The 66,627-nt window shown below is 42.4% G+C and overlaps 9 protein-coding genes across 10 annotated transcripts in view; 5 read left to right on the top strand and 4 right to left on the bottom strand.

Annotated features, from left to right (window-relative positions):
- Positions 1-6,864: 6,864 nt before the first annotated feature.
- Positions 6,865-8,255, bottom strand: smim10l3 (small integral membrane protein 10 like 3). The gene is made up of 2 exons (XM_079746318.1): positions 7,920-8,255; positions 6,865-7,571 (listed from the first exon to the last, which is right to left on the bottom strand). The coding sequence occupies exons 1-2, from the start codon at positions 8,097-8,099 to the stop codon at positions 7,551-7,553; spliced, it is 201 nt and encodes a 66-aa protein (XP_079602444.1). The 5' UTR covers positions 8,100-8,255; the 3' UTR covers positions 6,865-7,550.
- Positions 8,256-8,710: 455 nt separating this feature from the next.
- On the top strand, positions 8,711-13,737 carry rac1b (Rac family small GTPase 1b). The gene is made up of 6 exons (XM_079746470.1): positions 8,711-9,027; positions 10,098-10,169; positions 10,598-10,715; positions 11,105-11,167; positions 11,436-11,595; positions 11,989-13,737. Exons 1-6 carry the CDS (start codon positions 8,993-8,995, stop codon positions 12,114-12,116), a joined length of 576 nt encoding a protein of 191 aa, XP_079602596.1. The 5' UTR covers positions 8,711-8,992; the 3' UTR covers positions 12,117-13,737.
- A 14-nt stretch (positions 13,738-13,751) lies between these two features.
- Positions 13,752-16,030, bottom strand: LOC307082776 (inactive serine/threonine-protein kinase 19-like). Its single transcript, XM_079746469.1, has 6 exons — positions 15,654-16,030; positions 15,433-15,578; positions 15,106-15,341; positions 14,488-14,585; positions 14,055-14,202; positions 13,752-13,883 (listed from the first exon to the last, which is right to left on the bottom strand). The coding sequence occupies exons 1-6, from the start codon at positions 15,742-15,744 to the stop codon at positions 13,841-13,843; spliced, it is 762 nt and encodes a 253-aa protein (XP_079602595.1). The 5' UTR covers positions 15,745-16,030; the 3' UTR covers positions 13,752-13,840.
- A 105-nt stretch (positions 16,031-16,135) lies between these two features.
- Positions 16,136-20,789, top strand: dxo (decapping exoribonuclease). Its single transcript, XM_079745555.1, has 6 exons — positions 16,136-16,707; positions 16,996-17,222; positions 17,403-17,622; positions 18,566-18,701; positions 19,059-19,153; positions 19,480-20,789. Exons 1-6 carry the CDS (start codon positions 16,247-16,249, stop codon positions 19,595-19,597), a joined length of 1,257 nt encoding a protein of 418 aa, XP_079601681.1. The 5' UTR covers positions 16,136-16,246; the 3' UTR covers positions 19,598-20,789.
- A 16-nt stretch (positions 20,790-20,805) lies between these two features.
- slc25a17l (solute carrier family 25 member 17-like) lies at positions 20,806-25,568 on the bottom strand. Its single transcript, XM_079745556.1, has 9 exons — positions 25,358-25,568; positions 25,135-25,195; positions 24,892-24,958; positions 22,753-22,907; positions 22,304-22,420; positions 21,910-22,055; positions 21,618-21,713; positions 21,452-21,534; positions 20,806-20,973 (listed from the first exon to the last, which is right to left on the bottom strand). Exons 1-9 carry the CDS (start codon positions 25,424-25,426, stop codon positions 20,826-20,828), a joined length of 942 nt encoding a protein of 313 aa, XP_079601682.1. The 5' UTR covers positions 25,427-25,568; the 3' UTR covers positions 20,806-20,825.
- Positions 25,569-26,172: 604 nt separating this feature from the next.
- On the top strand, positions 26,173-28,533 carry anks4b (ankyrin repeat and sterile alpha motif domain containing 4B; the record flags this gene model as incomplete). The annotated part of the gene is made up of 2 exons (XM_079747200.1): positions 26,173-26,333; positions 27,435-28,533. The coding sequence occupies 2 exons, from the start codon at positions 26,173-26,175 to the stop codon at positions 28,531-28,533; spliced, it is 1,260 nt and encodes a 419-aa protein (XP_079603326.1).
- Positions 28,534-31,973: 3,440 nt separating this feature from the next.
- LOC307083152 (kelch-like protein 24) lies at positions 31,974-39,421 on the top strand. Of its 2 annotated transcripts, XM_079746959.1 has the most exons (12): positions 31,974-32,051; positions 32,445-32,727; positions 32,994-33,128; positions 33,919-34,110; positions 34,429-34,572; positions 35,228-35,414; positions 35,959-36,105; positions 36,577-36,705; positions 37,097-37,273; positions 37,711-37,857; positions 38,065-38,230; positions 38,617-39,421. In XM_079746959.1, exons 2-12 carry the CDS (start codon positions 32,464-32,466, stop codon positions 38,768-38,770), a joined length of 1,842 nt encoding a protein of 613 aa, XP_079603085.1. In that variant the 5' UTR covers positions 31,974-32,051; positions 32,445-32,463; the 3' UTR covers positions 38,771-39,421. The 2 variants fall into 2 exon arrangements, with proteins under 2 accessions (XP_079603085.1, XP_079603086.1); XM_079746960.1 differs by lacking the exon at positions 37,097-37,273.
- Positions 39,422-44,661: 5,240 nt separating this feature from the next.
- On the bottom strand, positions 44,662-54,752 carry LOC307082669 (modulator of smoothened protein). The gene is made up of 3 exons (XM_079746311.1): positions 54,003-54,752; positions 48,125-48,337; positions 44,662-45,350 (listed from the first exon to the last, which is right to left on the bottom strand). Exons 1-3 carry the CDS (start codon positions 54,106-54,108, stop codon positions 45,166-45,168), a joined length of 504 nt encoding a protein of 167 aa, XP_079602437.1. The 5' UTR covers positions 54,109-54,752; the 3' UTR covers positions 44,662-45,165.
- A 5,740-nt stretch (positions 54,753-60,492) lies between these two features.
- The window catches only part of sdr42e2 (short chain dehydrogenase/reductase family 42E, member 2), a gene marked incomplete at both ends in the record, with an annotated part of 7,785 nt that continues 1,650 nt past the window's right edge, over positions 60,493-66,627 (top strand). Inside the window, 10 exons of the mRNA XM_079745631.1 lie at positions 60,493-60,936; positions 62,332-62,427; positions 62,525-62,582; positions 62,949-63,067; positions 63,159-63,234; positions 64,497-64,579; positions 65,126-65,263; positions 65,673-65,738; positions 66,026-66,089; positions 66,249-66,322. Coding sequence (XP_079601757.1) covers positions 60,493-60,936; positions 62,332-62,427; positions 62,525-62,582; positions 62,949-63,067; positions 63,159-63,234; positions 64,497-64,579; positions 65,126-65,263; positions 65,673-65,738; positions 66,026-66,089; positions 66,249-66,322 — 1,218 coding nt within the window. The remainder of the gene's footprint in view (positions 60,937-62,331; positions 62,428-62,524; positions 62,583-62,948; positions 63,068-63,158; positions 63,235-64,496; positions 64,580-65,125; positions 65,264-65,672; positions 65,739-66,025; positions 66,090-66,248; positions 66,323-66,627) is intronic.

Raw genomic sequence — 66,627 nt, 5'->3', positions numbered from 1 at the left:
CGGAAGGGAGGAGGGGGGTGAGGTGTTTCAGAGATGCATGGCTAACTAATTCTAAGATAATGTTAAAATACGATTCACAGAGTCTGCTTGATAGGAGGGGGATTTATGTAGGGTTGACATGCACATTGTTTTGCATATAGTGCGAACAAATAATCTTGCACAATCAGCAGGTGGATCCAAACACACACACACACACACACACACACACACACACAAACACAAGGTTTCAATTATAGCATTGTGGTCCCAAAAGAAACTGTCCAATGCTGCATGCTCATGACTCCATTGGTCAAGAATGAACAGATGTTAAGAAACACTTTTATTCACATGGATCTGGCAGACAAATGTTTCATTTACATTCACTTCTGTATACAGAGGTAAAAGATTCTGTAGACATATCATCAACACCTTGCCTAGTGAGAATCAACAAAATGTAATCTGTTATCAAATCATCAGTCACACCTGTTTTGTTGCTTTTCTGGTAAAGATTATATATATATATATATATATATATATACGGGTCACTACCAAGTCCAAAGGTTGACGAAAGGTTGGTTCAATACACTATTAGCCTTCATTATCCTTTCCTTTCCTTACACCACTTTACTGTACATAATAACATAAATATTGGGTTTCCTCTTACAAATGATCACAAAATACCCTGCTTTTCCTTTGTGTATCTGTGTCTGTCAGTTTGTGTGTGTGCATGTGTGTGCGTGCATGCGCGTGTGTGTGTGTGTGTAAACCATCAGACGACAACAAAAACCAGCTAACAGCAAAGGCCAGCATCTGATTGGTGTCTGCATGAGGACTTCACACCACTGGAGCGCTCTTTACCATCGAGCCCAGAGGCACTGCAACTGCTCTGATTGGTCGGTTCTGTCCAGCTGGTTTGGGTTTGGGGGCTGATGTCTCCTAACAGCTGTTGATGTAGTTGACTAGACCAAATCACAACTTGTATATCGGTTTGCATTAAAGGACTCCCTCTCTAGGTTGAACCCATGCTATTGCAAGCATAACCTCCAATTGGCTGATATGGTTATACCCAATTACACGCGGAAATTAAGAAGCGTTGATGAGACATCCACCAGACGTGGAAGACACAACTTAAGAAAGTAAAAAAGTACATTTATTGAGAACATTTGACACAAAGTTAAGTAGACCAATGGTGAAGCCAAAGAAAAAGGCTTCCCAAAGAGAACAGATCCCAAATCCACCAGCAACAGTTGAATAAAACATGCATGGGTGACTTCCACCTCTAACCCTGATGTTTCCCTACAGGAAGTCTACTACATGTTTGGGATGCACTGAATACCCCAGCTTACCTGGCCCTCCTCCCTGAGAGGAACATGAGAAGACAGCAAAGGAGAGGACTATAGCAGCGCATGAGGTGCAGCATAGTGCAGGCTGTAGCTCTTACAGCAAGTTTAGAGAGAGCCTTCTTGGGCGGCTCATTATTTAGACTGGCTGATTGGGATGGATGTCAGATTATCCAATCAGAACCAGAGAAGGTAGCAAGGGACATGTCCCTGTGGGAAAAACCGAGAGCCAGCAACAAACACAAGTGCCACTGGAAAAGCATGGCATGTAAGACCTTTATAACATTTTGGGAATTCACATAAAATGTATTTAATAAGATATAAGATAACACAACTCGTGTTTTGTCAATGCGTTCCAGGTGGTGAATGTTTCTCAATAACACTAGAAGCAACATAAAACAGGCCTACAGCATTACTTTAGTGCATCACAGAGAGTAAGTAATGAGATGTGTGGGCTGTGTATTTAAAATGTGCTTGTACACACGTACAAATGCATATACAAACACTAGTGCATAGACACTACATTGCAAGCTATTGCAAATTTTGATTGGATGGCATTCACATGTGACAGCAGTATGTTGAGCTCCAGACTAAATAGGACTTTCCTTCTCAAGCAATTCAGTAATCAAAAATGTATGCACCGCATTAAAATATGGACCCCCCCATGCAAACTCTGCTCCATGACACTGAGGAGGAGCCCCTGAGGCCCTCAAACGTCGAGCAGATTACTGTAACCATCTGAGGGGACGTCTAGGGAGATCCGACTACATGTGACCTGATTAAGCACTCACTGAAATGGGGGGGGGGGGAGATGTATGGTCTCTGCAAGTTGTAGTACACATACACACACAGCAATATTAAATTCAGTGAGCAGGAGAAGCCCCCTCCCTGTCCCCCCTTGAATCCAAAACCACGTCAGTACATTGAGGTGAAAGCACATCCCACAATATTAAGCCTCATCATGATGCCCACGCCTCCTACTCTTGTCCGGGGTACCATTCTTGTAGGGGATCCACGGTGAAGCACAGGTCCTCATGATGAAAGCTACAACTCCATAGTGGCACATGTTGGACAGGTTATTGAGCTAGGCACCCACAATAATGACTTCATAGTGAATATTTATTCAAAGGTTATTACCAGAAGCCCGCCTTTTATCCAGTATATGCCACGTTCAGTACAATTAGAAAAATGTTTGAATTGAGATGTATTGAGAACAAACACAGATAATAAATCGTTTTGAAGGATAAGATGTTTGTTATTAATCCCTCAACAGGGCAGTGCCATGGCTAAATCTCTGACAGAGATCATTATTAAGTTCAGTTTAAGTTTTTCTGGAAGGTCCACAGGTGATGGCACCTAGCATCACATCCTCGCTAGATGGATGGATGGATGCAGAATCAAAGTTCAGGGAAAACTGGGTCACAAATCCTTTGTCTTTTCAGATGGAGAAGGTTGGAGGGGGGGGGGGCGGAGAATATGATGGGGTCGGGGGCATGATGGGTTTGGGGTCAAAGATCAGCTTCAGTGTGATGTTGAAACAGCAGGTCCCCCACACTTCTTTCAGCCTCCTCCTGACATCTGATTGGACGAGTGAACATGGTTTGGGGGGGTGGGAGGGGTTGATAAAAAGTCCTACAGCGAGTTGACTTTTTATTTGGACCGGTGTTTGCTGCACACAAAGGATGCAGTATTTGTGTGTGACTTGTGTTTGTGTTTGTGTGTGGTTGTGTTTGTGTGTTTGTGCTGCGGTACGTGTGTGCTGCGGTACGTGTGCATGTGTATATGGGTGTGTTTGTACGTGCATTTGCTTGGGCGCATGTGTATATGAGCCTGTGTGTGTGAGTATACATACGTGTGTGCGTGTGTGCATGTGTGTGTAAAGAAATAATCTAAGTGAAGCCATGTGTGTGGGTGGTGCACTGCATTCTCTTTCTGTCTGTTTCCTGCTCAACATACAGTGATTGAATATCATTGTGTCAACCTGGCTGGACAGAGCTCTCTCAAGCGTTTCTGGCCTCCATGCACTCCATGCACTGCTGCCAATAAACAAAAAATATATATATTGTTTCAGATCTCAATGTTTCCTGGTCTGAAAAACATGAAGCAATCGAGCGATTTTTGGTGACTGCAAAACAAGGCAAGGCAACTTTATTTATATAGAACTAAATAGAACTAAAATTTTAAATTGTTCAGTATTTTCAATTTACGTTCTTGTGTTAATAACCTGATCATGTTTGACTTCATAGGGATTATGGGTGTGCTTTTATTTGAAGTAACCTATCTTTGTTTTAATCTTACTTTGACTAGGCAGTAGCCTAAAGCATTTCTCCCTACACATGTGCATTATTTATAATTGACTGTATATCTAAGTGTAGCATATGCTTATATGGTGCTGCTATGTATACATTAAGTATTTCTTTTTAATTATCAAATATAATTATCAAATCAATACAATAGCCATTTCTTAGACATTCATACGCCTTTACTCTACACATTACATACAAATAGTTGTAGGCATATGAGGGTCATCATAACTAGTAAATAAATTAGGATTTGAATGTGTTGAATGAATCAAATGTGACCTATTTCCAGTAGCATGTGTAGACTGGGGAAGAGAGACAGGCAGGCAGTCTCCTCGCTCTTCATCCATCCCCCAGCTTTCTCCTCCTACTCCTCCTCCCCCTTCCCTTTGATTTTCATTTTTTTCGAGGTCAGCCAAAGCTATCCGTCAACATCACACAATCGAATCTGTGTGTAACACTTTGCATACGGCCCGTAGCTTCTCCTGATGCGATCTGTTTTGAGGAGTTTACCCAAATAGGTGCCTACTGTAATTTACAGAAACCTGACGTGCTGTCAAAACAGTTTTGAATAGTGTTTCAGCTCATACTAAGCCCGTGCTCAGGAGTCTTTCCCCATCCAAGGGGATAATCATTGACATCACCGTTTGGAGACTAATGCCTCCTAGGTTGAAGAACAACAAATATAACATGGATTAACATTTGATTACATTTTGAAACAGTTATCCATTCGGTGGATGAATTTATTTGATTGTGTTTCTATGTGTTGTGTTATTTCTGAAATGCAGTTCAGTTAGCTTTTACTCATTATTTTATAATAATGCATCTGCTGGAAATCGTCTAGGACTTTTGATGAGAATTAACCAATTAATGAGAGTGATTGCTGTCTATCTCATTAATTAATTCATTGATTTAGTTATTTAACCCTCTTGAACTGTCAGCCGGTAGTAGACAAATAATGAACACATATATGTTAAAGAAAGTGCATAAAAGGACAGGAATACTGTTAGAAGGAATAATACTTACCAACAAAATGTTAACAGCTCAGGTGCCTTTGTCTCTGTCTCTACATTCACTTTTGAACAAGATAGAAACTTTGTATAAAATCGACCACATTATTATTATCATCCATAATAAAAAGCTATAATTAAAATGGATTTTGAAGGAGGTGAAGGCAAGCAACATTACGAGCTTTCATTGCCTCATACACGTTCATATACGTGTGCTAAAGATAATATGGGCCTCTAAAGAAATGGGGTGCAGGCAATACAGGGTTGATGCACCCTGGTCATATTTTCTCGCATTAAGATTATCAGTCTTCGACACTTCATCAAGTAAATCCACGCAAACTGCTACCACAAATGCCGAAGGCTAAGCCAATTTTGCGTAGGCCTAATCTTTTCATTCACAGCTCTCTCCCCTCTCTCTGTTGGGAGGCCGACACACATGGCAGTTGGTTTTAAGACAGTGACCTGACTTATCTATCTATCAATCTGTTTCTAGCATGTCTCTCATAACCCTATTAAAACATTTTCCTCTGGCAAAATCCCACACAGATGAAATCCCCTTTTTTGTAGAAGGGGGAGGGAGGGTTGGGGGCTCACATGGAGAATCATCTAATGGTGTTGCCTTGGCAACTCGTTGAGTTTTTTTTACATAGCAGCAGGGAGTTGTAGTGACTGGTTAGTTTAGTGGGGGATTTTGTGCTGAGATACACTACATAATGCTTGTAAGTTAAGATAATCAGCAGTTCTTGTTTTGAAGACAATGCTTCAAACATCTAGGAGGCACATTCAATTTTACATGTAGGTGTTATTACCTCTTTAAAAATACAAATATATTTACGTTTTGTTTTTAAATAAAATACAGTTGGTAGGTAATTTAGAAATTCACATCATAATTATTTAGTTATTTATTTTTCAAAATACATAAAAGGGGAGTTGGAAGTGTAATTCATTTAACAATGTTTTTCTGCTCGGTACATATAGGTTTCTTTTAGGTAGGTTAGATACTTTTTTTTGTGTCATTTTGTATTATTGCTTTGCTGTCTTTTTATGAACTGTATCAAATGATCAAGCACAGACGATCAGAACTCGTGTTAATTGACTATCAAGACAATGGGGCCAACAAAGATAAATAAAAAAACGGCACAAAAGTATCAATTTGGTATTATTTGTCTTTTGGTGACGGTTGCGCATTCCCAGCCAACGGCGTTTCCTACAATCTGATACTGTGCATCCCTCGTGTGGATATGTGAAGAACTGCGGCTGAAAAAGCTAAACCCAGGAAAAGAAAGACTGGCACTTTTTAGAATGGACATCGATGAAAGGTCCTGCACATATTTAAAATCATGTTTTGGCTCTTTCATGTAGGAGACAACAGGCTTAAATTTTAAGGACATTTATTTACACTTATTTAGAAGTTCTAAGGTAATTTATTATAGAGCCTATTGCTCTATAATAGTTTGAGTACAATCCTGATACATTTATATTACCCATTGTGGTTACCTCCTACCTTAGCGCTGCTTGTTCTGCAGTTGCCTCTGTATAGATAAACATCATGATAGTGGGTTGTAAAAAGTGATAGCCCTGTAATTACAAGGGACATTTTGTCATATTTGTCCTTCTGAAAACGACTTTTCAATGGGTCGTCCAATGGAATTTAGCCGTCCCTATATAGCAAATGATTGTTGGACAATAGAATGAGCTAATTGGCAAAATATTTGAAAATGTGTTGCTGTCTGTGACTCCAGCCAGAGGTAGTGCCAGTAGGCAGAACTCCTGCCAAGAATTCCAGGAACCCTCTATTTTTCTAGGGATTCCATCTCTGTTCCCTTACATCAATAACAAAGATAAAAAAAATTTTTTACCTAATGTCATCCAATTTAATGTTATATTAATAAGGATGGAAAAATAGCTTTGTGATCTTATAAAGAAATTGTTTTCATTTATGTCACATTAAATATCCATTAGTTGGAGTCCTAAAGTAAAAGTAGCTTGTCTTGACCAAACTCATTAAATGTGAATTTCCATCACTGACTGTGATCGGTGAGATAATCAACAATCATCAGAACAAACAAAATTACCTTAAATAATCATGAGATGAATGGAACACAGATTACGATGAGAAGATATTTCCCAAAATGTATCACATTTGGTTGGAAATGTTTTTATTTGGAAATATTGAGTTAGATCTAATATCAGTTTTTAACGTACCATATATGGCCATTGAGATTTTGACCAAGCTCATTGAATGCTCTAATTGGCTGTTGATATGCTATATGATAATTCTGTCAGATAACCTGGTTATCAAACAATCATTTTGCCAACCTTCTTATTTCAAGTGTCCAGTAAACAGAAAAAAATAAAAGTGCCAGACGGTGTCATGCAGTGTCAATAATTATGTAATTCTACACATCCGTAACAACTGTTCCAGTTTTTTTTTTGTCGACATATCACAGGTTAACATGGCAATCCAAATTAACAAAGATGTCAACCTTTGACAATAAAGAGTGGATAGAAAGTCCCAGAGAAACATCAGCTTTCTTTCTCGTTAGGAAACTTCATCACAAATGTCAGTAGGTCCTCGCCATTTGAATAAAAACATAGGGCAGTGTGTCACATCCCATTCTCCGTCCGCTGCTTTTTCCATTGACTGAACAGGTAGCCCAGCGTCTACAGCAAAGGCAGGACTATGACGGGTGTGTCTCGGAACACTCACAGATCAACACCCGCCCCAGGTCACTTTTGGGATGTGTCCTTTCCGAACTAAGGCACCGTGCCTCAGTGACATAAGCTGAATTGGACACCATTCTTGACATTTTGTGCACTGACATACTCATTTTTGATTGTAGTGTCATCCTAGTCCACATGATCGTCCTCAAGGTACCAGCCACGCCAAGCAGAGGTCCTCAACTCCGAATGAGGGTGGATCAGTGGATTTCGATGTGGACCTATGGATAGAACATATTCGATGTGAATCTTTAGAAAACCTTTTCTTATATCTAAAAGCAACAAGCAGATGACTAGGCAATTCATCAATGAATAACTAAACACATGTCATTCCCACAACTATTCACCCCAAAGGAGATATTCAATTGTGTTTAGGATAATGCAATTGTTGTACGTTAGGAAAATAACAACTTGTGACTCGACAACTTGAGTCGAGTGGCATAGCACAATAAACTTGACGATCTGGACTCAATGTCTGGACCGGTTGGTTAGTAATGTGGTTAGCATATGGGCATAGGATGCGCCTGGTCAGTATTTCCATTTGATGTCAATTCAAACATCAGGATTACCTGTAATCTCACATTGAACATCATCGACGCGATGAGGTAGATATAGGGGAACCTGATTCTCAGACGCCATGCAAGATCAAAAAATATCAACAAAGTCCTCGTCAACCCTTTGGAAAACACTCCATAGGACCGACCGGCGGATCCCGAAAATCTTAAAACTAAATACGACAGACCCGCCATAAAACGAAGTCAACAACACAATGGCAAATGCTACCGTATTGTTAAGGCGTCCCCACTTAACTAACAGAAATACGGTACGTTCGAGTTCATATTTTTCATTGACATGCTATCAATTGTCGTTATTGCTGGTACATTGAAGTGGCTACTCCACCCAAAATCGACGGCTGCTCCCGTTTTGGTCATTCCGAGGACTTTTACAGGGACACACGGATGTCAGTGCAGTTTGTTTAAGAGACGTCACTTCCTCCACTTGTGTGTGTGTGTGTGTGTGTGTGTGTGTGTGTGTGTGTGTGTGTGTGTGTGTGTGTGTGTGTGTGTGTGTGTGTGTCACAAACAAAGCGGTCCGCAATAAATGTATTATAATAAATTAAAATGTTTTAACGAGTATTTTTAATTGCATCCTTTCCTCTGATGGTCCTAAATTATTCATTTAGGATGACGGCTATAATGTCAACATGCGAAGGCCGTGTGATCGAAATTACTCTAAATTGCCCCTGTGAAAGGTCTGTGTGGGCGTAGCCTAGCCTGGTCGGCTAGCTGGTTGTATAGGTGTACCGGATACAGCATAGTGTGTGTGGCTGCTTCAGGTTTTTTTTTTCCTGTCAGGGGTGGTGGCCGCTGATGTTTTGCTCCACTCTGCATGACAAGCTCTCCAAAGCATGGGAATGTTGGGAGGTGAATTTTCCGCAAAGTAATTCGAAAGTTAATTCATAAGTTATTCTATTATCTCAAAGAAGTACACTGCACCCGATGGTATTATTCTGTGGAGTTACACTGTGATCCGCAAGGCTGTTCTGGGAGTTTTAACAGCAACCAAGTTTGGACAAAAGAGTCGTGCGCTATCGTGAGCCGGGTGCCGAGCAGCTCCAGAAGACATTCCTCCACCCAGCGCGATGCAGGCCATAAAGTGTGTCGTTGTAGGGGACGGGTAAGAACAAGCCAGTTATGTTGTTGTATCCCCCTACATGAATGACTATAATGTATCGAGGACAGCCAGAAAATGTCTTGATAACGTGCAGGTCGTTCATGATGTTTATGATTAATTGAAGACAATTTGAGCCACAATTGTCTTGTTATGCAGGTTACCTGTCTCCACCTGTAACAGTTACCTGCTCTCTTTGTATAACCACATCAGAGAGACCTTTTTAAGAATCGTTTTGACTTGATTGCACACCAGACCAGTACCAATAGCTTTTTATGTACCAGTCGATTATTTATGTATTTTTTTTACACCATAATGCATATTCTGGTTTAGCTAGGAACAAAACTATTTATGAAATCCTTTGTAATGTACTGAAAGAATCCAGTTAATCCAAATCATTTTATTTGTGCGTGTAACTTTTGTTCTCCAGATATTTTGAATGGAAAACAGGTCGGGTATTGTGTTTTATGTATAGATATAGACATATAGAGAGAGGTGAAAAAACATATGGGGAAACTGTTGTTGTTGCCCTGTAGAGTTAAACGGCGTCTCACCAGAGGAGCAAACGGTGGCGAGATTAGAACGAGCTACAGCTGTTTAGCCAGTACTCTGTTGACTGAGTCGTAATATTCAACTTGGTCTTGTGGGTGTGGTAAATACCACAGTTAGAGAGTCACTACTGGCATACTTCAACCACACTAGCAACCTTGCTGGCCAATTGCCATGAAAGAAATCTAGGTGCAAAAATGCTTTAATTACCATGCAATTAAAGCATGGTAACTCTCATTCTAAACACACCAAGATTATGGTTGTCAAACCAGTGATGTAATCTCAACCTTTTCCTGAGGTGGTGGTGGGCAAACGGTACTTTATTTTATTTTTTTCAGAATTAAAAACACAAAAGTCTGTTCACTGGCTAAAGTTACTGGATGACTTGATCCCTCCTGGGAGTGAAAAATGCAGTCCTAAGGGGCCAAACTTTAGACTTTGGACTAATGTAATGCGTTACTGTTTCTGTGTTTTGGGGGAGTAAGTTCTGGAATGCTGAAACTTGTCTTTCTTCCTCCCAACCTCAGAGCTGTGGGGAAAACATGTCTACTCATCAGCTACACCACCAACGCCTTCCCGGGGGAGTACATCCCCACTGTGTGAGTATCTGTTGGGGTTGGAGCTGGAGTGGCGTGGAGTTTTTTTTAGCCTTTCATTACCACACTGTTAAATACCCATATGTAAAGAAAACCTGAACATTTTCTGTCTACTGATGCCACGTGGGCATCAATGTTGCCCGATCATGTATAAAAAAAATTAGCAAGTTTGCATACATATAAGATAATGAATATGCATGTCATTCCATAAAGTCCTCACATTAGCTTAGTGTCAAACAGGTACTTTTTAAACCAAGGTCACTTTTTCCCCCCAAAAAAATAGAAAACATGGAAGTAAGTATAGGTTCATTACACATATCGCATTCATTTGCCAATTTTCTTTTTGGGTTGTATCCTGAAATAAATAAATGGTATTGACGTGCGTGTGCGTGAGAACCCAAAACTAACTCAAACACCATCTCACCCTAAAGGTTTGATAACTACTCGGCCAACGTGATGGTAGATGGGAAGCCGGTCAACCTGGGCCTTTGGGACACAGCGGGACAAGAGGACTACGACCGACTCCGCCCGCTGTCTTACCCACAGACGGTACGACACTGGATAATTACCTACCATTGCACCGATTATTGCACAAGCAGGTGGTGCTTCTTATGAGGGTGACGCCACGCATGAGAGATTTGGAGCCACTTTTATCAGACAAAAAGCACTGCTCAGCAGTGCTTTTCGTCTGATAAAAGTGGCTCCAAATGGAGACAGAGAACTGCAAACATTTATTTATTTATTTATTTTTAAAAATATATATATATATATATATATATATATATATATATATATATATATATATATATATATATAATGAAAAAGTTGCACTAAAGGGACAACAAACTAATATGCAGTTATTTTTGTTGTTTGGTAATGTTCCTGTTTTTTTATTTTTTATTGATCAGCTCTGATTACTTCTTGTCTGTACCCACCAGGATGTGTTCCTCATTTGTTTCTCGCTTGTGAGTCCAGCGTCGTTTGAGAACGTTCGCGTCAAGGTGAGTTGTCGTGGGGATTCTTGGCAAAAGGCAAAAACCGCCAGGGGGGAGTTTGATTAACCATTATATGACACCTCAAAAACAATCCTCAAGTGACATCCAGCATATTTTCTCCAAATGAGCCATTATATTCTTGTTGATATGCATATGTTTTAGAGTCCAACGCATGTGTCGATAATTTGTCACTTCATTTGTACACTTTTGACCGTGGCCACCAGATTATCTCAATAAGGACAGTAGGACTTAGACGTAATCTTTGTCCATGCAGTGGTTCCCTGAAGTGAATCACCATTGTCCCAACACTCCCATCATCCTGGTGGGAACCAAGCTGGACCTGAGGGAAGACAAGGAGACATGCGATAAGCTGAGGGACAAGAAGCTCAGCCCCATCACCTATCCCCATGGCCTGGCCATGGCCAAAGAGATCGGTAAGCACACATCCCTACTGATGAGTTCTCCCTGGAAATTGTATTCCTGTTCAAGGACAGTACCCTGTTTGACTCACAGCCAAAAAGTGCTAGGGTTTCTGAGCGAGACGTCCACTCCCCTACCTGAAGTGTAAACTTAATGTAGTGTATCTAAATTTACTGAGTCGCTCCGGATAGAGGCGGGATTGCTACGTGACTCCATCGTTAACAACACCAGGGCTAAATTAGTCAAGTTGGATCATTAATTTTGAGATTCCAAAAAATCAAGGCCTTGTTTGTATTTATTTAATTGCATCTTGTATGTCCACCAAGAGATGATAATTCTGTCTGTAGCATACTCACATGACACTGGTTAATCCCCAATTTACATCTGCCCTGTGTTTCCCTTCCCAGGTTTGGTGAAGTACCTAGAGTGCTCCGCCCTGACCCAGCGCGGCCTTAAAACGGTGTTTGACGAAGCCATCCGGGCGGTTCTGTGCCCCCCACCGAAAAAGCAGAAGAAGAAGTGTTCACTCCTCTAAGCCTCTGCCCTCACCAACCCCGCACAGTGTCATGGGGGCGTAGTGAGTGGTTTGCAAGTCGTCAGGTTAGGAAATTACACCTGAATACCATACTCCTCTAACAGACTTTACTGCTATGATGTTCTTCTGCCTTTTACAACCCTCTTTCATGACACAGTAGCGGTGCCAACAATTCCAATCTGATTTTGATGTAGTGTAGTTAGTTTCCAGGACATGACCCTGTATTGCTACCACACGCACGCATTTAGTAGTGGCCATAAAATGGGGATGACAATGTGATAAAATTCCTGTGGCCTTTAGTAGGTAATGGACCATGGAATGTTTGAATTTGTTCACCCACTTGGATTCCATTTTGTTTGTTTACAGTCGTAGTGCTTTCTTTTGATTGGAAACAGATGTTGCCAAATACATTCTGCAGACATGAAATGCTGTTTTTAAGTAGACAATGCTTTGATGTCTCAAATGTACACCTCCATGTGAAGTGAATTATTTTTTTGCTGCACAATTTTCTGCCGATGGTGGATCAGCTTTGAGATTGAAGGGAATTTATTGGTCCCATTAAGATTTTATGAGTGCAGTCACCGAAGTAATAAACGGGCTAACTTGTAGTAAATGTATATGAAATGAATGTGCCCATATTATTCTCGATCTACCATTAATGTACAACCATGAGTGCTTCTTATGCCCGATTCCAAGCACAATAATAACATCAATTGCATCTTGTGAGGTGTCTCAGATCTAATGTTATACGATCTAGAACACAATTGTTCCATTAATTTGACCTGGGAACAGGGGGTTCCCAGTATTGTCTGGATATGCCTCTTGGGCCCTGTACGCTACAGCATACTGTATTCTTAGTTCTGAATGTTTAATTAGGTTATTTAACTATATTTGGGTGAAGGGCAACAAAACCAGAGTAGCCTTTTGGTCTAAACATGGGCATTTTTTTTACTTGTTTTCGTAGCACATTTGATTATAGCAGTACCATTGCTGGTGATGTCACCCATTTACAGCATCCAAGCTCCTGTCAATTATGGTGTAATATACATTTTTTTCATTGTTTGGTTTATTTTTCCTTCACTAAGTTCACTCACTGTACCGTGAAATTAACACTATGAATTAATTTTGTTTACCTCCTACAATTAACACTACCTAATCTCCCTAAGAGCTTAGCTTTTTGCAATTCTAAAAGTGTATCTGCGTCATACTGAAAGTTTTGATTAGAATGCCTCTGTTTATGTTGCATATTTACAAATGTATTAACTACTCGATCAGGGTACATGCCCACTGTATGTAATGAGGCCTCACACTCCAGTTTACACCCATGTTGTGACCTTAAGTTTTATGGCTATAGTAACTTAAAGCCCATGTATTGATTTTTAATGCATTTTTAAATCTTGATATTTATGTTGTATTGGTCATGTAAATTCAGAATGAATGTGAAACACTTGAAAGCGTTGAGTGATCAAGATATCTCCAGATCAGGATCATGTTTGTTTGGCAGACTAGAATAACACAATGCAAAGACAAATAAATGCTTAACATGTCAACTTTAATACAAACTATTCTGTCAACCTAATAATAAGGTCCCTTTTTAAAATGTATAAACCCACAAGGTTTCATGAAAATAATAAAAAGAAAATCATACATATTCATATGCCTTCCTGTTGACATGCATTCACTTTGGGCAGAAGGAGACCGTCGACATGTTGGGTCCCAGTTGTTCAGTCCACAAAGCGCAGCAACGTCCCTGAAGTGGTTGGAATCCTTAAAAAATAAAATCACATCCAATTTAAAATATATATTTTACTGTAATTGTGTAAAGTTATATTACTTTATACAATTGTTAAATATTGCTCATCTTCAGTTCTTGTTTACAAGGTGTACTTTATTAATCTCAGGGGAAATAAATAATCATTTGTTTTGAAGCAAACTTACCTTTGAACCAACTCTGCACCTACAATATCATGGATGTGGTATTTCATCTGGAACTTCACTTGAGCATTGGTACGCCTTTCTTCCAGCTGTTCTTTTAATACTTCGCTATACTTTGACTTCTTTATCATGCTGAGCACCGCTTTACGGCCTGATGAAAAAAATAATTTAAGATTAGGGTTAGTGGAACAGAGCACACAATGAAGGAGGAACTCATTCACCTTTTCAACAAAGTATGGCATTTTGCATCCAAGTCTTAATACTATACATCTTGTACTATTGTTTATTACCTGAATAAATAGTACATCCTTCCTTCATCCATTTATCACTACATTCATGGTCATATGGAAGAAAGATTCACTGAAAGCAGTCAGCCAGGCAGGCACTGGAATGACAGGAAAAAACAGATGGTGGTCCCTTAGGTCACAACACCCACCCTGTATCAAGTACTTGGTGAATTTCCCAGAGTTGGGGATGGCGAGCCACCAGCTGCCTGCATCCCTCACAGTAAGGACCCCCGACTTCACAAGTTGCCTGGGGAGAGAAAAGCATACAGACCATTTGTGAGGCCAAAAGAAAAACATTCATAACCCATCATGCAGTTTCAATACTGGTCATAGTTCATAGCTGCATTAGCATTGGGTGGAATCCTTTATTTGGACAAAACCCTTTGGAATATAATGTTAATTGCTTGGACACTAATCCAACAAACACTAACAAACTATAGAATGTTGGCCATTGCTGAATGCACAGGTTCAAAAACAAAGCCATTAATGTGTATGGCACACTGGCCCAGTGTTTGGGCGCTGTGGAAGCATCTCTAAATCATGCTTATCTTTTACGATATCCCTATATCTGTTTCCAAAGCGATTTACAGCAAACCGCTTTAATTAATGGATACACATTGGTAGGAATCATGTGCATGGAGGCCTACAAATAGTCCCCGGACACAGGTGATCAAACCTTTCAGATGGGAATCAAACAACCTAGTTGTCACTACAATATCCTACAATATGTACACCTATAAAAAAAATAAGAGCGATTCCATCAGTACGTTATTGCAGAGTCTGTGAAGAGGAACTCTTTCAGCATCTGGTCTTTGTTGAAGCTCAGATCCGTACAGGCAGGCAACACACTCTCGAGGAACCTCTCAACCGTTCCTTGTGTATCTTGGCCCTCTTGTGATGCCAAAACTTTGGCTTTATAGTCCGAAGTGAACACAAGTCCAAATGCATCCGAGTCAAAGCCCAGTTGAAACATCAAAAGCTCTCCCTTTTCCCGAAGTTCGCTCTGTAGAACAAGATAAATAAAAAAGTTATTCAATATTTTTTGTGTTGCTACTGATGGGGGGGGGGGGGGGTGAAGGAGATCTTAATATTACCAGTTGCCTGTCCACTATAGTCTTGTCGTCATGTATGCTGTAAAGTTGATGCTTCAGCACAATTTGAGGCACCGTGTCATTGAATATCTTTCTGGGGAACAGCGTCATAAGGTCCAGCAGGGTGGATTTAATGTCCATCGGTCCATCTAAAAACGAATATAAGTCAGCATAGCAACAATGAGAAGTGAAATAAAACTTCAACGAGCCAATTTCTTACTTACCGTTATTATTGGTAGCCCCAAACTTCTCTGTAAATATTCTTCTTTTCTTCACTTTAAACGTATCTGAAATGAGGGCTCGTTTTCGATTCATAGCTATAATTTGGCGTACAATGCCATTGACGTGGCCTCAAGAATACAATATCAAGCACCCGATCATCAGCTGGTCCCTCTTAAGCGCTTGCTAACGCAAAAACACAAATGTTCTACTTTTCATCAGGTCGTAGCTTATATAATGTAAAGCCATGTATTAAGATCGACCATTAGTTAATTTATGATGTCATTTGGGTCGATTCGTTTTTAGATAACTTAGTTATTATAAATAAAAGCAAACAACGTATTCAAAACAAACAGTTACAAAACAGACTGGAGCTCTTCTTCTGTGGTGTTAAATGGAGTTTGTGCTTCACACACTCCCCCCCCCCCTAGTGGTTAACATGAATTCTGCATTCCGTACACAACCGGAAGTGTTTTTAAGAACCAGATCCAGGTAGCATGAGCTAAAAACATTGGGCTAAAAATACGATCGCAATTCGTATTAAGTAGCCTTTTCGGGTTGAAACTCATGCAATACTGTGGGTTGACTGTACGCTGCAATGGACCAACATGGACGCAAAGTGAACCCTCCACCCTCCGGTTACAAAAATCACAGAAGAAACATGGATAATAACACTTTGAGTGTAGACCCTAAACGCTTAAGGCCAAGCCATTCGCCGCACCGAGCTGATCCAGCTCCTCTCTCCTCCTCAGCATCTTCATGCCGGGCTTTGAGTACCAGGCGGCAGTTATATGAAAAACCCTTTCCAGTTTACAAACAGCCTGTTGAAGTGGGCTCTTTTTCACTGGACTCTGAACGTAGGTTCTTCAATGACGCAAGGCAAATAAGATATTTTGTGGAGCCGCCTTCCAGGCCTGACTTTAACCTAAGGGATGGCTACAAGGACCGGTTTGTAAAGAGAGACGACAGTATAAAGGAGAAACTGGATCACATCCTTCGGTGGATTCTAGCCAACAAATCAAAGCTCGAGTCCAGTGTGGCTGCAGCCTCATCATCACCGTAAGTGCTCTGACTACTCATAAAACTTCTGTATCTTCCAATTTTCTTTCACACTATTAAAGGGATCCACACTACAGTAAACAGAATCACACACAATCAGATTCCAAGCATAGCAACCTAGGAGGACACGCCCACTTGTGATGTCAGAAGAGGCATATTTTCAAAACGACTTGTAGCGGCTAATCACACTTACACCTGGTGGTATAATATGTCACCTTTAAAGGTTTATGTTAATGGTCGTTGGGAGCTTGACTTGTGTGATATCAGTCTGTGTTCTAATGCTGTTAGGGCTTTGGGGGTGGACATTGTCACATGGCGCGGACATCTCACCAAGCTTCTGACCACGCCATACGAGACGCGGGAGGGCTGGCTGCTGGCAGCCACCCTGTTCAGAGGAACCCTTTACCTCAGCGAGGTGGAGACGGAGGCCTCGCGCCGCGACACAGAAAACCGCACGGAGCGGCACCAAGAGATGATGTACTGGGGCTACAAGTTTGAGCAATACCTATGTGCAGGTAGGCCAACGTACACCTCTCGGTTTAGGACATGGTTCTGCATAATCTACAAAACCTGCCATTGCTAGACGCTAGACCAATCAAAGTAGGAATTGCTTTCCCTTTTGATAAAGGGTTATGCTAAAATAGCTAGTGATTATGATGACGAGTACATTGATGTGTGTAATCGTGACTCCGTAGAGGACATGAAGGGCTCCCCAGACCCAGGCGGCGTGGTAAATACCAATGAGGCTTTCTGCACCGTGGTCCAAACCAAGCTGGCCGACCACAAGCTGCTCTTCTCAGGCGAGGTAGACTGCCGGGACGGAGGGCCCAAGTCCCCTGCCGCCCCTGCCTGCTACATCGAGCTGAAGACCTCGGCGGAGATCTGCACGCCCAAACAGCGGAGTAATTTCCACAGGTAGGCGGGTTCTGCTGCCCTTCCTGTCTGTAGGAGAGCTGCACTCTATTGTCGCTATTCAGTCATTTAGCAGAAGCAGGTTTCCAAGAAGCATCCATAGTCATGAATAAGTTTTGATAATTTTTTGAGTAGGTAGCGTTTGGGCGTCTTGCTCTATCTGCTCCACAGGGTGAGTGTGGAGGTCAGGGTTTGAACCAGGAACCTTTCGGCTAGGAGTACAACTCTTTAACCACTTGGGCAGTTTATTCAGACGCTTTATAGGTCGTTTGAACTCATGCATTTCACCTAGATCATTGATTCACATTACAACGGTAGAAAGTAATGCAAGTGTAATATCTGTGCGTGCTTTGTGGATTAATAAAGTATTTTACTTTAGTATATGCTACACGTGAACCTCCTAAGATGACGCAATTTGATTAGTTCTCTATCTCGAATATTGGGCAATATCCAATGATTGAGAGCTCAAACTCGGGATATTGTTTTCAGCATGCGTGACGGCCGTCTCGTCACGCTAATAAAAACAAATAAACCGCTAATAAAAACTAATACGTCTTGGCAAAAGGTGTTATCTTGTTTATTTTTGGAGTGTTCACGTGTAGTATATACTAAACAATTATTTACCTCAGGCTCCTTGAATAGCGGGGAATAGCCCCAAAGCCAACCAGGCTTTTCAGGTCGGGAAGTATCTCTAGTTATTTGATCCCGTTCGTTTGCTCGCTTCCATGGCTGCAGCATGCTGTGTTTGCGTGCCAATGTTTAAAATATCTGGCAACCCAGGGGTCTGAATCATAACAAAAAAGAATGATAATAATGTAGCAGAGACTTAATGCCCAGTCTATCGCAGCTGTCAATGATGATGATTCAAACACAAAAGATTGTGTTTGAACTTCCAGTTGTTGATAAAACACATCTTTGCCCGTTCGTCGGTTGCTTTGGTCTTCAGGTTCAAGCTCCTCAAGTGGTGGGCCCAGTCCTTCCTCCCGGGGGTCCCTCGTATCGTCGCAGGCTTCCGGGACCCCGAGGGCCTGGTCGTCGGGACGGAGACCATTCACATCTCCCAGATTTCCCATCTAATCAAGGTACTGGTTGATCCAGCCAGGGCCTGGTCACATTATATTGACCACTAGGGTGTTTGTCGCTTGTGTCCGCGGTCTACCTGTAGGCCTCCTTGCACAAGATCCCTAACACTCTTTATGTATTATTCCAAGCAGTTCACTCTTAATCGCTTTGTATACGATATATAGAGGTATAGTTAGATAAATATAACTGCATTCAGAGGTTTGATTTAGAGATGCTTGATCACTGGCCCAGCCTGTCATACCCATCGATGGCTGTGGTTCAACCTGGGCTCATTAGGAAGGTCTCTGCGCTAAGTCGACTGCCCGCCAAAATGGAAACTTCATGGCCCTGCATTCTGTTTTATGACATTATTTCAGAATGAATACAACTGCTGGAAACCCACCGTGTGTATGAACTTCTGCTGTGAGTTTCTGTCCTTCGTCCGGACGGTGGTCAGAGAGGACAGCCCCAGGTGAGCCACAGTGGTGTGGAGAGATATTGGGTGTGCTGAAGGCCGGAACCATAATACCTAAATAATCACCCAAATCCTAGCTCAAATGTCAGGGGATAAGAATAATCAGGTAAAATTGGCAAAGAAAATAAATGACGGATATGGGGTTGGACTGTAGATTGGGTTATATTAGCTTGAAGACATACCTTATAAAAACATACATAAATGATGCATATATAAAAAATACAATGTTTAGTCATTTTAGAGGGAACATTTAAAATGTTCACTGCATTGATCCTCCTGTGATTGATCAGTCCTTTAAGCGGGTGAATCATTTCCCCCCGCAGGGTGGTCCATCTGTTCTCCTGGGACCCCCACCAAGACGTTACCTACACCGTTCACAGAGACTCCAGCTACTGCTTCCTCCCTCCCTGGTATGTGGAGGGGATGGGGTCCCCACACTGACCCCAGCCGAACTAGGCCCCTCCCCTTGGGGGTCAAATCCAACTGGTGGTCCTCCAAGAGACTGTCTGTCAATGCCAGCCTACTATTACCCAGAGACTTTGATCCCCAATTTGTTGGTCTGTTTAGCAGAGGTGGCTAGATGTGGCATCACTTGTCATATGTGATGTTGTGGGCTTCCACAAGAATTAAATTATTTTATAAAGGTAACAGGACCGTAATAACAGAACAATGCCACTGTATGCTTTGGTTCTCCCCTTTTAATCCCAGGCTCTCAAGCAATGTTTCTATTCCAAAACAATTGTACAATCATCAAGACATTAGTAAACGTAACCTTAACAAAGGCTTATGGATTATTACAATAACTCTCCATGTAATTATTTCGTTAACATGATTAAATATCAGCAAATGTGAAAGGGTTAGTTAAAATGGTTTATGGAATATTACAATAACATAATGCGACTGTGTACTGAATTTTATAATAAATTATATGTGAATTTTTCAAACTATTTGTATATAACTGTTGAGTAACTTGCCTTTTGTAAAGACAAGTTAGACACAATTTAGATAAACAACGAAAAAAAATATCTGCTCAACATTTTCTCTCCAAACTTAAGACATAATTCAAGGAGAGCGAACTTACAGAAAATCAGAACATAAATACATAACCCTTTGGTCTTTTTCCTATACCCAGTGTATAGTTATGAAATTGGGTTAAGCCATTGGCTGAATTGCACCCAACATAACAGTTAACGTTGGAGTGACAACTCGTGAAGCAGTAAGACAGTTCAAAAGGCAACACACGGAAATAATAAATTAATTTTTGTCAAGAGTTTAAGTCATTTTTAGTTGAATTAGGATACATACTCCTGTTTGTTATTAATAAGAAACCACATGGAGTGTTTTCCTTTCAATTTACATCAAATGTAAATTGACATTAGTAAAAAAATACCCAAGACAAAAGGGATTATTTGATTAAAAACCAATCCCTAGAGCTCATTTCTCATTGGCTATGGATAAAGAATGATAATCTGTGGACTTTATCTGCTCTCTAATCCCAAACTCATCACCACGACTGATTACATTCTTAAAAAAAGCATGTCTCATAATGCTTTGTCAGTGCTAGGGTACCACAACTCCTCGTCAGTCATTGGCTAGCCAGGGATTCATTCTCTGGTGAGGGCAAGCACATCTCAGGTAAGCAATTATGCGGATAGAGGGGTCATGGTCATCAGTGCTTCATGGCCTTGTTGATGCGCATCACTTTAAACGTGGCTGTGGTGATCTTCTCATACACCACAAACATGAGGGCGGCCGTTAGAACTGTCTGCAGCAGCTTGGCCTCCAGGCCTTTGTACAGGCCAAGGACACCATGTTTCCTGTGTTTAAGAGGACAGATTTCAGGCAACTTCAAAAAGCTATCCTGTAATATATGTGTTATGGCACTAATAGGCCTTCATCACAATATAAATATAATAGTAGCAGGCAAAAAAAGGTGTAGCTCATATGTTTTATTGTGGGTCTGAAATACTACAGTCACGTGGGATTACATCTCCTGCTTTCTTCACTAACCTGAACCATATTAAAAAAGTTGAAGCCGTTCTAAATTTTCAGAAAATAATGACTTGATTCTCTTGCTGAGCTAATGGTTGCCACCAGGCTTGAGTGAGCCAGCACCATGTTACCATAGCTACAGTCCCAAACATTTGAAGTTTTGAACAAAAAGCGTAATGTTAATTATAATTGAATTATCAATTTGATTCATGAAGCAAAAGTAGGATACATGTATAAAACAACGACAACGACGAGCCAAAGATCCCTGACCCCTGGGCTAAGTAAAAAATAGCCTTGACTTACTTTATTCTATCCATCAGCAGGGCCACTACGCTTCGCAGACTTGCAAATGCTCCTCCCTTACCATCGCCCTTATACTGGCCAAACTGGTGAACAAACAGGTCCATTTCAGGATTCCATGGTTACAAATAATAGATATTGTTTAATTTAGATGCAGTCTTAGTTTTACCCTGAGAATAGCCTGCACGGTCTGCAGAGGATAGGTTCCCGTGGTAGCAACAGCCTTGGCAACGGCCCCAATCACAAAGATTTCTGCCGATGTTATCTGTAACACACACACACTTTTTCAATACATAAATGAACGCATCTTCTTGTTATAGCCTTAAACTAAAATCAATAAACCTACAACCAGAATAATAGCTAACAACAAATAGCTTGAGGACTTGTTGACCTTTGGTTAAAAAATAAACAAGGAAAGTAAACAAGGATCCCAGGGGGAAATTGTCTCTCTTTCTCCTCACCGCCCGTCCCCCTTTGCCCGCCTTCCTCTTCATGGCCTCATAGAACATGAACTGCACAGCTGGGTTGAAGACCAGGATGAGGGATGGCAGCATGCTGTTCCACAGGGTGGCCACGCCCTCTTCTGATATGATTCGGTAGAAGGCATCTGGGAGGCAAGGGAGGGGGGTCAAATATAAGATAGAGTGGATATACTTTGTCCATCCCAGATGGGAAACTCATGTGTCATAGCAGAAAGTATAATACAGTATTAAGAATAAAAATATTCTTTACCAATATCTATGCATGATAGAGATCATTGACAGCTGTGATAGAATGGGCATTAAGTCTCTGCTACATTATTGAAAATAACACTATCATAATGCTAAGATGAAACAATGGGACCAAGCTACCCACCGAAGATTCCTTTGTAGTGTGTCTGCCGGAGGTCCTCGTTTCTGAATTTCGCCCCCTGTAGCTTCAGCCGCGTATTGACCACCCACATGGGTGTGGTCAGGATCACATTAACTGCCCCTGGATGAAGATCATACAGATGTCAGCCATCTTACTGCAAGCCCCTTTTGACTCCCCACTATCTGCTGTACTCCTACCACCATCACATGCTCTCCAAAAGACTGAATCAAGGCCCCAAGATGCATCTAAAAATGTACTAATGAATTGACACTTTGTAAAGAAAATGGACTTGCTCGTAAAGAGTGAAATTTAGATACGTGTCTATAAGGAGGATTGGGCGTTTGACTCAAAGATGCCTGCAGTTTGGCGGCAGACATTGGGGTAAGAAATGCCACTGGTTAGACACTATCGTGACTATCCTGCGTCTGATCCCTTCTGGAGGGTCTTCTCACCTGACACAACGCCCATGAGCAGGTCTGTAGCCGGCCTTCGCCTCCCCGGGCCTGCACTGGCCAGCTTTTTCAGAGTGTTGAAGGTGTAGAAGTAGACAAAGTTGGAGCAGCAGAGACTGGAGATGACGGGGAACCAACCCCTGTATAGAGACAGTCTGGAAAACAAGAAGTGGACATACATGGCATGTCCCTTGAGCATGACATACAGTGGGGCAAAAAAGTATTTAGTCAGCCACCAATTGTGCAAGTTCTCCCACTTAAAAAGATGAGAGAGGCCTGTAATTTTCATCATAGGTAAACCTCAGCTATGAGAGACAAAATGAAAAAAATAAATCCAGAAAATCACATTGTCTGATTTTTTAAGAATTTATTTGCAAATTTTGGTGGAATATAAGTATTTGGTCACCTACAAACCAGCAAGATTTCTGGCTGTCACAGACCTGTAACTTCTTCTTCTTTAAGAGGCTGTTTACCTGTATTAATGGCACCTGTTTGAACTCCTTATCAGTATAAAAGACACCTGTCCACAACCTCAAACAGTCACACTCCAAACTCCACTATGGCCAAGACCAAAGAGCTGTCAAAGGACACCAGAAACACAATTGTAGACCTGCACCAGGCTGGGAAGTCTGAATCTGCAATAGGTAAGCAGCTTGGTGTGAAGAAATCAACTGTGGGAGCAATTATTAGAAAATGGAATACATACAAGACCACTGATAATCTCCCTCGATCTGGGGCTCCACGCAAGATCTCACCCTGTGGGGTCAAAATGATCACAAGAACGGTGAACAAAAATCCCAGAACCACACGGGGGGACCTAGTGAATGACCTCCAGAGAGCTGGGACCAAAGTAACAAAGGCTACCATCACTAACACACTACGCCGCCAGGGATTCAAATCCTGCAGTGCCAGACGTGTCCCCCTGCTAAAGCCAGTGCATGTCCGGGCCCGTTTGAAGTTTGCTAGAGAGCATTTGGATGATCCAGAACAGGATTGGGAGAATGTCATATGGTCAGATGAAACCAAAATAGAACTTTTTGGTAAAAACTCAACTCGTCGTGTTTGGAGGAGAAAGAATGCTGAGCTGCATCCAAAGAACACCATACCTACAGTGAAGCATGGGGGTGGAAACATCATGCTTTGGGGCTGTTTTTCTGCCAAGGGACCAGGACGTCTGATCCGTGTGACAGAAGGAATGAATGGGGCCATGTATCGTGAGATTTTGAGTGAAAACCTCCTTCCATCAGCAAGGGCACTGAAGATGAAACGTGGCTGGGTCTTTCAGCATGACAATGACCCCAAACACACCGCCCGGGCAACGAAGGAGTGGCTTCGTAAGAAGCATTTCAAGGTCCTGGAGTGGCCTAGCCAGTCTCCAGATCTCAACCCCATAGAAAATCTTTGGAGGGAGTTGAAAGTCTGTGTTGCCCAGCGAAGGCCCAAAAACATCACTGCTCTAGAGGAGATCTGCATGGAGGAATGGGCCAAAATACCAGCAGCAGTATGTGAAAACCTTGTAAAGACTTACAGAAAACGTTTGACCTCTGTCATTGCCAACAAAGGGCATGTAACAAAGTATTGAGATGACCTTTTGTTATTGACCAAATACTTATTTTCCACCATCATTTGCAAATAAATTCTTTAAAAATCAGACAATGTGATTTTCTAGATTTTTTTTTTCATTTTGTCTCTCATAGCTGAGGTATACCTATGATGAAAATTACAGGCCTCTCTCATCTTTTTAAGTGGGAGAACTTGCACAATTGGTGGCTGACTAAATACTTTTTTGCCCCACTGTATGTTGAACGTTTACTTTATAGACTTTTTTCCAATGTGTCTAAACAATTGGAATTATGTTAGGGGATTTCGGTATCCTACTTTTGTTTGACCATATGTTTACCTTTTTTAAAGAGTGCATTATAAATAATGAAAATGTGATTCAAATGAATGCTTGTGTTTTTGTTTAAGTGTGCGGTGTGTTTATTGCAGTGTAGTATGTGTTACTGTAATTTCAACTGCAGAAGATTTTTCAAATCAAGCTAAGGATTTGGACTATGCACTGTAGCACAAAAACTAAAGCCTTGACCCCGAAGGAAAAAATGGTTGCTGAGAGATTATGTGTTATGAAACACTACTCACACGCCTTCCTCCTTTGCTATCTCAGCCAGGATGACTGGGGTTGATTTAGACTTTCGATTTTCATCAACTGAGAACACATTTAAGGTGAAACTTTATATACAACAATCTGAAAGTAGAGCACCATTAAATAAGGTGTTTAATAATACCAACAAGAGATTTTTAATCAATAGACTCTGTGTGCACAGGTTTAGAGGTCAGCAAGGCTGCTATCTTTTGGTCTCTCCGATAGGACCCCCAACTCACCCTGAAGTCGAAGCCTGGCTGTGTCCAAAGGAAAGAAGACGCTCATTGCTGTCACGCTTCCCTATATTGGCGACAATCAAGTGTAATGTTTAACTGACGGACAAGATAATAGGTCAACCAATCTCGTTGATATCAGGGCGACAATTCCGTTGCCGAAACATTCGAACAAATGCATTAAAGTACAACGTTTGAATAGTTCGTGAGTGTGAATGTGTTTTCTCACCACTGCCCCCGCTACAGCATGAACGAGCGTCTCGTAGGACAAGATACTGGATGGACCGGTGTTTGACATTTCTGCACTTTCTAGACTAGGATAAATAGCCAACAATATATAAATAACAGGGTACAGAGCAATTTATTAAAACTAGGTAGATAAATATTATATGGTCCCTCTTTATGTTGAGTTAACCAAAACAATGGAATGATCTGAAGTATCCCAACTGTGAGAACTGGCGAGTCCTTCTGTGGTAACCCTCCCCTGTCCGAGAAGAGAATGCAAGGCGATAGGCGGGGACATCGCCATCTATTGAGGAGGAGTCTGTTGTGTCATTCCATAAGCAGTAGTAGTTCTCATCACTCTAAACATTTATGATTTCTTTGACTTTTACTGTTAAAATTAAAGTATAGATCAATGTCGATCTTTTTCTGATGCAATGAACGTGAACTTGATCTTTCAATAATATTAAGCTTATGAAAAACATAAAAAAATAAAATACCTTGTTTACCAACAAGGTATTTTAAAAAAAATAATAATTCAAGCACAAAATGACGCATGGAATCAAAGGGCCATGGCGTGTGGCTTGCTCCTTGGATGCCACGCAGAGACTGGACTTTGCCTCTTTTTTATAGCGGGCAGGGAATGCAGCAATTACGTTCACGCCCAGTCCTACTCTTTTTGCCATTCTCTTGTGTGCTTCGAGTCAGAACAATTAACCAAAATGAGGGGGTCCTTCCAGAAATTTTAAAATATTATTGTTTTATTTTTTTAAAGGCAGTTGTGATAAATAGGATAGAAATATTTAGAAGGGGAGATTAACAATGTCTAGGTACCATAAAGCTGCGATTGACGGGTACTTGGATCTACTGAAGGAGGCCACGAAAAAGGACTTGAACACACCGGACGAGGATGGCATGACACCCACCCTATGGGCTGCCTTTCACGGGCACGGCGATGCCCTTCAGCTGATATGCAGTCGGGGGTGAGTTAAAGCCTATAATCTATGAACAACAGAATGATGATAGTTCTGTTTTCACACAGAACCATCATAATTTTCCTCTTCCTCTAAATATATGTCCATTTTAATATATAGGCTATGTTGCACCTATTTATACATAATGCTATAGGCCTAATATTTAGCCTTCATAGATAGACGGCTTTTGTTTTTGTAATTAGGCCTTAGTGCTAGAAATATAAGATGAACTTTAAATCGTTAGTAATCCTACATTTTGTCCTTGTTAGTCATGTTAAGTTGAGGATGTGGCCTTAATGTATGTAATTGAGCTGTTGCCATCACCATACTACAAACCTGTATGTTTGGTCCTATGCTTTACTTAGTCTAATCTCTGATGTTTACTTTGAAAGAAAGTAAACACCCTCCACTGTATGGACTTTCTCATGCACTGAGCCAAATGTTAAATCATCCAAGCCTGTTAAACAAAAGACCCCTTCATTCATAACCTCCCCCAACCCCCCTCTCTGTCTCTCTCAATATAACAAATATGTTCTTCAAAGTCTTACTGCGATGAGGCCCAAAATAATAAATCGATTAAATCTTATATATTATGTGGATGACCAGGGGGCATAATTCTGTGTACCACATTTTAGTTATGGCCTGTGGTCATAAATACCTTCTGTTTGTTGAGTGATATCCACAATGTTGCTATGATACCAACTAAATTAGTTTTATTGCAAGAGGTATAGCAGGACTTTAATACTTAATAGCTCACTGATTAACCTTCGTCATGTTGAGATCTCAGTGTCATGTGTTATTTTGTTTCTTGACCTATTATTAGTTTAAATAGTACTCCATCTCTGCTCAGTTGAATGTTAGTGCAAATGTAGATGCAGAAAAAAGAATATATATTATCTATATAATATAATGTATTTTGATGGGCTTCTTAGCCTTCATTCATAGGACAGTAGGTTGAAGGAGAAAGGGAATGAAATAAACCATTGTCAACCATCACAGGTATGGTATACCTGGTGCTACATGAGTAGCACCAGTACAGCAATAGAGCCCAAACTGATAACTCTTCGTCTTCTTCTTCTTCTTGATCATCCTCTTCCTCTTCATTTGCAGCGGAGATCCAGACAGGTGTGACATCTGGGGAAACACACCATTGCACCACGCTGCCAACAATGGCCACATGCACATCCTCAGCTTTCTGGTCAACTTCAACGCCAACCTTTTCGCCCTGGACAACGAGTTCCACACGGCCATGGATGTGGCCGCGTCGCGCGACCGCATGGACTGCGTGCGCTTCCTGGACGCCTCCGCCTCCCAGCGTACCACCAAGGACCCTAGGCGAGTGGCGAGCCTGAAGAAGGAGGCCACCAAAGAGGCAGAGAAACGAGTGAAGCTCTGCGAGAAGGTCAAGAAACGCCACCAGACCAAGATGGACAAGATGTACCAGACCAATGGCGGGTCCATATCCAAACACGGCACCGGGGCGCAGACGTCCACCACGGGCTCCCTGTCCAATGAGCAGTTCTCCAAGCTCATCAATTCCAAGCCGTCTGGTTCACTCTCTAAAAGCGTCATGGGAACCCTGCAGAGATTTGGGAAGAAAGATAAGGGGGGCACCTTACCGAAAGGGGGAGGGGACGGGAATGTCGTCTTCGGGACCCAGGGGAACCCAGAGTTTCTGGACGTCTTCAGCGAGCAGGACGAGAACGAGGAGGAGACGGAGGACGCCCAGAGGGGCGAGGATGACGCGGAAGGCGCCCAAAACAAACTTTCCATCTTCAACCGACCTGGCCTCGGGGGTCTGACCTTCATGAAAAAGTTGGGCTCGGATGCCGACGACATGCCCAACGAGAGCAACGAGAACCTGGGCTTCCTCGTCCAAAACGAGATCTTCGGGGCGGGAGACGACGATGGAGGAGCCGGCGGCTTCGACGCCGACGTTCCCTGGGAGCAGGACGAGCTGGGGCTGGACGACGAGCTTGACGAGGAGACGTCCCCTTTGGATACCTTCTTGTCGACCCTCTCCCTGCAGGAGTTCACCATGGCGTTTAACCGGGAGAAGCTGGACCTGGAGGCCCTCATGCTCTGCTCCGACGATGACCTCAAGGGCATCCGCATCCAGTTGGGCCCGAGGAAGAAGATTCTGGAGGCGGCTGCTCGCAGAACAAGTGCACTTTCAAATCCCGGCAAAATGAAAGTCACTGTCCTGTGATAGGATCGGAACTATTTCAATTGTTGATTAGCAATGCTGTTTAAATATAACAAAAACAAATCAACCGCTGGGTTTTTTGGCATGACCCATGTGTGGGTATTTTAATAAAATAGTGAAAGTTGTTGACACTATTCATTTAATAAAACGTATTTAACAGATTATTTGTCAAATGTGTGAGGATGTTGATATGGTCAGAAACACAGGAGGGTTTAAACCGCAATATGAATGTCATGTATTATTATACCTGGCATTGATGTTAAGCACAACATACGGCAAAAAGCCACAAACAAGTAAAATGAAATAATCGACTTGATTGCGTATTGATTTATTATTGAATAAAATGTGTTTAACAGATGTTTTGTGAAATGTGTGATTATGTTGATAAGGTCAGGAACCCCGGAGGTTAAACCATAACATGAATATCGAACATCATTACACCATGCATTAATGTTAAGCATAACAGACGGTAAAAAGCTACAAGAACTTCTACATAATCTACTTTGTTGCTATGGCTACAATTTAGGAAAGAAAGTTATTAATTGATAGCAAAGAACATTGACAACTAGGAGTGTTGATTTATTATTCAGGGGCCTTCGTTTTGAAGATTTAACAATTGGTGAGCACCAGTTTAAAGTTGGCAATGACTTAAAGGTAGGGTAGGCCATTTGGAGAAACCAAACATAGCAAGATCGATTTTGAAAGTATAAAACAAGAAAATCCCACCCCTCCTTCAGGCCTCCTTCCAAAAAACACGCTCAAAACACATAACTAGCTTGCAAGCTATATCAATACATTAGGGCAGCACGACATGGTATTTCACCCTTGGCAGCAATTCAAATTGCAAGGTCTTTGCCAATTTAATTGCATAAAATATGCTACAGGTCACATCCCTGTCATCAGAACACCAAGCCCGCTTTTGGGTGAACACAAGTGCTGTAAAAGTGCCAGGGCCAAATTGGAAAGACTAGTTGCACCATGCCTGCAAAAAAACAAAACATATTTTTTACTTCCCTGAAGAGCAAAGGACAGGAAAATAAGAGATCCGTGGCTTCAGCTAGGTAGGCTATGACAAGGAGGCAGACTGAAAGGAAACTAATCAACCCCTATTTCTTCAAAATTCTGTTTAACGATGCGACAGTTGATCAGTAACGACATGATGGCCATAGGATTCAGGCTCTTAAATCGCTAAAAATAGATCGGAATTTGGAAATCTCCCAGCTTTCTTGCGACATTTCACGGAGGCACCCCCCTTTTTTGTCGGCCCCACTCGGAATTCTGAGAGTATACCGAGTTCAGTGAGCGACTCGACAACAAAAATGGTTGTGCCCATGAAGATATTTATTTTCTTTGTACTACGTCTGTCATTTTAATGTCGATTTTCAATGCCCTTACACACTTGATTACATTGCTACTTTATTCCGTTCACCAATTTATGCATTGCACGGTCTTGCTGTGCGTGCAATACAATGTAAAGTTGTGTTGTTTGTTTTCAGGCTGGTTTGCTAAAGAGGCTAATGTAGATAACAATAACAATGACTAACCAATGACATGACACAATCACACAAAAAAACAGGAACGTAATGGTGCTATCCATTTGTATGGTACACCGGTACGTCCGACCTGCTCTAGCGAGAATGTAGTTTCCTGGCTTGCAGCACTTATAGCGTTCCCATTTGTCATTGGCTATTCGGGAGTGTGCCTATGTTCCCACAGCCCTATGTTCTCACAGCCCTATATTCCCACAGCCCTATGTTCCCACAGCCCTATGTTCCCACATTTCAAAGATTTTTTTTTTAAAATTAGGCCTTATGTTCCCAAATTTTGCTGGCACCGTTGGATCCTGCCTCACTTGAGCCACAACAACTTGTCGAAATTGAGCTAGGGTTACCCCTAACCCTAACCCTGTCTGCTATACTTTTTACCAAATATTGTGGGGAAAAAATACACATTCATTTACTATAAAGTGCTTCCAAAAAATCTTGTGAGAGGATAGGGCATGAATTGAAGGGAAATATAAGGAACGCAAGACCTCATTTTGAAAATGTCCTAGAAATGTGGGACCAAAGGGTTTCATTTTGAGAAAAAACTTAGAAATGAGAAAAAACATAGAAATTTAGGACCATAGGGCTGTGGGAACATTAGGGCCTAATTTGCAAAATTGTCATTGAAAAGAATCCTTAGAAATGTGGGAACATAGGGCTGTGGGACCATTGGGCTGTGGGAACATAGGGCTGACCCCGTTCGATTGAGCTGAGAAGCTCTGCACTGTGCCGGACTATGTCGAACAGGTGTCCATGCTAAGTTCGGTATCGATATGGTGGTTATCGGGGAGCCTCGGACCACCAGGTCATCTAAGGAGTGTAAGGGCCCAGGTCGGAAACAGAGCAGGTCAAAGCCCCCGTGCTGCTCAGTAGTGGCCTCGCATCCGTGAACAGACGTTACAGTGCAGCCTCGGCAAAACAGCGGTACCTAATCATTTCTGTTATGATTGAGGTCAACATTTTATTACTTGCATGTATTGGACCAAAAATGACTTGAAAATGAATGATTTTTCAAAAGAGAAACAGTTAGCCTAAACCTCTGCAGACAGGTGTGACATCTGGGGAAACACACCGTTGCACCACGCTGCCAACAATGGCCACATGCACATCCTCAGCTTTCTGGTCAACTTCAACGCCAACCTTTTAGCCCTGGACAACGAGTTCCAGGGCGAAAAGCAGGGCTGTGTCGGTGATGTCACTCAAGTCTTTCCAAAAGAACTCTGACGGGCACGGTGAAGCGTGCCTCTAATCCAAGTCACTGGGAGGCGGAGGTTGGTGGTTTGATTGGGGGGTGTGCTTATGTTCCCACAGCATTATGTTCTCACATTTCTGAGATACTTTTCAAAATTAGGCCTTATGTTCCCACATTTAACTGGCACATTTGGATCCTGCCTCACTTGAGCCACAACATCTTGTCGGAATTGAGCTAGGGTTAGCCCCTAACCCTAACCCTGTCTGCTATGCTCATAGCCAGCGATCAGCTCATTTAACCACATATTGTGGAAAAATTGTACTCATTCATTTACTAAAAAGTGCTTCCAAAAAATCTTGTTGGAGGATAGGGCATAAATTGAATGTAAATATAAGGAACACAAGACCTAATTTTGTTCACGACTACTTTCCGACATCGCAAACATGTTTTCCTCATAATTCCCAGCGATATGAACGAGCCATAATGTTAAGATAGATCTGTTTGAAACCTAGATCTAAATTAAAAGAAAAACAATTGATTTTTTTTTACATGCTTTTTTAAATGGTGGTCATTTCAGGTTATCTATGTCATAGCAAATTAAACAAGCGTTCAAAAGTAATTTAAAAGTTTGCGTAAACGTTTATCCAAGTACGAATGGGTAAAGGTGGGCGGAGTTAGAATTGAAAGACGTGTATTTAACGTGCCCTCGCATTTACGTGTCTGCTGTGCGACTTTATAGAGTGTTTTGATTTTGACAGAGGTGTGAACACGGTTATGCGTTACAGGTAGGTTGTATTGAATGCTATTCAAATTCTCACTAGCATTATTCCCTGCAATCCCATAACGCGGTATTAGTGAGACAGATTTGTAAGGATTACGTGTTGCGATCGACTAACAGCCAAGATATGTCGTTAAGGAATAACGATGCTTTGCATGGCTAACGTTATATCTCTTTTCAAATCCACAGTTGGTAGTTTATATGCAGGCTACGTGTAACCTCGTCTTTTTGTTTCTGCATTATTTTCTCTTGTTAGCTAAATGAGATGCTGGTGGCTGGTAGACTTATCTCTTTAGGTTTAATGTTTCACAATTGCATGAATGCAACAAATGATTGCTTATTGTAATTTCATGGACACGAATTACGATCATTAATATACCTTCCTTACTCTGCATTACAGGTTCGTCTAGAAAGTAGACATGGCAGCAATTGTTCCATTAAATGCCAACGCTGCGTCGTCAACGGTTGCAGACGTAACATTTGAAGAGGAAAACGACATTCAGCAAGCCAATGCGGAGTGTGAAGACTTTATGTTTGTGGAAGCGACTCATCCCGACAAAGTCCTGCAGGGCCTAAACAGCATCCGTCTTAATAACGCCTTCTGTGATGTCACGCTGTGTTGTGGTGGACAGGAGTTCCCATGCCATCGCATTGTATTGGCGGCAATAAGCACCTACTTTCAGGTAAACGCAACTCCCAAACTATAGTAGGTCTCTCCCACAGTTGTCATCTTCCATGGGCAAGGCGTCCAAAAAACGACATGCAGCAAATGTCGTCAAAATGTCTCTCCACCCATACTCAAACTGGCCTATAATTAAAGTGAGTTTGTGTGTTTTTTGACAGCTTTGCCAAGAGTGAGACAACCCTTTTCTACTAGTCTGGACAACCCATTGCTATGGTCACAATTTATTTTAAAACAACAAAATAAGTTTCACCTTTTTGTCTTTAGGCAATGTTCTCTGTGGATTTGATAGAGTCCCGACAGGAAAGGGTGGCCCTCAATGGGTTGGAGCCACAGATGATTGGCATGTTGGTGAGCTACGCCTACACATCAAAGGTCTTCATCTCCAAAGCAAATGTTCAGGTAGTGTAAACTTCGGGGGACGGTGTCTCGCTCAGTTTGTTTACATGCACACTTTGGTTTGTTTAAGGCTGAATAATCATGAACAGACGTTAGGTATTCGTATGTTTGCATACCATGCTTACATGGCCACAAAGTCATGTGGTTGGAGCCAGTTTCGGTTTGATGTAATGTTTGATTTATTTATTAATATACAAGATGGTTTTGGCTTGGTTATTTGAGTTAATTGTTTTTTTAATCCGTTTTCATTTAGTAAAAACATATTTTGCATTTGACATGTTGGGGATGCTGTATTTGGGTTAATCAAGCGCACCTGTATGTATTTAGGAGAGGAGCCACAGGTGAATAGATAGACGGGAAGCGGTACAGTTTTTTTAACTAAATGTCGTGACTTATTTTTACTGTTAATCAAAAATATGCACGTTCTTTCGGGATTGTGGGTTTTAGACACGATCCCTACCTTTTTTTATTTTGAATCAAAGGAGCGAGCGTGTCTAAAACCCACAATCCCAAAAGAACGTGCATATTTTTGATTAACAGCAAAATAAGTCACAACACATGTCAATATTTTGTTCTGATGACAAAAGTGCATAGATTGATGAGTTGTTATGGTTTAAATCATATCAAATCCAGTAATCAAACTTCAATGGTTACACAACAAACAATTTCAACAATTACCTTCACCCGAGTTGTATGTAAACATTGTCTCTTTTTTCATTGTCTCTGTCTCTGAAATAGCTTTGATCCTAATAAAAAAGAAAGCATGTCATATCAAACAAATCATATGCTATAGGCACTGCTAGCAGCCGCCAACTTGCTCGACATCATGCCTGTCCGGGAGGCGTGCTGTCGTTTCATGGAGCGCCAGATGGATGAGACCAACTGTGTTGGCATCCACTGTTTTGCTGAGGCCCACTCCTGTAAAACGCTGGAGAAACGCAGCATGGAATACATCTTGGCAAACTTCAAAGCTGTCTACCAGCAGGTACAGTTGTACCGGATATGTGTGTGCTGTCATGTGGGGGTGTGCCAGCTGTGATGTAACGCAGAGACTGTTGAATCTTCTAGAGGTTGTTGAGTGTTTTTTATTCCTAATTTCCTCATCCTTGAGCAAAGGGCCTGCCCTCTCCCCTCCTGCCAAATTCTTCTTCAATGTATCACAGTCCTTTGGACAAAGTGGAAAAAACAAAAAACGATTCCAACTTTATTTGTCACAGCTTGTCCTCTCTGAGCAGAACATCACCCTGGGACTGTTGAAGTAACATTGAGTTGCGGTCCTTGATGTGTTTCTGCCCTAACACAGGAAGAGTTCCTGTCTCTATGTCTGGACAAACTGACGCAGATCATAGCCAGCGATCAGCTCAACGTTCCTCAAGAGGAGATGGTGTTTGAGGCGGCCATGTTGTGGCTCAACAAATGTAGCAGTCGTAAACAGAGCTTTGAAAAGGTCAGTATTTGAAATGGTGTTTATTTGTTCCCTGAAACAAGGGCTAAATGGCTGCCAAGTCTACTCTTGAGATGGAAACTCTTTCCAGGTCAATATTGTTATCTTTGCTCACAAATGATTACCGTCTTTGCCTCATCGGTTTGAGCGTGGCATAATCTGGGCCATGTGTCATGGGCCTTCAGCAGCAGTCAGTCTTTAGCAGCGCCATAAACCTTTGACAATGGCCTTGGTGTGTAATCGTAAAGTCTGCAAGCCCATGATCCATCCTGGCTCACTCGTTGATTATTCCATTTCTCACACCCTTTAACTCTTACCTGTAGTATGGTGGTAAGTAAAATATGAAACACAAAAGACTTCTAACATACAAATGTAGGAGAAAATACCCCTATACAGAGAAGTACCCAAACCAATAAATGTATACACAAAAGGCATGCATGCCCATAAAGTGGTTCTGTGTGCAAATATTGAAGAGGTCGCGATATTCCACATTGAAAATGGAACTATTGCATATAGGATACGGTGGGGCGAGTTATGCAAAGTCCAACGAGTGATGTCCCCCTCCCCCCCCTTACTGATAGGGGGAGGAATTGGTAAGAGGCCTACTAGTACTGTATGTGGGACCTAACACATCCCTCCCTCTGTCTTGGCGGTGAAGGTGCTGGAGCACATCCGCCTCCCCCTCATCAGCCCCTACTACCTGCACGACGTCATCGAGTCCCTGGATGTGGTGAGGGAGGACCAGGGCTGCCAGAGGCTCATCTCTGAGGCCAAGGACTACCTGCTGCTGCAGGACCGCCGCGGGGAGCTGCAGTGCCCGCGGACCCGGCCCCGCAGCTCCACAGGTATGCCGTGGGTGGGTGGGTGGGTGGGTGGGTGGGTGGGTGGGTGGGTAGATGGGTGGTTATGCTCTACAAAGAGACCTCTAGGATGAGCCACAGAGGCGCCTATGTAGGACAAACACTGGTGTCGCTCTTAACCATGGGCCTGCTACTTAGGGCACAGGTAGCTGACCGGCGAAGATAAGTCTGCCCTGGTTCATAACGGTAGCAGACCCATTATGAGTGTTGTATACAAAAGACGCCTCTGGGAAAATCATGTACTGATCAAGATTTTAAAGTGTGTATTTTTTTGTGTCGTGTTTTATGCTTTTAGAATGTAAACAATTAAAGTATACACCTCACTCACCATCTTTTAAGAAAATCCCATGAAATTGTACTTTATCATTTAACCATCTAAAAATACAAATAAAAGGAATGCTACTAGCCCATCCTTTTATACATAAAAAAAAAGAGCAAAATGCAAAATCCACTGCATGATGAACCAAGCCCGCAAGTGGCACACTTCTCGCCTACGCCTCACGCCGCTGCGCTGTCCCCATGGCAACAGGGATGGTGGAGGTGATCGTGACGGTGGGTGGGGAGGACGACAAGGTGGTGCTGCGCAGCGTGGAGACCTACGATCCCATCTTGAACCAGTGGAAGAACCTGGCCCTCCTGCCGTTCGCCATCAGCAAGCACGGCCTCGTCGTGTCGGGTGAGGGCGTGCGCACTATTCATCCGGTAGTCTTTAAAACGAGGATAACAGAAGAGGTGGGTGTGTTTCTATGTTGTTTGTTTCTAGGTGACCTTCTCCTCAATTAAATGAACAAAGAAAATGTATTTTCTTTTACATACGGTTAGAGGGACATCATCCACAATCAAATTAAGATCATCATTTTTTATTTTCTCCAGACATAAATGTTTATATTTAGCATAGGCAAACTGACATGATCGCCTCCTTAAAAACAACCAAAAATAAAACCATGATGCTCCCAAATTAACTTTAAATGTTTTACCTGCCAGAGCGGACTAATCTACCGGCCATGCAGTTGGGTTAACCCAGAATTGTTTCACAAATGCCAAATGATCATATCTCTCCACCATTGGTGGCAGGTGTTCATTTTGTTGCCAAGTGTTTCCCTCCCCGTCTGTGCTCCTTACCCCATATCTCTGTGCGGCGGTGCAGGCTCCACGATGTACCTCGCAGGCGGCGAATTCCCTGATGGCTCAGCCAGCCGGGAGATGTGGCGCTACGACTCTTGCTTCGACTCGTGGCTGGAGATGGCGCACATGAATGTAGCTCGCTCTGAACTAGGTGAGGCCACTGCCGCCACCCAGATGCAAGACGGCATCATCTCATACAAGGACATCTTGCTGTGGAGGGTATTTAACCTTCCAAAGGGCAGAATGACGCAGACGTATTTGATCCTAAGAAGTCCTAATGCTACTGGGAAATCGGCTGAAATCCAAACAGAGACTCACTACTCACTTCTCTCTTCAAATCCAATGGCCATGACAATTGCAGTCCATTCAACTGTCACCTACTGGCATTTCCTCCCATACCACCACCACCACCTAACATAAAAATAACAATTGAAACTGAGGAAGGGGTGTGGTTGAAAGTTAAATGGCGACACCTGCCGTTGGGAACGTGTAACGACAGCGTTTTAGAATAGTCTGACGGCTTTCCCTTCCCTTGCCTCCAGGCCTGGTGATGCTGGACGGCTTCTTGTTTGCGATGGGCGGCTGGGAGGGGCGTTCGCGTCTGGACTCGATGGAGTGTTACAACCCCCACAACAACACCTGGCAGTTCATGGAGTCTGTGAAGTTGGCAGTCACAAGCCCTGCCGTGGCTGCTCTGGATGGCTTTCTTTATGTCACTGGTAGGACAGGGCTAGTACACACAAGTGTAGCCATTTACGGTGAACATGACCTGGTCAGTATGCAATGGACTGGCTCATGTTCTGGCTCATGTACTGTAGTTGATGTCTCATAATACCAGCATGCTGGTTCCAAACCCAGTAAGGGATTAGTTGAATTTGGATTGCAAAATTAACCTAGAGTAGCGCAATTTGTTATTTAGCAGACCCTATTATCCAAAGCTTAAAGCACCCTTGGAAAATCACACTTCAACGATGTCTCACTTTTTTACTTTTGTATGAAATGTGATCCTTTATTTATTTTTATTTAAAAATGTATGGTTAAACATTTAAATGGACCGCTTTCTTGCTTTTATGGGTGATCCATATCTGCCACACCTAGGCAAGGGACGTCTGGAGATCTATAATTTGCACTGCTGGTTTATCCTCCTGTGCCCCAGGTGGCGCTGTTCTGGAAGATGGCGACGGAACAGACCTGACCCAGGTGTACAACCCCAAAACGGCTGTGTGGACGGAGGTGGCGCCCATGCAGATCGCCCGCTCCGGTTCGGCTGCATGTACTCTGAACGGCAAGATCTACGTCATAGGTAGGAGCCCGATGGGAGGTTAAATAATCTACAAAAATAAGTGTTCCATGTTTAACATCGGGACATTTCTTACACAAACTTGTTTCACTCCAATACCGTCATTTTTTTATTAATTGATGTGATGGGATGACAGGGACTGAACTTGACAGCTCAAAGCCTCTTAATGTCGATTCTTCTTTGGCCGTCTCCATCGTTTGTGTGTGGCAGGCGGCTGGCACGCCTCCACAGAAAATACGGACAAGGTGGAGTGCTACAACCCCGAGACCAACAAGTGGACCAAGTGCGCCCCCATGAAGGAGCGCCGATACCGGCCCGGCGTCGCCGTGGTGGAGGCCCACATCTACGTGTTGGGGGGAGAGGAGGGCTGGGACAGGTGAGGCGCTGCCGGGGGGCGGGGCTTAACTTGAGGGCCCTCCCTTTTTTTTTGTGTAAATTCCATCCCATAATTCACACCAAAAGCAGTCTTGGGTGGGTCGCAAGAGCACTGATCCCCACATAAATGTGAACTGTTTATTTACAAATTTGTACATTGTAATACTTAAATATTTTTTAATGTATTATCCAAATGATCGCCTTGGGTGGCAAGAATGGGCTTCATTTCTTGATCGAATACCAAGCATTTACATGCCTGTTTCTTTTTTTTTACAAACTCCATGCTAAAACGAGAGACGCAATGTGTTTTTCTTCCACTTTTTTTCCTCAACAAGCATCATAAGAAACATGTGCCCCCCCCCCCCCCCCCCCCCCCCCCTCCCTCAGGTACCACGACACCATAGAGCGGTATTGCTCCGAGACGGACACGTGGGAGATAGTGGGCGAGATGCCCTCTAGCCGCAGCTGGCTCAGCTGCGTCACCCTGCCCCTACGGAGGGACCTGCAGAGCGAAGACACCATGGAGCTGACCGACACATAACGGCTCTAAGCTGAGGAAGAGGAGGTGCACTTCAAAGCTGCCATTTTAGGGATGAGGGCTGTGCTTCATGCGTCTGTTGGACGTGTGACGTAGGCATGCAGTGCTGCCAGAAACCTAACTGTGGGACCCTGAAGATAAGCTTACAGGAGTTGGTGGGCCACCGTGCTGCGTGTGTCTAGGTATTTTCCTTTATTTTTGTTATAGATTTTTTTTTTGTTTATAATTTCCAGTTTTGCTCTTTCAGTAGCAAAAGAAGAACTTGGACTCCCGTTTGACAACAGACAGCACTCTCGCCACATGAAACCATGGTTACCGTTGTGAAAGGACACGCCAAAGCGAGTGTGGGTGATCAGCTATTGTCTGTGCAAAGTGAACGAGGTCTGAATATCGTATTACGCATGTTCATGCACCTTAGATCTGACTTTCAGCCAACACAGTGTATATTTGTATCCAACTTGAAGATCTAAATGTTTATTTTTGGGTTATTTAGCCAAGTTTGAAGTTTTTGCTATAGCAGAAGTTGCTCTATGGGCCAAATTAGCGAAATGTGAGTTTCATATTTTTGAAGTTTGCATGACTGAAAAAAGGAAAACATTTATATGTTCGGAATGTTACACGTCATGTTTTTTAATGTATTGGGATTGATGTAATTTTAATAAAGATGTTTAATGCATTAAACAGTTGTTAATGTTTTTTAATTAAACATGTTATGTTAAAGCAGGGAAGGAAATGGTCCTGTTTGCATTGGATAGGCCTGCCGCAGTACAGACAGTAAATCTTTTCTACCCTGTTCAGTATGGGGCTGGTAGAAATGCATGTTGGTCATCATACTTATAAATGCGCTTGAAGGTCATGCATGAATTCAATCCGCAGGGTCTGTAAAACAATAGACTAGTTTTAAGGGTACTTCTATAAGAAGTACACTTTATCGTTCTGATTATATTTGGGTCACAACCCCATACCGAAACCCGTTTAGCATCACTGGTTGGGTCAATCATTGTACACTTTTCAGCTAGGGGCAGCAGAAGGTCTTCTATTAACTACCAACTACAACCAGGTTGATCAAGTCTGAAGAAGACTAGTTATTCTTGGTCCCTTGCGGACAATGGGTAATGATCCATGGAAGAATTATGCTGGCAATATGCCTGTGCATAGCACCAAGGGGCCGACTCTCATGATGATGGTGGGCTCGGTAAGCCTTGTGAAGCCAGCCTAAATCTTGCAAGCTCATTTCCAGTTTTGTCTCGAGCAAAGATTCTGGCTATGAGTCTTGGTCACGGTAGTTTGTAACTCCCTTGCATGTCTTTTAAGAGTGGGAAATTGTTTACCCCATTCAAGAATACCTGATTTCAAATTGCAATACCTGTACTTTCTGGTGTTAGGACACCCTAATTTCCCATCAAAGATTAATGAAGCACCCCTGATGGCTCATAGGGGTCCCGACATATGAAGATGCAGACAGAAACTACATAAAACGCATACTAAATAAGTACCAGACTAGTATTACAACAAAACAAGTTTGTGTGTGTTTTTACATGGGCAGACAATCCTTCTCAGAGAGCACAGACCCCCAATGTCTTATCTTACATCAACACAATTGGGATATCAAAACAGACATGAATACCACAAAGACAACAGTACATGCAGGGGGCCAGAAGCACGGAGCCCAGGCCTGTGCTTCCTGGTCTGCGGTTGGCAGAGAGTGCTGTGTTTGCAGCCCCCACCGTCTCATCCCCCTCCCCACAAGAACCTCTTAACAAAACCACTGTAGGGTACCGTGTCATCTCTCTCTCACACACACACACACACACACACACACACACACACACACACAGTCACACAGGAATAGATGTGTTGGGTTTGATATCTTGGGTATTCTCAAATCTCTGTGGCATAGGTGAGTTTATGCTAATGTGCTGCATAAACAATTGATGAAGACCATAAACAACTATTACCAATCCTGTTAACAAAGTTAACAGGATCAGTTAAAGGACATTCGGCGAAACACACACTTACCCCGGTAAGTGTGTGTGTGTGTATGTTGGGGATTCAATTGAATTATGAAGGAAGGAAAGCAGACTGAATGACTGGCTGACTGACTAACCATTTGACCGGCCGATCGATTGATTGGTGGAAATTGTATGAGCAGCAGCAGGGCTACACCACACTGTCATCAATACTGTGTTTAGGATCGGCAGAATGTACCCACGCTCAGTGGAGGTCTATAGAGAGCGGTAGTGTAGGGGGAAATGTTCTCCTGCCGTTAAGCACCCACACATCTCATGCGATTTGTAACATTCTAGGTGCCAGAAGAAGCCGGATTATCTCATGCTCCATAGTTTGGTCTACATAGATCCAAGTCTCACCTTCATAGTCTTCACGTGTCAGGTCAACATTAATTTGTTAATTATCTTGATTTACTTATATGCTTCCTATTCAAGTTTACCATTAAATCAATGATACATTATTGTGTGTGTGTGTGTGTGTGTGTGTGTGTGTGTGTCTGTGTGCCGGTGTGGGTTTGTCAATGTGTGTGTGTGTGTATGTTTTTCAGCATTGGTGATACTTTAACATTGAAAATGGGAAACAAATGACAGAATACCAAGTACAAGTATTCCAGCTCCTCAAAGTATATTTCAAGGTATTGTAGTATTATCATTGAAGTTACATGACATTACATGCTCTTCATAAGATAATGTAATGTGAAATGATTTATATTATTTCAAATGGTTGAATTCATAAATGGGGAGGATATATACCATATTTTGATATGCCATAACAACATAACCATATTTATTGTTTGGTTTTTAACTGACCATTTGCTCAATGTATGTATTTATAAGTATAACACAACTACCCTTTGCATTATGCATTGCATTGAGGCCTGCTTTGAAATACCTTATAGCCAGACTATAAAATGCTTACAATGTATGACGTTTGACATAACAGATATTATCGAGGGACGTTCTTAAACAATGCATTTGCCAAGATGGCTACTGTGTTGGGGGGGTGGGTCAGTTTCACCTTAAAGGGTCTCTTTTTCTCCCACCAAGTGTGATTCTGATTAGCCATTAGAAGCAAATTCCAAATCTACCCTGTCATGAAATCACACCTGGGAGTGTTTTAGCTAATCCACATCACACACCTGATGGTTAAATAGGCTCCCTTTAATAATCATAACGCTCAAATCACCAAGTCAATATTTCTTGCCTCTGATTGAATATGAAGGTAACTGGAAGAGGGAAATGGCTCTGTAGCTTTAGTTTTAGTTTTTTAATCTATAGATGGGTTGGGTCAGAGTCACACACAGACACGGATGTTGTTTTTTCTCTTTTATTCAGTGATAAATAATCCCCTACGATCATAGGCTTTATGTGTAGACATCCGATAAAGGCAAAAGACAAATTAGGGGGCACTCATCCACCGCCATCTCAAAAGTATATGAGAAACAAATTACAAATAAAAAACAAAAAAACAATGAGGTAAGAAGTTATTTTGCTTTTATACAATTGTGGTGCTTCTTTTTGCCATGGTCTATCATGAATGCACAGTGCTTCCAAATACAGAAATCCTGTCTTATGTTTCTATACATCATTACAAAAGAAAAAAAACTAGAACATCATAAGGTCATGGCATAATACTGACTCAACCCAAGAAAGGGAACTGTGAGCTGCAGTTAGCAGTAAACGTCCACACGCCAAAAGGGAGAAAGGTGAAACAAAACAAAAATCTGTTAGTGACTAGAGCCTCTGTAAAGACTAGACGCCAGAGCCTGTGACCGCCTCCACACACTTACAGGAAGATCACGCTGTGTGCAGGATCTAAAGTTAGGACTGATATGTTTGCATGGGCTTTGTGTGTGTGTGTGTTTGTGTTGTGTGTAATAAAGATTTTTTGGACCAAAGAGTAGTCAGTTAAGGAACGTGTGTGCGTTTATGCGCTCATGTGTAGGAGAGTGAATCTAAAAGAATAGCCAGATAGATGGGTGTGCATGCATGCATTTGTGAACAACACTTTGTGGATTGAAGAGTTTAGGCTAATACAACGTGTACATGCATTAGTGTGTTAGTGCACAAGAAAAATCTTGTGGCTCAATAAGTATAGACGGATATAATGCGTGTCCATGCATGTGTGCAAGAAATACAAGAAATTGAAGCTAGTGTGTGTGTATGTGTGTGTGTGTGTGTGTGTGTGTGTGTGTGTGTGTGTGTGTGTTTGTGTTTGTGCACAGGCATCAGGAACAGCATTTCAAGGTCCAGCCCTTTGCATGGAACTGCGCAGCAGTCCCGGCTCTATTATTCTTAAAAAACAAAATACAAACAAAAGAAAAGAAACGCAAACCAAAATGCTCTTGGTTCCCATATTTCCCGCCCTGCGTGTACAGACTTCTCAGGAGAACACCACTTAATTTGAGAGTACCTATGTTATTCTCATACCCCATCTCTCCCGCTTGTTTCACAACTCTACACACTACCTAGGATCCTAAGAGTTTGCTGTGTCACTTTTTACCACCGTAACAGACTTATATACAGCTGCAGAGAGAGAAAAAACATGTCAAAGGTCCCCATGTTTGGACCTTGTTAACTAATGCTACTGCTCTACAACTAATTGGAGTAACATGAGTTTAGTTCACAGTCATCTATGCATTGTTCATCTGCATTTATTGTTGTAGTTTATGGTCACTAACACATCAATATTGGTTGCTGCCCCATTTTGATACTTAAAATAACATGTGGATTCTTAAATTGAGTGGGATTCAACTTTATGGATCCGGCTCTTAGGGAAGATGTGCTCAAGCCCTTTCTCCTCAACCCCTCCCCCCCCCCCCCCCCCCCCCCCTTGTCTTTGTATCCCACGGATGGACTCCTCTCCCTGGCCAACCATCCTGTGGGTAGTGGGTAAAGAGGCAACTCTCCACCAGAGGGTGTATGAGCCCCCCAGGGTCTACCTGACGGCACTGCCCCACCTGGCCTCGAGTGCGGCTCCCACCTCCCATTCATTGGCTCTCACCTCAAATTCACGTTCTGGATGCGTGCTCTGGTGGGATTCACAAGGGATTATGGGAAGTCTAGATTGCGGGCGATGGATTGTGGCGTGTTGAAGGGGCGGGACAAGATTTGAACTTCAGTTAACGTTATGCAAATGAGTGCGTCTTGCAGCGTTTGGCCATGCGATTGGACAATCGACATTCAGTGAGTACCGACTGACCATACGGACTCGTGGGGAATTTCATTTCCTGGTTTAAAGCATTTTCCCTCCTCGAAAGTAGTTACTAGCCACTAGAGAGATCGCGGGGCGTTGCATGCGTTGACAAAAAGGTCACGCTTTTGGCAGGGCCCCAGCCAAGACACAAGAGGGGCGAGGGCGGGGGTACACCCTGTGTTAATGCCTTGCTTTTTGTTTTGTCAGAGGCCCTGTCTCACCCGCCCCTGACCCCCCCCCACATCCAGCGCTTTCCTTCCTGTCTTGTTTGGGATAGAACATACCATGAAAAAATACCATCTACAGTAAAACTGCTTCAGTGAAAATGCAGGGGAAGTAGGGGGTTTTTGGTAGGAAGTACCAAAAACAAACTTACAGTCTAACAAGAACATGCACATACAACTGAAAAAATGCTTTGAGGAACCAGAAATAGCAACGGTTGGTAGCATCTATGGGGGGGGGGGGTGGGGGGGGGGGGGGGGGGTGGGTGGGGCGGGGGGGTGTTGTGTGTTCCAGGCTGAGTAAGCACACAGGAAGTTGAGTCGTGGAGTGGCGGAGCTCATAAAATGGGCAATGACATGACAACCATGACAGCAGCATTAATGCGCATAGCGGCCGCCAGATCCCACGACCCTCCCTCCCCTTCACCCCCACCACCACCACCACCGCCGCCGCCTCTTGTCCTTGCTCCAACTGTTTTCCGGCACCGCCTCCACCCCGGTCTCCCAGGAATGCCAGCTGTCTCCGAGATCGCGCTCCAAAAAAAAGTGCACCGAAAGAAAACAACCCAAAAAATACAAACATATACCGAGATAAGGAGAGGACCAAAGTATGTTTTAAATAAACCTGGGCAGGGAAGGCCTAGGCTGCCCCCGCAGCCCTCCGGCGGTCTGAGTCCGGAGATCCCCTTCTCTCCCTCTCCGCTACCTCGGTTCGTTTATTCCTTTCTCACGTCCGATGACGGCGAGCCAGCCTTCGGGAGACGTGGCCGACGTCCCTCTGCGCTTAAGACGTTCCCCCCGCCCCCCACCCAAAACGGGGACAGGCTCGACTCGTTTGTTCCCCTCGTTTGTTTGTTGATATTCTTCTTTTTCGTCTGTTCTGTAAAAACAACGGACAAAAAAAAACAAACGCTCCCCCAAACGCCCCCGCCCCTTTGGTAGCTCCAGGACGGCGGGCGTTGGGCACGGCCGTCAGCCCGGGAGGCAGACCTTCCCAGCAAACAGTAGTCCCACGATGGTGAAGAAGATGGAGAGCACAAACAGCACATAGGAGGAGCCCACCACCGTGTTGTTGGGCAGCTTGTACGGCTGGCCCCCCACCTCGTTGATGTAGAAGCCTATGGGGAAGATGAGCGCCGCCATGCAGAACAGGATCACTGTTTGGGGGGGGGGGGGGAACAGCGATGAAAACAAAACAGTTTGGTTATTGTCCGATTGCGGTGTGTGTCACGTACTGGTAAACCCATAACCTAACAAGCCCATGCTGGTCATGTCATTTACAGTTGTTTTTAGAAGCACGACTCTCTAAACACTGAGCCCCCCCGACCTCTAACATTCCCTTTAGCAAGAACGTCTCGTCGTGAGCAGAGAGAGCAGAGAGCGAGGCGAGGCTGCGGCTGTCATTCCTCTTCACGGTGCAGGACGGTTGGAGGAGGAGTGGTACAGGACACTGGAGGTACTGGTAGAGAACAGAGGTAACCTTGTTTCTGCTAACCACCAGATCACCTGGTCATCCAACAATCTACTCCCTGGTCCCGTGGACGGCCCTAAATGAACTATCCCTTCCTGACTGGCCCAGGTATGCTGAATCCCTACCAAATCCATCCTGGCACCAATGTGAACGCTGTCAGCGAGCTGACAGCGTTCATTAATCATATGCATTCAGAGAGAGAGTGTGTGCAGCAGGTAAGAACGACTGGTCGGTTTCACCTCAGCCGTTTCCTCTCTCAGTCCATTGTTTTGGCCGTCCCGTTTTCTCCTCACTTCATTCTTTTGATCATTTTTCCACTGAAACATCTATTCACTGTTGTGGTATTCGTCTGTAAGCTGGGCTTGGAGTGCTACTTATGTAAAATACACATACTCACACAGTCTGACCCTTGGTGGCATTGTCCCATTGTAATCAATCGAATACCGAAACACATATTGGACACAAGTAACTATTTTCTTCCACTGCTCTCGTATCAAAAGCTAACCTTTACATGTCGCCATGTGCCTGGAAAACCTCCATCATGCTGTCGGCTGCCGTCGGAATGAAACGGACTCCGCAGACAATGGGGATGAAAAACAACCCAGTAGCTACGGCAACCATTCTTTCCGTTGTACTTCAGCCTCTGGCATCGCTTGTGATACCAATTTGTACACATATTTTCGTCACAGTGTATTCAATGGTTGCTCTAGAGTTTCAAGCGACGTTTAGGGTCTTGCATTCACAACCCCAGATTTGAAGCTCCACCAACAAAATAGACCCCTTGAGAAAATAAACTAGAAGCTATTCCACTAGGCATTTACATGTGGGGACTACACAGGCTTTGGAAAAGAATTGCCTTCTCTAGTATTTAGCTGGTTCAATTGCTTGGTGCTAAAGACCTCAAGCATAATGTATCTTGACAAGCCAACCAAGTTAACATAGCATACCTAACCTAACCACAAACTCCCACCACATGTATTAAGACAGCATATGTTTACCACCAGAAGTTCGCAACATGGCTATCAAAAGAGGAAGACACGACAGGGTGCAGGATCTCGAATGGGACATCATTTAGTAGACACCTTTATCCAAAGCGACATAATAGTGATTTCAGACTACAGATAGGTTGCAGACATTGGGGGTTGGACCAGGTGCCTTCCGGCTCGGTGTCAATACCCTTAGCCCCTACGCGGACCTCCCCTACAGACCCACACCGGTTCATCGATTAACCTAGCCCAGCTAAATCCCCACATCGTTCATAACCCTCTAGATCTCACAAGAATCAGGATTTATTGCAACTGATTTTCACACAAGCACATTGCCCGCTCCCTAAACAATGGTTTAGTGAGGCTGTTCCATCAAGACAAACCACCATTACAACCACCATCAAAAAAAGAAAAATCTATATATCCTGAATCTCGCAAACCATGTCTTCATGTTAAAACTGGAATGCATTAATAAATAATAACATTAAGAAAACCTAATCGGCTCATCCTTAGGAATTATGTGCCCTGAGATTGAATAAAAAACTCTCCAGAAATAGAGAATAATACACACAGTCAATTCCATGCAACTGAAGTCTCGAGACTGCAGGAAACAACATCAAAGGTGTTTATTGGAAAATTCTCCAAATCCATCAGCTAGCCGATTGTATCAAAAAAGCCAAGATGGAAGCCACTTCAAAAGAACTGCCATTGTGTAATTGTTAGTTTTGGTCCCAAACCAAGCCTGTGTACAAGGGGGTATCATCATTCAACTGAGTAATTCCTGAGCTCCACCACAGCCGTCAGCATCGTGTGAGGGCTCCGTCAACTTTTACTTTCAGCCTGGGAAACACTGCCGTGATAGTTAATGGAAGGTGCTCCCATTGGATGGCTCAGTCCAAACAAAAGGTCGCCCCGGCTTCGATTCTCACGGCGAATGCTAGTGGCCACTCACCGCCTTCACTCATAAATGATGACTTCATAACACTGAAAAGCATCAAAGTACAAAGAAATGGCTGCTTCCAATCCCTGTGGAGCACATATGTAGCAGCCTGTCTAGTGGAGTCCAGGGGGTAAGAAAGAGTGTAAGTTAAGGAGTGATGTCAATTAATTTAATCCATTACCTCATTAGAACACAAAGCTAACGTTAAGACTTCATTGGACCCGACACAGAATAGGAAACACCTGTCCTGACTAGCTCCTTCCTGCTCACACAGAGATTGGTCAAAACAATATTAGGACCATTCAACTGTGTGAGATAAAACAGACCCTCTAGGTGGGACTTCTTCACATGCCATCCCTGCCAATATTTACACTAGAATTTCCTTTGTCCCACAGAGCCTTAATGAACCACCTCCAGAGTGTGTGTCCGTTCCCCTCGTATCGCTGAGCAAACCACATGTGGAACCATTACCGCTCTTCATAGTCATACCCAGCCCTGATATCACGCCACCAAGGGCCGTCACGTGCCACTTACTGCCGGTGAAGGCGATCCAGCGGGCATACTTGGTGGCTTCTCGGCGCCAGTGTGACGCCACCAGGAGGCCACAGGTGACGGTGAGCGAGATGATGCCCATGATGATGAAGAACAGTGTGGTGACCCATTCCGGCGGGAGCCGCGGCGGGATGCAGGTCCGGTCTCGCCCGTGGATGGTCTGGCACTGCCGCACCAGACCCACCGTCAGCGCACCTGCGGACATAACAAGCAGCCCGTGAGATGGAACAGCTGTTTCGAGTGTTTGGAGTACCGGCTGGAAAGTTCTGGGATAACCCCAACCCCAAAACCTGCTGATTAAAAATTGGATCTAAAAGAATATTGCTCCAAGTTTCTTTGGCTCCAGGTATCTTCTAAATTACTCCTTAAAATCCCCAGAACAAACACGGATGACGAGGAGCGGAAAGTGTATTTGCGAGTGCATTACATGTTGATGGTGTGATCTTTACAACAAGGCACAGGTTATAATAGGGATTAATGTAAATGGGATGGCCCGTACACTTTATGGTTTCTAATATCATAATAGGATACTCATCCCATACATACTTGGTGTATTAATGGATTTAGACTAATGACTGCACATGGCGTCTATGACAACCCAACAGCGTAGTTAGGACAGAGGTGGTAGGACAACATTCCCTCACAGTTTGTGAAAACAATGACTGTCCTGTTTTTTTAAATAGACAGAAAACCCACAAATAGCACCCGGGGTGGTCAGAGACCGTACAAAATGTATTTCATGTCAACACAAGCACAGCTGCTAAGTGCCCCCTTTACAACACCAGAACTCTTGTTAGTTGGAGTAATATTATGGATTTGAATAAAGGATGGGATTTCTGTGAATTAACCAAAGAGAAATGTGTGCATATTTCAGATATATAACTGAATAAAATCTAAACTTAATGAATTGTCAGCTGGGTTTTCAAATGTTTGTGACCCTTGATGGGTTGAAATGTACAAAAAGCAATAGTGGGTGTGAGCGTTTTCACATTTTTGTTAATATATACAGCATGTTTTCTCTAATGGACGCAATGTTCTCACTGCTGTCCAGAATCAGCCTAGATTGACGCATTCCCATTACAAGGTGGACTGTAGGTCAGGGCCTTAGGAAATAATATTTTTACCGTAGCAGATTATTAGTAGAGTAGAAATAAGGTGTTATTAAATAAATAGGACAAATACTTTTGAATGAATAAATAAATGTATACTGGCATATACGCTTACGAAGCAATGATACCACTATTAACGTTGAAGAGGTCTCATGTCAACCATTTACTTTTGCAATAACTAATTTATTATATTTTTTGTCCAAAACAACCCCCTAGCAATGTGCATTGCTAGGGGGTCGGTGGCCTCAGATTCAGCCGACACCAGAGTGAGTGAGGAGCCAGTCTGAAGGAGAACAAGGAGGTTAAGCCGGACAGACGGCAGATTGCTTCATAATCCGTTCAATGGAGGTGATAGATGCTCAGCTTTTCCATCTCTCAATAACAAACACACACACACACACACACACACACACACACACACACACACACACACACACACACACACACACACACACACGATTAGGTTGATTCTCAAATACAATATCAATGTGTATAGATATACCTCCGGATATAGACACTTCCTTATCTATAGATACATTACCTATACATATATTATCTACTTACATTACCGATAAGCAAAGCCAAGTGTATGCTGGAGTCAGTGTATGGGGAAAGCCAGTCAATTAGTGTGCATCTTCTCTAAAGGAATTTCTAGCAGAGTAAGCAAAACAATAAGCCATGATTCAGTTCCCTGCAGTCCTCGATCAATAGCAACCAAGTGGTTGACAATGAAGAAGCTCTTGGCAACATGAGAGGTCTGAATTTCAGAAAGATTGCATGCTGCTTCAAAGTGAAGTGTTTCCATTGGATTGTCGTTTCTAATAGCTAAATTATTTACGTACTATGAAGACCAGAAAAGTTAACTTCATAAAAATGTCTGGCAGTCACCAACAGTGCTATGCAAGATGTGCTTTAGCAACAGCAACTCATTCTAGGTTTTTAGGTTGAATGTTGAGCACTAAACCGTTTAGTTTTATTCTGTTTAACCCATCTTAATGACAAAAGCTGTTTTGTTAAGACATTTTGCCCATGCCATGAGTGTTATCATCCACACTTTGATCAGTGTTTCCCAACGTGCATTATTGAGTCTGTGCATGTGTAACACTAATAATAAGGAATAAGCAGCAAGAGATGTCTGCAAATTTACCATATATACCATATTTTACAATTTTGCCTAACTCTCACTTCCCCTTTCAAAGGTTTTTTTCAAATTGTAGTCATGGTCACCATTTTAATGATAGCTAAAGTGGTGATATAAAGTATAAAGCCAAATGTACCAGCGTCTAAAGCATTAAATAAACCATCAAGGCAGACTTCAGCCCTTGGCAAGGCACACGTATATTCAAACAGACAATGGCACTCTTGCTCCTGAATTTTATAATGTATATTTTTCACATAGCCTACATGGAACACAGAATTCAACAGAAAGACAAGCTCTACCAACACGGTTTCAAATGTGAAGATATGAACTACAGCAACATCAGATCAAAATACCAATTAGTTTTATATAACTCAGATAATGGCCATTGATAAAGTAGTTATAAAAGTAGATTTCTGTAAAATGTGTCAATTTTTGCTATCTTGGAAGGTATCTGACTTTAGGAACATTAATAATTATACAAAAATAAATAGATTGACAGATGTTGCAAGCGGCCTAGAAGGGGAGAATGCCGATATGCTCTAACTGAACTGTACCTGTGATCAAAACATGGTACATTGGAAACAAACTCATCAATGACAATATGCACAAGATTGTGGTAGGAATCTCCCAACAGAATACATTTGAACTCTGAAGACATAACCCCAGTTACAGAATGTGCTTTGTTTTTTTGTCACCAAGACTTATATTCTTCTTTAAATGGAAATTGGCCGATAAGGTTTCAGGAGGAAGAGTAAGAATGGTCCACTTTTAGGCTCACAGACTGCTTGAGCAAACACATTCTCTCTAGGGTTGAAACGGACCAGAGCACTTCCTGAAGCTTCAAGGACATTTACCACGAGAAGAATACGCGTGGGAATTTAGACCAATCTATCTGTGATAATCACCACTTTAAAACCCAAGAAATTGAGCCAACACAGACCATCGCTCACCACCTATTTCCACAAGAATAATTTTAACAAAAGAGCAAACAAATCAACACACAATATGGTAATAGTCCAAGGCCTATGTTCTTCTGGGGTACAGATACATTATCACAGACAGCCTCCACCATCCGTGCCCTGGTCACTGCTATGAAGTGCACAGGGGAATCAGTGGGGTCCAATTGTACTGTCGTTCCCCCTATGCTGCATAGTGCATTGAAGAGCCATATGGTATGTTTAATTAATACACCAATGTCATGTCGGCACTACAATGGTCTGGGTAGCAAAATTTAACAAACACATTTTGCACAAACCTTACAAATGTAACTTTTTCGGCCTGGCGTACACAATGTAAATCATGTAGTGTTGGTTTAACTGAAAAGCAAGCAGCCAGAGTAGGGACACATTTTTCTTTCTTAACCGGCCTATCTTTTATAACACACCATCTGTTCGTGTGGAGATGGCTTCACTCAACGTGTCATTTCCTTCTTACTTCTCCCAATTGGCAATTGTTTATACTATAGCATGTGTTACTTACCAATGCATCACATCACAAGCTAAAAGGCAATCCCAATTATGACAGAATAAGCGTATAAAGTAGTTGGCAAAGACGGCAGATATTTCCATTTACATTTTTCTTCTTGAGTCAGAAAGCGTTTTGTGATATGGTTGAGCTTGTATTTTAAAGATGAAGAAATCAGCAATAGTGGTGTCAGATTATATTATTTTGCATTTATAGGTTGATGCAAAATGTTCTTTGATTAACATTACAAAATTAGGAGATAATAGTCACAACAAAATCAATCTAATCTAACACAAAAGGCCATGCTTTCTCTGACTTTTGAAAATTGTAACTGGTTTCCGAAACCCATATAAATCATTCATGGTTTTCATTTTGTATAATCGGCAACTACCTACTACATAGCTAAATAGAAACAAATATATAATATTGTAAAATAATCAGTTCTCCATAGTGTAAACAGTGATCTCAGTCCACTTTTAACTTATTCATTATTTGATGCCTGAAGACAACTTTTTAACAATTGAGCAGCCGTTGGCAAGCTCTCAAGAATAAGACCCCAATATGACACTGCCAGTGTCATATCCAACACACATAGCTGTTAAGAGAGGGGATCTTTTAACCTGAAGTCTATTCATGTGTATGAACCAACAAAGCTGTTGTCCCAAAATGAGATTAGAAGCCAAAGAACAATAATGTGGCTTCGGTCAGGGGAATACATCAAATTTGTATTGCTCCGTAAATGAATAATCTTTTAAACGACCGTAATAGTTTCTGCTTACAAAAGCAAAACAGGGCTGCGGTGTGACATGTTAAAAAGTATTGAGGGAATAATGAAACTCTACCCCTCCGAATGCAAACGCAAAAAAAGACAACACAACACAGAGAACTGTCAAAACAAACTAGGGCCTAGTGTAATTCACAAACTAAAGACTTGTTAAACATAAACGGTATAGCACTGTGGAAACTAAGGCACAGCATCTTTTTTAACCTGTGTTGGCAATGGCAAGGGGAGACCATGGGACTAGGAGTGTGAAGAAGAATTTAAACCACGATCAGTAAGGGCAATGGCATTATGCCTGATGTTCAACTAGCAGCACAGGTAATTCGCCAGACACCTCCTTGAAGTCACATTTTGAGCAAAACAGTGACAGAGGCAGTTTTATGGATTTAAACTTAGGTTTCACCCAGGGAAAAACAGAGTAACCCTACCTAACTGTTTTCAATAGGTTTGGTACATAATGTATTGTGAAGTGTATGGGGGGGATCACATTGCATAGCATGCGGTTTAATGAAGTGGAAAAGCGCCATCATATGTTAACAGTCACTGTACCAATCTTGCCTTCAATTATGTGGTGTTGAAATCGATTGATGCTACCATATATTTAAACAGCCATATAGGACAAAACGTAGAGGTATAGTGGTTCGTCATTGCGATATGTATAATGTTACGATTATTTATGTAGGCTATATATACGGAAGAGAATTTTCGCCAACCAAAAGATGACTTAGATTCAGCAGGCCCGGACTAATCACAACCAGCACTTGTGTAACTAGTAGTTGTCCTTGTAGTTGGATCTAGTGACTATGGCATATAACGATTGACCGGGTAAACCTACAAAAGGAACCCTGTCTTATAAAAGTGTTATTCTGCAGATGACTCCAAAGAGAGCCACGGCTATCAAACAGACTGGATGTTTTGCGGATCGACACAAAAATAGCCGATCACTAATTACCGTTGGGCTTGTGCCAACCGGAACATGAACCGACGACAACAGTCTCTACTGGCGAATACCGTCTCATGTTTTGCCCTTAAATTGACACACAATCACAAGGTCATGCCTAGATTACAATACATAATTGGTTCTCATTTAAAAGTCAACTAATTAAGTAGTGACTGTGCATTCAAAGAACAGTAAAACATGTTAAACTTCTGACTGATCACGAGTAACGGTTCCTGGTCCACAACATGAGTCCTACTGTATCATTATGCAGGCAAAACAGTAGATGCTGCCGCAAACGAAACCTTAAGGATGTGGCTTTGTTCATTAGATGACCCCACACAAAGCTTCGGAAAAAACAGTTGTTGATGTTACACATTATACAAATGCAATACAAAGTGCGAAAGAGCAGTTAGCCGAATAGTTACCTGCCGATTCACCAGTGTTGATCCAATCCGGATTTGCAATACTGGCTATTGCAAAGATATCTGCAGCCAAAAAGAGGCACCCTGATATTATAGTCAGTTTATCCATATTTCCCCTTCAATTCTTGGTTCTACGTTATGTATATTATGAGGGGGAAAACGCGTGGCGCGATCAGTGTATCATAGACGTAGAAAGGTTGAACGAGCGACTTTTAGATACCAGCTGATTGTTCTCATTTAACTCGCCCCTTCGGACTGCTGTTGTTGGTGGTCTCCCTTGCACTATTTTGTCCACACATTGCAGCAAAACCCATTTCCCCACTGTATAGCAACGTTTGATCTGGCTAAAAGAGTCTGAAAGACAACATGCAAAGCATCACATAACAAATCATTTCTCTGGGGATCTTCCTCCGGTAAAGCAATAGCTCTCGCAACGCCAGGGCCCAAGACTCCAGCCGCTTGTGTTCCCGTGTGGATCCGCGCGATAGCAGCAGCATCGGGTAACTGCGGCTAGCACGGCTAGCTATCTAGTCCCCGAATTCGGACTCCGTACGCCGAACTGCGGCCCAGAGGCACTTTGAAGCCCAAAAATCCATTCGGCAAAGCAATATACCCACACTGTCCCATAGCGAAACGGGGGAAGAAAAGTAACGGGTTCGCCTCACGATATCCACGTTTTTCCCGCAAAACAAACGTTATCCGTATGGAAAACGAGAACACATCCTCCCCTCCTTCTTATTCATGCCACCTTCTCCGCCGGGGCAGCATCAGTACAAGGTCCGCCAGTCCAGATGCTGTACGGGCAGTGCGAACAGTGTTCGCAAAGTGTTTCCCTCAATGTCCGTTGTACGTCAAACCGTTGGTAATTAAAAATCAGACATGATCGGAACGACTCCCCCTCAAGACCACCAGTAGCATCAAGAGTTCACCCCCACGCAGAGTGCCTTCCACAGACACAACAGTGCTTGTGTTTTCACGTTCGGGTGGATTTCGGTCTCGTATCGCGATACCAAACGCTCACGAGCTGCGTGGGTCGCTCGGACATTTAATGCATGCTCGACGCAAATATGCATGAAATATGCAAAAAAAAAAATTGATTACCCAATTCTTTGAGGCGAATAAACAAGTCAAATGCATTGCACATTTAGGATATATACATTTAAATCACATATGACAAAATATATATGTGTGTGTGTGTGTGTGTGTGTGTGTGTGTGTGTGTGTGTGTGTGTGTGTGTGTGCGTGTGTGTGTATGTGTGTGGTGGTATATATATAGCGTTTCTGATCATCTAATAGCCTACCTGCCATTTCAAAATCACACTAGTTCTTAGATCCTATCAAATAGAAGTTGAAGTTGCATTCCAGACTTGTTTATTGCACAGAACATTATCCCCTGATTGTATTGGAAATATATATGTAAGACTTACAAAAGGGGAGACATGTAACCTATTTGAGGTGGCCTTGAGATACAGTTGGAATCAGACACAGTATACTTTTCAACAACTATTCTTCCTTGGTTTTCATTCTTCATCCATGAAGATGGGTTAATAAGATTCCTATTTGCTGCCATATACCTATTTCTTGCAGCCTGAGGACACTATGGAGAAGGAAAGTTACAGTTCATGTCAATATAAATGTTGTTAATGTCTAGCCATCAATTTCATCGCAATGAATGGATGAATGCTTTTGTCCTGCTCGTCGTTTAGTGATCTATGAAACCTTTAGTGAGATTTCCCTTGTCATCCAAAAACACATTAACCTGAGTGACAAACCCTTCTGTTACCTTGGAGCTTTTCAAAATCCTTGTCACGATTTGCCGGCCAATCAAACCTTTCCCTTATACCCGGTTTGTTAAGGCAGGACAAGTATGCTGCCAAAAAGAAGACAAGCAGTTTGTACAATAAAATCAATCTTTAAGGACACATGTTTCACTAAAGTGTGATTTCCTGATTATTTCTGAGAATAAATTCTGCTGACTAAACCCAATTTTATGCAATCTGTGCCATTTTCTATTTTGTTTTAATGCATAGAACATTTTCATTTAGCCTGCTACGTCAAGCCTTTATTTGCCCATCTCAATACGATGATAAGGAGCAGGAGAAAATAATTGATATATTTCACTGGTGAAAATATGAAATTAATACCGTAAGCCATAACATGCAGGTGGGAGGATATGAAGGACACAGACCAGGTCAATAAGGGCATTATATGGGACCTGGTAGGCTTTGGTAGAGACCTCCCCCTTCTTCCTAAATCTTCCTCCCTAAATGCTCTCCAGGGCCATCAGGTACGCTTTGTCCACCAGACCCCTGTACGCTGTCACATGATCAGCAAGAAATAGTATTGAGGGCAAGTTGTTTTTTCATAAATAACCGCCCCACAAAAACACCAGTACAATTAGTAAAAGCATTCGATAAAGTATGGTGAAAGGGAGACACACACACACACGCACGCACGCACACACACGCACGCACGCACGCACCCACACACACACACACACACACACACACACACACAGAAAATGGAAAATGGCTTTTAGACCAGACTTTATTTCCTGTAATATTACCAAATATTTTCAAATGTAAAAATGTTAAAACAATTCCAGCTTTTGGGAGTTAATTGGATTACAAATCGTACCTCCTCGGTATGCAGCCTGGGCCTCTGCTGCAACAGCTCCATCAGGACACTGAACAGTGCCTCCTGCAGGCTTCAGGGCTTAAGTGACTCACACCAGCGGACACACATACAGACAGACACAAATACAGACACAAGGAGTCTCACACACACACACACACACGCACACACACGCGCACACACACACACACACGCGCGCACACACACACACACACACACACACACACACACACACACACACTTTGCGTAAAGGCTAATAAGAACGAAATAAATAGTAAAGTCACTCAGGCCAATTGAATTTTACTATTTATTTAGTCTTTCATAGCTTTAAGCTTTTAGCTTTCAGCGAAGCCAATACCGACAATGAACAGAATAGAGTGCAGCTATGCCAACGACAGAGAAAACAACGAGAGCCTGTTATGGAGTATTAAAAGCAAAAACTCACCTTATCCTAACAGGATAAACAAGTTTGTTTGGAGCGATTAAGATCAGGCCAATTATAAAGTAATTTGTCCTCTGCATCCAAAAAAGAATCACCACGCTCCTATCTTATTTTTTCTTGCACAGTCAGGCATTTATTGGTCGTTCAGGTCAACATGTTGCACCTACATGATCACACCTATAAAACAACTGCATAACAAGTCGTTCCTCACTTGGCTAAATAAAAATTATTTGGGGGTTGGCTTGCTTTCCATGCTGTCTGAGAACCATCATCGTCTCCAAACGGTACTCAAGACTAATATGACAATCATTCTAAGTTTCTTTCTACTATATGTTAGCTTTTGAGTTGCATGAACATGGCTATTCAAGGCTGACCAGCGACACAAAAAAAACCTGAAGAAACTTTGGTCGCCTAGCAACCACATGTGCCATGCTTCTCACACATGCTACAGTTGGAGTGGGAATGCTCACGTATGCCCAGTGTGTTTGCACACCCAGCCCACAGCACTTCCTAGAATGGTGGTAACTCGGGACTCAAAAGAGAGGCAGATTTTGCGGATGTATAGTCGACCATTAACATCTGATAAAATAATACTCTATCTTTAGACTACTTGATACACTTGAGCAATTTAGAGTCCCTGGATACTGGTGTTGTTTAAGTATTGCCGCTATTGATGATAACCTATTATGGGATGCAGCACCATAGCATTTTCTGTCTTCACCCTGGTGATCAGCTGCTCCAAGGCCACTTCAACAAGCAATCCCAATACACTTTCCCTGGATGGGCAGGCACAAACACACAAACACACACACACAGACACACACACACACACACACACACACACACACACACACACACACACACACACACACACACACACACAGACAGACACACACACACTCACACATATATATTTATATATATATTTTATCATATGTATATATATTCATATGATAACACACACAAACACACACAAGCTTAGAACAATGGAATTGCATTGCAAGGCATGACAGCTTACTGCATTTTTGGTGAGAATTTGAGAAAATAAAAAATTTGGAACACACAACCTACTAAAAACATTAATAGAGCACATGAACAGCGCAAACAAATTAGTAGCCTGATTTAAAACAGAAAAAAATATCATCCATCAGAAACGTTATACATCAAAAAGATCGTATTCCTCGGCTGACTTCTGAGCATCTCCCGCCAGTACCATGGCCAGCACGATCAGCTGGGAGAGGCTGACGTCACATCCACATGCTCCTTCTTCTTCTCAGGATTATTTTAAGAAGGTCTTAGTTTTCTTTTTTATGAGACACAGTGTAGATTTTTTTTTTTTACCGTTACAATATTTATTAGTTAGTATTTCTGGCCTTGATAACACAGTTCTTTCCACGTGATGCAACATCGCGCACTCGTCGACCCAGTGTTCAGATGGGCCCTCCATAACGCTTGCCGACTCCGTGGATTTGGGGCGCAGAGCTCTCCGGCGAGCTCTTTACCTCATACGACAGGGGGCCCTGGATCCTTGGAGATTTTTGCCCTTGCATTCTGCATTCCGATATTGTTTTCTTTCTCGTTTGTTCAGTAATTACCAGAATACTGTCAGTCAGTGGCGGTGGGTCAATAGAGGGCTCAATACGCGAAATAAATCATCAAAAATAAATAGCGTTTATCCACGTTTAATTATGTGATATACCGTAGCCTACTTGACGCTGCCAGTAACCATTTGAATGCATCTGAACGTCAATTCTTTGGGCTAGGCTTGTTATTGGTCATTTGAGATAAAGACTTCCTTCAAGTCAGGGGCGCCGGTAACAATGAAGTCTATGTGAGGTCTATCAAGCAGAGACGGCTTTTCATTGGCGCATAACAATTTCGACATCAGGTCGCCCATTTGTGCGCTCCAGACCAATGACATTGTTTTTCTTTATTTTTTTATCACCACATCATTGGACAATTTAGCGAATCAATCAAATAGGCTACCTGCCTCAGCAGCATTCGCGCAACACAACTAGGTTGAGATGAGATAGATAGCTAACTAGCAGAGAGTTGTAAAAGCATCTAACTGCATTTGAAATAGACCTTGAGACTCACAAAATTGGATGCTATAGGACATGATTTGCCTCAATATCATAATAACTACCATGGGTCAAATAGCAATGGCTGGTGGAATGGCCATAAAGTAGGTTTGTATATGCATATCCTGCAAGTCCGGATGGAGGCAATGAATCTGAATGAATTTTTAGGTAGTGGCCATCCTCAAAAGGCACCACAATACAGGAAATCAAATCTACCAAATACATTTTTTTCTGGGGGAGGACCGCCAGACCACCCACAAATGTAATCGCCAGCCACCACTGTGTCCAACCCCAACACATCCTTTGCCGTAGAGCTATTTAGTTTATTAATGATAGTATGTACTTTTTACTGACTGACCTCCTTAATTAGGAGAAGCTTTGATTGCTCAGACTTTGAAGTCTGTGATAGAGTTGCTGGTTCAAAATTCTCAGCAAGGTCCGACTGAATAAAGGAATTGTTTAATTAATTTGCAATAGCTGAAATGTTGTATAGGACAGTGATCACAATTTGACTCAATATCAGAATAACAACTATGGGTCAAATAGCAATGGCTGGTGGAATGGCCATAAAGTAGAAATCTTTCTGTCCAATCATCTGAATCTATCTGAATACCCCCCAACCATTATACATTGTTTTAGTTTATTTCCCAAATGAATGTTCTTCTTGGTTATTTATTTCTCTCTGTGGAAATGTGTATGACGTAATCCACTGTAGTGTTCATGGAAAATAGTTTAATTGAATAGTTTAATTGATTCAAATCAGTTCATTAACAGGTAATAAAGAATTGTAGGAGGTTTTTCTGGCTTCATATTCTGAGTGGTTCCGCAACCTTGCAGTAGGCGGCGACTCCCTTCAAGACAATTAGAGGTAATATATATAAAGGCACGTAGCCTAATTGTTACGTTGGGGATGATCTCACACACACTGTCCTCGGAAAAGGTCTCTCTCGCATACTGTATGCAACGGAACGGTTATACGGTAAGATAATGATCACAATGTTAATTTATAGGCCTACAGGCCCCTTATTGGCTATAAGGACCTCTTATCACGATGGGTCAACGTTTTTTAATTTAAAAGTTTATTTTTTAAATGTATTATCAAAGGGTCCGATTAAAATGAAATGAAAGAAATTGGCCGAGATCACAAAAATAATATATTTCTAAAAACATTGTCAAATGCTGACAATTTTAAAAACAAAAACTTAATGTAAGCTAGTGCACCCATATGGATACAGCCTGCATCCGAATAGCATTTTATCAAACTTTCTCCATTTGTTTTGTCTGCTTATTATTTCTTTGATCAGCGCAAGTCGGTTGGATCTCTAAACTCAGGTGGATGCAGATCCCGTGCACAGGTGGCGCTGACCCCCTGCATTGGTGCTTCGACCCCGAGAGGCGTCGTGTGTCGCTTGCGAACGACCGTACCCCCACTCCGCCGCCTTCACCCTCACACACACCCGGAGCCATGGGCCGACCCAATCGCTTCAAGACCACCGTGACCGGCTCTAAATCCACTTTTGCCAACCGACACGTGGCGAGCGGACCGGTGGGGGTCAGGTGCAGCAACGGTAGCAGTAGCGGGGGGAAGGTGGAGGGGTCTGAGCAGGGAGAGAGGGCATCGCTGGGCAGTGGGAGCCCGGGGAAGGTGCTCGTGACAGGTGGAGGGGGATACTTTGGCTTCAAGCTGGGGAGAGAACTCGCGAGCAGGGGGATGAAAGTCATCCTGCTGGATATACAAACGCCCCAAGCGGATCTTCCGGATGGAGCAGTGTTTTATGAGGTTGGTTGTGACGAAAGATTTCTTAATATTGAACAGTGTAAAAAGAATAATAACCCAAAAAACTTTCGTTTATTACTTAAAGTTGACATATAGCCATACACATTAGATATGTAAGCCTACTCTGAAATGTGTTGTTTATGTGAAGTATAATGTTATTATAGCTAATATTTGTTCAGAACAATATGCATTTTTTCACGTTTAAATAACATTTAACTATGTTTGGAAGAATTATGTCAATGCTATTCAAATGAACTTTTATTGATGTGTAATAGACTATTGGCAGTGTAAATAGCATACGTTTCATCGAAACTTGCTGTGTATGCTGTGATTGGTTGAATTACTGTGTGTGTGTGTGTGTGTGTGTGTGTGTGTGTGTGTGTGTGTGTTTGTGTGTGTGAATATATGCGTGAGTGTGTATGTGTGTGTGTGTGGGTGTGTGTATGTGTGTGTGTGTGTGTGTGTGTGTGTGTGTGTGTGTGTGTGTGTGCCAGTGCGTTTCCTTTGTGCACGTCCTGGTGTGTGTCTGTGTGTGGGTGTGTGTGCGTGTAGCCGGCCTTAACTTGCATTGGCTAATTCTGCGTTGTGTTTACAATGAGCCGGGAGACAACTGCTGCTTTGCCACGAGAGCTTTTATTTTGTGTGGGAACACATTAATCTAAACGTCAGTGCTGTCCGTCTCACACTCTCTCTCCAGCAGGGCATCTCTCAGACTCCCGAGCATGTTACATTACAACATCTGAATTAACATGCCCACTAAACAAATGAAATTAAACAAAAATACAAAAATAAATCAAAGGAATAAAAGGATTCTTGGTGAAATATTACATAACTATAAATACACTGGTTACATGCGCTGATGTGTGTGGGGGACCAATAACTTAGTGAACACCAGGACCAGGTGAATGATCCACCCCAAGCAGCAGGTGCTAAGTACCTGGGGCGGGGCCCTGATTCAGGTTACCAGGGCCAGACCCCGTGCCACTGAGCAAATGGGATCATGTCTTGTATCCAGCTCTCACCTTAATTATACGACCATCGATGCTAACGCACCAGGTTGCTTGAGCCACTTAATACACCTCACAACCTCACCTCCACCCGCTCCACAAACAACCTGCTGTCCTCAATAAAGTCGAGACATTTAGAGGAGGCTTTTTATTCCAAAGTGACTTCTGATGAAATAGATACGATAAGGGGCTGGTATACGGGCCTGGGGCATCTTGCTCAAGAACGACTACAGGCCCACTCTCCCTCATAGTGGACACATGTCATGATTAAAGGGTGTCAAGACGAATATGTGAGCCTGGTTTTCCTTATATTAAGGGGCATCACATGTTGGCCATTAACAATAACCATGACTGTAGAATAACATAAGGACGGTTCTTTTGTCACTTTCAGGGGGACATCCGGGACTATGTATCGCTCTTCAGGGCGTGTGAAGGAGTGGAGTGTGTCTTCCACACAGCCTCCTGCGGCATGTCTGGTCCAGAACAGGTTAGGGAGTAGCGATGTTGACTCACTATTCCAGGATATGAATGGATGTGGAGTTTTTAGGATTTCTTATGATTGTTTTTACCTTCTTTTGACGAAGCTGAGGAAGGAACTCGTTGAATCCATCAACGTCAGCGGTACAAACAACATCATCAATGGTAAGAAATCAGACCAAAGCAATCATGTTTTCAACACACATCAAATGATGATATATTGAACATGAATTAGTGGTTGCTATTGCACATTTATTGTTTCAGTTTACATTGCAATCTTGTGGGATTCATTTTTGCAGCAATCAAACTGATATTTACATATATAAATCAAACCTTGAAGAATATGCATAAGTGAAGTAAAAGCATCAGGCGGGGTACCAAAGTAAAAGTGTGTGGCCGCAGCATCATGCACGCAGGATAATTCATATCCTTGGCTGTATTTTGCTCTCCTTGTGCCTTGTCCTTCACAATTACAATCATACGAATATGAATGTGCCTTCTCCAATGAATTGACCTTTCCATGTTTTCTAGTTTGCAAGGAGCGAGGCATCTCTCGGCTGGTGTACACGAGCACCATCAACGTGGCCTTCACGGGCCAGCCGATCGAGGACGGGGACGAGGAGTCCCAGCCCTGCGCCCCACTGAACATGGTGAGTGGGTGAGTCCCAGTACAACATCTATGGGTTTGCCTGCAAGGCAAAATAATGCATCTAAACCGTGTGAGTATGCTTTCTATTTCAGTATTTAGACCACTACTCGAGAACCAAATCTATTGCAGACCAGATGGTCCGTGCAGCCAACGGATGCGGGCTAAAAGGTTGGGGTGCATGAAACCACCATGACGAAACTTTTTGAATCATGTGATATGCTATTATTGTAATGTTTTGACCGCCCAATTACACTCTACACTTCATGCGTCCATTTCCTTAAAAATGTCCTTTTCCCGCAGGGTTTGTGTGAGCCGTTACTTGGTTAGCGCAGTGTAAAAATACAACTCACTTAGAGAGTATTTAAATGTGTGCTTTCTGCAGCCCATTTAGAACCTACATCTGATAAAGAGCTAAGCTTGACTGGAGATGAATTGACTTTTTGGCGGTCTGCGCTTCATTCATGGGCTACAATTCATTACCCAGCAGCAACGCCAAAACAGAACAGCTGTTAAGCCTTTATTTCCTTTCTTTGTGGCAACTCTATACCTACTCACTGACTGGTCTCGCTAATGTATTCAATTATTCTAAAAACCTGTAGACCGGGTTTCGTTCGACTATATATACGCACACACACCAGTCTACTGTTCCAGCTTCGCCCGCTGAGGATATGCTATTCATGCATTATTTAAATACGCTGCATTAATTATTACACGATTTGTGACATAGATCTTGGATATAACATCTAAAAGGGTTATATAAAACCCTCTCCGGAGCTGTATAGATTTCACCTGGCGTGTATGGATTTACAATCCTCTGCCTTTACACCTTTCTGTGTGTGTTTGTGTGTGTGCCTGAGTGAACAGATATGTTTGAAGTTTTTTTGGTTGTTGTTAGTTGCTGGTTGAAAATTAAAGAAAACGTCACTGGTAAAAAGACTTGTTCTGCGCACCATTTGCTGGAAGTTGCTGTAGCAAAGGTTAATGTACATGTATGTAATATGCCTTTGCATCGACAAAGGATTGTCAATGGAGATCAAGGATAGAAGGAAAAAAGATAATTTTAAAGAAAGTGGGTACTTTCCCAGAATTATCTGGTAAATGATCCGCTGGTAGCAACTCAGCTCTTTTTTATTCATTATGAAAATATGGACGGTGAGCAGTCCAGTGTCGGAGGAACAGAGATCCGGAAGGGAGTCTAGTTGCTGAGGAGCTCTGTGAGATACTGAGGGCAAGGGCGTCAGGAATCTGGGAATCGGAATCTTGGCCATTTATTTATGTTCATACTGGAGCCTATCCAGGGTTCTGCCGGGAAGCCCTGATAGGAATGCAAACACATAACTTCCTGTTTCCCAATGTAGATTGAACAAATATTTCCGGTTAATAAAACGGTTCGTAAATTGTATTATTCTTCTCATTTATGTTGAGCACAGGTGGCGGTCGCTTAAGAAGTTGCGCCTTGCGTTCCTCTGGCATCTATGGGCCCGGAGAGAGGAGACATTTCCACAGAATGATGGTGAAGAACCCCCACAGATAAACAAAAAAACAAAACAAAACAACAAGACACATTTCAACTCATGTCTTATTCCATCCCAGTTGACGATGGGCTGTGGTGGCAGAATGTAGGTTTGCCTGGAGAATGTACATTATTAATCAGACGTTGGCAGGTATCCAGTTGCTGTCTGTTCTTTCATCCCTGTCTGTTTTCTGGTTTTCTAGATGGATGGGGGCGGGGGGAGGTTGAGGAGTGTAGGGTTTGGACCGTGATGGAGCCCCGGTTCTGCTTGTGTTTTGTTGTTTGAGGCCAATGACTTCTTGGTGGAAAATATAGACATGTATTGTAATGAAGTGTACAGATAGGGTACAGATGTACCCTATTTTTAACGCATACACCCCCTCCTCTCCATCCCACATAATGACTTGTTATCAATCTCTACCCCTTCCCTCTCCTCTGTTTCGCATTTTGCTTTCTAGAAGACACTTTCCGCCAAAAGCGACTTACTGATAATTCGAACGCCCTAGTCACCACTACGTAATCCTCCTCTCCTCCACCTCTCTGCAGGAGAACCTGAGACGTGGGTTGATAGGCTTCCAGTTCGGTGAGGCCCGGGCTAAAATGAACTGGGTGCACGTTGACAACCTGGTGATGGCGCATGTGCTGGCGGCTGAGGCTCTCACAGCCCAGAAACAGGGCATAGCCGTGAGTGACTTAATGCACCTAGCTGCCTGACCAAAACCTGAAAGAAAGAAAAGTACAACTGGGCCATACATTCAACACTACGGAAATATATGTGTGTGTATGAATGAATGAATGGATGATTCATCTTTATTTTCAGTTTTTTTTTACATTTTTGGGACCAATCCACTGCAGGATTATAAGACATTTTAAATCAAATATATAATATTCAAATAGTAATGATTGTAAACATTGGCCGTACTTGTAGGTATAGGTTGAAACACATGTTGGCCTATTACCCTGAGAGGAATGCAAGGTTGGAGTGAGCTGTGTTTGTGTGTTTGTGTTTGTGTGTGCGTTTGTGCATGCGTGCATCCGTGTTTGTGTTTGTATTGCCCACTTTTAATGGACTGGATTTTTCTTCCTCTTTCAGAGTGGCCAGGCCTATTTTATTAACGACGGTGTGTCAGTCAATGTGTTTGAGTGGCTTAATCCATTGGTAAGTAACTATTCACTCCTACTATTTAGTCATTGATAAGATGCTTTTACCAAAGTGGCTCACAGTAAATTTAGACACAGGTCATTGAGGGACAGATAGGGGGTCATGACCTGTTGGATATCAGGATGCAGACTGCTGACCTTGGTGATCCAACTCAATAACCTTTGGCTGGAAATCAAACACCCAACATAATCAACAAGCTGCCATCAAACTTTATCAGTATCAATGTATTATTGAGGAGTCATCATTTTGTTTTATGACATGTATCTGCCCTGTTATCGTTGCAGTATAAAATGTTTGGTCACAGAAGACCGATGGTTCACCTGCCAGTTTCACTGGTCTATTGGATAGGTAACTACTTTCTTGACAACCTTGTTTATTTGCCTGTGTGTCTGATTGTCTTTTTAGTTTTGTTAGTTCATTTTCTTTTTTTGATATTTGTTTTTTATTATTAGTTTGTTATTTTTAAGCAAAACTGTAAGACTTACATGTGTATTTCCCCCCTGTCAGCCACCATACTGGAATACCTTCATCTAGCTCTGAGACCAATTGCTGAAACCCCGCTTCTTTTCACAAGAAATGAGGTGAATACACTCATTCAAAGCCAAACACAACTACCTCACTAACAATGCTTAATTTTCTCTATTTATAAAGGTAACTATCTTCACATGTTGCAAAACACCCAATGTGCTTGTCTGTGTAAGGGACCATTGTTCTACTTATTGACACATTGATCTCAGGTGAAATCCGTTGGTCTATCATACCTGCTCTATAACCTATCTAGTCAAACAATCAAGAATAGACATACCACCGCTATTAACATTGAAAATTGTGTGATCCTCTATTTGTTGGTATGTGTGTGTTTGTGTGTGTGTGTGTGTGTGTGTGT

The sequence above is a fragment of the Pollachius pollachius genome, assembly GCF_949987615.1.
Source record: "Pollachius pollachius genome assembly, chromosome: 11".
Taxonomy (NCBI): domain Eukaryota; kingdom Metazoa; phylum Chordata; class Actinopteri; order Gadiformes; family Gadidae; genus Pollachius; species Pollachius pollachius.
This window is presented reverse-complemented; position numbering and strand designations above follow the sequence as displayed.

Excerpts from the sequence above, each read along its gene's own strand:
- smim10l3 (XM_079746318.1), bottom strand. The coding sequence starts at position 8,099 with ATGGCGGGTCTGTCGTATTTAGTTTTAAGATTTTCGGGATCCGCCGGT. Across the intron at positions 7,572-7,919 it reads TGTTCAATGTGAGATTACAG|GTCCACATCGAAATCCACTG; the intron begins GTAATCCTGATG and ends TTCTATCCATAG.
- rac1b (XM_079746470.1), top strand. The coding sequence starts at position 8,993 with ATGCAGGCCATAAAGTGTGTCGTTGTAGGGGACGG. Across the intron at positions 11,168-11,435 it reads TTGAGAACGTTCGCGTCAAG|TGGTTCCCTGAAGTGAATCA; the intron begins GTGAGTTGTCGT and ends TTGTCCATGCAG. Across the intron at positions 11,596-11,988 it reads GGCCATGGCCAAAGAGATCG|GTTTGGTGAAGTACCTAGAG; the intron begins GTAAGCACACAT and ends TTCCCTTCCCAG.
- LOC307082776 (XM_079746469.1), bottom strand. The coding sequence starts at position 15,744 with ATGAATCGAAAACGAGCCCTCATTTCAGATACGTTTAAAGTGAAGAAA. Across the intron at positions 15,342-15,432 it reads CTATAGTGGACAGGCAACTG|AGCGAACTTCGGGAAAAGGG; the intron begins GTAATATTAAGA and ends CTTGTTCTACAG. Across the intron at positions 13,884-14,054 it reads GGTGCAGAGTTGGTTCAAAG|GATTCCAACCACTTCAGGGA; the intron begins GTAAGTTTGCTT and ends TTATTTTTTAAG.
- dxo (XM_079745555.1), top strand. The coding sequence starts at position 16,247 with ATGGACCAACATGGACGCAAAGTGAACCCTCCACCCTCCGGTTACAAA. Across the intron at positions 16,708-16,995 it reads GCTGCAGCCTCATCATCACC|GGCTTTGGGGGTGGACATTG; the intron begins GTAAGTGCTCTG and ends TAATGCTGTTAG. Across the intron at positions 19,154-19,479 it reads GTCAGAGAGGACAGCCCCAG|GGTGGTCCATCTGTTCTCCT; the intron begins GTGAGCCACAGT and ends TTCCCCCCGCAG.
- slc25a17l (XM_079745556.1), bottom strand. The coding sequence starts at position 25,426 with ATGTCAAACACCGGTCCATCCAGTATCTTGTCCTACGAGACGCTCGTT. Across the intron at positions 22,056-22,303 it reads ACACTACAAAGGAATCTTCG|ATGCCTTCTACCGAATCATA; the intron begins GTGGGTAGCTTG and ends CTTGCCTCCCAG. Across the intron at positions 21,714-21,909 it reads CGGGCAAAGGGGGACGGGCG|ATAACATCGGCAGAAATCTT; the intron begins GTGAGGAGAAAG and ends TGTGTGTTACAG.
- LOC307083152 (XM_079746959.1), top strand. The coding sequence starts at position 32,464 with ATGGCAGCAATTGTTCCATTAAATGCCAACGCTGCGTCGTCAACGGTT. Across the intron at positions 36,106-36,576 it reads GCACGGCCTCGTCGTGTCGG|GCTCCACGATGTACCTCGCA; the intron begins GTGAGGGCGTGC and ends GCGGCGGTGCAG. Across the intron at positions 36,706-37,096 it reads TGTAGCTCGCTCTGAACTAG|GCCTGGTGATGCTGGACGGC; the intron begins GTGAGGCCACTG and ends CCTTGCCTCCAG.
- LOC307082669 (XM_079746311.1), bottom strand. The coding sequence starts at position 54,108 with ATGGATAAACTGACTATAATATCAGGGTGCCTCTTTTTGGCTGCAGAT. Across the intron at positions 48,338-54,002 it reads CAACACTGGTGAATCGGCAG|GTGCGCTGACGGTGGGTCTG; the intron begins GTAACTATTCGG and ends TTATGTCCGCAG. Across the intron at positions 45,351-48,124 it reads CTGGATCGCCTTCACCGGCA|TGATCCTGTTCTGCATGGCG; the intron begins GTAAGTGGCACG and ends CCCCCCAAACAG.